The sequence below is a fragment of the Acartia tonsa genome, chromosome 12 (genome assembly GCF_053477335.1).
Source record: "Acartia tonsa isolate MP-2025a chromosome 12, ASM5347733v1, whole genome shotgun sequence".
NCBI lineage: Eukaryota > Metazoa > Arthropoda > Copepoda > Calanoida > Acartiidae > Acartia > Acartia tonsa.
In genome coordinates this window covers 34,316,945-34,389,033 of record NC_137271.1, presented here as the reverse complement: position 1 = coordinate 34,389,033, position 72,089 = coordinate 34,316,945, and the positions used below count along the sequence as shown (strand labels likewise).

The 72,089-nt window shown below is 33.2% G+C and overlaps 3 protein-coding genes across 3 annotated transcripts; 2 read left to right on the top strand and 1 right to left on the bottom strand.

The window, feature by feature from the left end:
* Window positions 1-11,949: 11,949 nt before the first annotated feature.
* Window positions 11,950-14,949, bottom strand: LOC145334765 (uncharacterized). The gene is made up of 2 exons (XM_080180364.1): window positions 13,316-14,949; window positions 11,950-12,994 (listed from the first exon to the last, which is right to left on the bottom strand). Exons 1-2 carry the CDS (start codon window positions 14,899-14,901, stop codon window positions 12,037-12,039), a joined length of 2,544 nt encoding a protein of 847 aa, XP_080036490.1. The 5' UTR covers window positions 14,902-14,949; the 3' UTR covers window positions 11,950-12,036.
* A 30,055-nt stretch (window positions 14,950-45,004) lies between these two features.
* LOC145333898 (uncharacterized) lies at window positions 45,005-62,435 on the top strand. Its single transcript, XM_080179160.1, has 20 exons — window positions 45,005-45,148; window positions 45,905-45,957; window positions 46,502-46,572; window positions 47,095-47,176; window positions 47,390-47,507; window positions 48,260-48,326; window positions 51,172-51,813; window positions 52,387-52,477; window positions 52,702-52,960; window positions 53,314-53,400; window positions 53,814-53,881; window positions 55,593-55,818; window positions 57,581-57,661; window positions 58,116-58,160; window positions 58,447-58,523; window positions 60,331-60,422; window positions 60,683-60,767; window positions 61,226-61,298; window positions 61,706-61,752; window positions 62,297-62,435. The coding sequence occupies exons 1-20, from the start codon at window positions 45,089-45,091 to the stop codon at window positions 62,400-62,402; spliced, it is 2,430 nt and encodes an 809-aa protein (XP_080035286.1). The 5' UTR covers window positions 45,005-45,088; the 3' UTR covers window positions 62,403-62,435.
* A 444-nt stretch (window positions 62,436-62,879) lies between these two features.
* On the top strand, window positions 62,880-70,601 carry LOC145333314 (uncharacterized). The gene is made up of 10 exons (XM_080178437.1): window positions 62,880-63,055; window positions 64,278-64,430; window positions 65,011-65,111; window positions 65,826-65,918; window positions 66,121-66,194; window positions 66,621-66,692; window positions 67,198-67,253; window positions 68,433-68,546; window positions 69,314-69,416; window positions 70,392-70,601. Exons 1-10 carry the CDS (start codon window positions 62,880-62,882, stop codon window positions 70,494-70,496), a joined length of 1,047 nt encoding a protein of 348 aa, XP_080034563.1. The 3' UTR covers window positions 70,497-70,601.
* The last annotated feature ends 1,488 nt before the right edge of the window (window positions 70,602-72,089 follow it).

Here is a 72,089-nt window from a genome sequence, read left to right as displayed (position 1 = left end):
TGCATATAACAAAATTAAAGGCTGCTAGCTGGACTATAGATAGATGAAAGTGCAGACGGACGAAGTAAGTTATAAAGTACCTAGAATGCTTAAACAAAAATTGTTGTAATTCATAAGTGCAAATAATAATATTAAATGCTGCTAGGTGGACTATGGATGAAAAAACTTACGAACAGACGGAGTATATTGAAAGGACAGACATAGAGTGTAGAGTAGCAGCTCTATAAAAAAAAGTTGTTATGATTTAATATAATAAAATTAAAGGCTGCGAGCTAGACTACGGATATATGAAAAGACAGACGAACGAAGTAAGTTATAAAGTAGCTAGCAGCACCATGAAAAAATGGTTATAACTTATGAGTGCATATAATAAATTTGAGCCAGGTGGACTACGGCGCGAGCCCCATAATACAAATGTACATATTCATTTCAAACATTTTAGGCTGGCCTCAAATCTTTAAATTCCATATTTTTTTTGTAAAAAGTAAACTGTAGTATGTTTATATAAAATCTTTTTAAAAGCGAAGCTTTTCTATAATTTGGGTCGGTCCGTCCGTCCGTCCGTAACGGATAGCTTTTTTCGTTAATTTGGGCATGTTAGAATTGTCCTATCGATTTCAAATTTTGCATGGTGATTTAGAAAGCGTAGCAACTCTATAATCATTACCAAAATGTCCGTACGTCCATTTTAAACATGGTGATTTTTTTTTACTTTTTTAACATCAAATTTTTATGTGATCTAATTATCCGATTGATCTGATTTTTGGTATATTGATTCCTGGGACAACAAAGTATAATGTAATAAACGAAGCAACTCTATAATCAAGTCCTAAAAATGTAAGTATGTCCATAAAAATTATCCTGTATCAAGCAGTTTTTTAACAAATTTACTCACAATTTTGCTTTGACTCTTATACATTTATATTAGGATTATTCAGTTCTGAAACTATACAAGTGTTAACGTCCGTTTGTCCTACCGTTTCAGTGCTTCGCTTTTATGGGTGTTGTCATCCTTGTTTTGATAACACTTTACTCTAAATTATTCTAGTACCCAATGTTTTATGGCTGAAAAACTTTGGGTCTTTTAATTATTAATTGATTGGTCTAAACTTTTAATAGAATAATTTCAATAATTTATGAGGAATTGTGCTTATAATAATAGTGGGTGAAACTCAATCGTTGAAGTTGTTGGGGAGATTAGCTTTTCTACTTCTTAACTAATTGATTTAAATTTTGGGCCGGTCTAATGGTAACAAAGAAAAGTCATTTCCAGCTTTTTATGTGGGCTTTGGGCATTAAGTTATGAGGACAATTATTATTGAAAATAATCTTTTATATGTTGACTTTTAACCTTTTTTGTCCGAAGCTTGAGATTTTAATAAATACTGAAAGGAGTTTTCTATTTTAGGAAGGCTAACACATATGTCCAATTTTGTTTTAGAGCTATTTCATTTTAAAATTAAAGTCTTGGAAAGGTTTTAGGCTTTTATCCTACGAAAACATTAGATATTAGGAACGCATTCACTAATTCCATAATAATGCATTTCATGAAATGACTATAACCCGAAAAACAACTAGAGGACAGTTTATCATACATATTTATTTTTATGAATACAAGTCCCTATATCTTTAGCACAGCAACAACCACTACTACTACCACTATAGGACCCATTTCTAATGGTAAGCATTCAATTCCGCCAAAAAAAGACAGTATAGAAAATCAATTTGAGTGAGCAATCTTTTGTAGTATATCATCAAAGCAGGTCCGGTAAATTGATATGCATCCCCAATAATGACAAATAATTAAAATTAGTGGTTGAAACGTTTGAACAATCAGCTAAATAAACCAACCAATCAAAATTCCGTAAATGTTCCCAAAGTTGTTAAGCCAACGAGTAAGAAAGTGTTATTGTAAAACTCTGGGGACTAGTGTAATAAATAATCTACTGTCCCCTCTCTCTCTCTGATTTTAAATGGTGAGGTATATTGCCATAGAGGGTAAGTAAATTATACTGGTACCCAAAGTAAATCATACTTGTACCCAAAGTAAATCATACTGGTACCCAAAGTAAATCATACTTGTACCCAAAGTAAATCATACTTGTACCCAAAGTAAATCATACTGGTACCCAAAGTAAATCATACTTGTACCCAAAGTAAATCATACTGGTACCCAAAGTAAATCATACTTGTACCCAAAGTAAATCGTACTGGTACCCAAAGTAAATCATACTGGTACCCAAAGTAAATCATACTGGTACCCAAAGTAAATCATACTTGTACCCAAAGTAAATCATACTGGTACCCAAAGTAAATCATACTTGTACCCAAAGTAAATCATACTGGTACCCAAAGTAAATCATACTTGTACCCAAAGTAAATCATACTGTTACCCAAAGTAAATCATACTGGTACCCAAAGTAAATCATACTTGTACCCAAAGTAAATCATACTAGTACCCAAAGTAAATCATACTTGTACCCAAAGTAAATCATACTGGTACCCAAAGTAAATCATACTGGTACTCAAAGTAAATCATACTTGTACCCAAAGTAAATCATACTGGTACCCAAAGTAAATCATACTGGTACCCAAAGTAAATCATACTTGTACCCAAAGTAAATCATACTAGTACCCAAAGTAAATCATACTGGTACCCAAAGTAAATCATACTGGTACCCAAAGTAAATCATACTGGTACTCAAAGTAAATCATACTTGTACCCAAAGTAAATCATACTGGTACCCAAAGTAAATCATACTTGTACCCAAAGTAAATCATACTGGTACCCAAAGTAAATCATACTTGTACCCAAAGTAAATCATACTGGTACCCAAAGTAAATCATACTTGTACCCAAAGTAAATCATACTGGTACCCAAAGTAAATCATACTGGTACCCAAAGTAAATCATACTTGTACCCAAAGTAAATCATACTGGTACCCAAAGTAAATCATACTTGTACCCAAAGTAAATCATACTGGTACCCAAAGTAAATCACACTGGTACCCAAAGTAAATCATACTGGTACCCAAAGTACATCATACTGGTACCCAAAGTAAATCATACTTTTACCCAAAGTAACTCATACTGGTATCCAAAGTAAATCATACTGGTACCCAAAGTAAATCATACTGGTACACAAAGTAATTCATACTGGTACCCAAAGTAAATCATACTGTTACCCAAATTAAATCATACTGGTACCCAAAGTAAATCATACTGTTACCCAAATTAAATCATACTGGTACCCAAAGTAAATCATACTGTTACCCAAATTAAATCATACTGGTACCCAAAGTAAATCATACTGTTACCCAAATTAAATCATACTGATACCCAAATTAAATCATACTGATACCCAAAGTAAATCATACTGGTACCCAAAGTTTACTAACATTCTAAATTATTAGGTCCATTTATTCATTATTGAATGGTTGGTTCAAACTAATAATGCAAAAACTTTTCAACCAATATAATTAATCTACAGAAAGAAAATTTTGGGGATGAACACCAGTTTATCGTCCAATGTCTTATCCCTTAAGATACCTGGACAGTTGTGCTGTTGTTATAAATTGCGATATAATAATGTGATACATTTGCGAAAGTGAAAGCACATCTATTTTTAATTGGGTTTGTATTGTTTATTAGATTACCTAATTTTTGGGCTAATAGACTTTATATATTCTTGAAGTCAATGATATGTATTAGGGTAGAAAAAAACGCGCATTTTTAACATAAAATGTTCCATGTTCGCTAGAAAATAAAAAAAGTATGCTAAACAAATTATATTAAACTAGCGGCTTCGCCCCTAGCCTCTAGGGGCTTAGCCCCAAGAGGTTTTTTCAAACCAATTTTTATGTAATTTAGATTTTTAAAAAAAGAATCTAAAAAAAAAATTTTCTTTGGGGGGGGAATTTTTTTATGGGGGGGGGGGTAGTCGCCCCCACTATTTTAATTTTAGTTTTAAAAAGAAAATTTTTTTCTTTTTTGGGGGGGGGATATTTTTCTTTTTTTGGGGGGGTTCGGGGTGTCCCACCCCCCAAGAAAATAATTATAAACCTTCCCGGGACCTATGAGAAGCTACCCTGTAAAGGAAAACCTGATCGGTTCAGCGGTTAGCGAGATCCTTCGCTACAAACAAACAGACAAACAGACACACAGACAAACAGACAAACAGACACACAGACAAACAGACAGACATCGTTCTACTTTGTATTATAGATAAAAAACAAAGGGGGTTGACTTGGCCAATAAGCAGGCACAGTTTACTATGAAATACATTTGCCTCCAACTTTTCCTAAAGTCAAAAATTTAAGTTTTTTTCAATTGATATACGACCCTCCTGCCCCGCTTATAATATTTTTAATTTTTGGGGGTTTTTTTTGGAGGGGGGGGGGGAAGAGCTATTTTTCTGTAGACGATTTTTCTTGGGAGGTGTTGGACATTTCTCCAAAATAGTTATACTTTCCCTGTACTCACAGTGATAAGCTACACTGTAAAGGAGAACCATATTGGTTAAGCAGTTCATTAGATCAATAGGGACAGACAGACACAGATTCTGTTACTTTTGCATCAGGATTTATCTACCACTATTTAAAACCTTGATAACCACTTTTTTTAAAAGTGTGCTAAGATCTAATTATTACTTAATGAAAATTTTATTACGTTATTCTGGGAGGGAGAGAGAGGACATTGGCGGTTAAATTAATCTACAACCATTTCTTCCCCTAAAACGTATAGCTTCCAAAGACAGAATCTGAAACAAAAAGTGTTGTAATGGTTAATTTACGTTCTCTTTTAACTTCTTGGCGGTTTCCCTTAAAGTACCTTATAGAGCACAGAACCCCCCCCCCCCACTTTATTTACTTACAGGTAAAATAAAGACCCTTCCGGATTAGAGCCCTAAATCTTTTAATTTTTACAAAAATAAGGGTGGGTGATTCTGCGCTTGTTAGCCACTTTAAGGAAAATCCCAAACTGTTTTAATTCCCTATTTGGGTAAAACTTAATGTAACCTAATTTAGTTTTAATGATATTACCCACCCAAAAATAAGTGTTTAAATTGATTTTTTATATGATATAGTGTGGTATATAGACAATAGTTTTAATTAAATATTTAATTCAATTTTTTCGATGGTCGAAACAACATTCTTTTTAACTTTTTATAGAATTCTAGTGGATACGCCCCCTAGAGGCCTCTAGGGGCACATGGGTTGAATTTGATAACCAATTTTTTTAAATTTAGCATAGTTATAATTATAAACCTTCCAAGGACCTATGAGAATCTACCCTGTGGGAGAACCATGTCGCTTCTGAGGTTAGCGAGATTCTTCGGTACAAACAGACAGACCGAGAGACATCCTGTTACTTTATTGTAAGAATGATGGTTTAGAGATAATCTTCTTTGACTGGTGGAAAAATTAAGGGCAAAGCTTATGGCAACAACTTTTAAAATTTAAAACCAAATATTTAATAGGGTTTTTATAGAATACAAAAGTACAAAAATAGCATTTTAAGTTTTTGAAATCGATAGGACAATTCTAACATGCCTAAATCAAAGATAAAAGTTATACATATGCAATGGACCAACCCTAAATGTACTTTTCCAATTCCTTTATCCTATTGTATGTATATTGTATATATTCTAATTTTAAAGCCAGCATGATTTATATCAACTCTATTTCTTTAATTTCAACTATAGAACTAAGTAGAATGTTAAAAACTCTCAATTTTTTTTCGACAATTTCTGTAGTTACAGTATGGGATATGGGGAGAGTGTGTTTTGGTTTCGTCCCTCATATCACATTTGAACCATTAACAAAAATTTTGTAAAAAAAGACTCATTTTGGTACATTTTGAATGTTAGGTCAGGATAAGTAAAGGTAAGAAGAGTGCCACAGGGATAGCATCCTGTAGGGCTTAGCTTACCTTACCTTGTAAGGGTGGGATTCTCCTTCGATTTTTAAGTGATCATCTAGAGAATCCTGAGCATCATCCGCATGCAATGGGATGCGATAATCTAACACCCAAGGATATTAGGTTAAGTAACATCCAACAGACCTTGATTGCACGACCTTCCGCCCGTTTATGGGCTGGAAGATAGAATTTTTCAAAAATGAAAATAAAGAGGGAATAATTACTTCCCCCCCCTCTCCCCTCCTCCAACCGTAATCATAGGCACGCCCTTGTTAGTATGTACATGAATAGAATTACTTTCAACTCTATTTTCAGCCATCTAAACCCATAATTTCTATTATTCAAACATTATTTTTTTTTATAATTTTACCAGGTGCTCATTATTCCTAATTTCAAGGTAGGGACAGAAAAACTGAAGAAAAAAATTATTGAACACAATTAATTACAAAGTAGAATAATCTCCTTATATAAAATTAGCCAAGAGGTGATCAAAAAAAATTTTGGGCGAAATTGTAAAAGGACCAAGGAAATCCTTACCAAAAAAAAATGGGGGGATTTTTTTGTTTTTGGGGGGTTGGGGTGTCCCACCTCCAAGAAAATCGCCTATAACCACCACAGGACCAGTAGGTATATATTCCCTGAAGAGTATAATCAGATCGGTTCAGTGGTTACCAAGATCTTAAGGGACGGACAGACAGACAGACAGATGGACAGACAGACAGATGGACGGACAGACATCATTCTACTTTGTATTATAGATAATCAGTTTTTTTATTTGTTTGTAGCTTAAGATTTCGATAACTACTAAACCAATTTTAAAGAAACTTCACATAGTCATGTGATGCTTTTAGGCTATTTATTTTTAAATTTAAGTCTTAGGATGGTTTTAGGCTGTTTTTCTGTCCTTCCCTATAAGAAAGTCATGAAATAAAAGGGTTGGTTGTGTTTTAGCTATAGTGTAAGCAAACAATAAAATTATAAATTTAATAATGATTTAATAAATGCTACTCTACCAAGTTAAAAAAAACTTTTAAAAATTTATCGTTAGTTTTAAAAATACAAGATTGATAAATCTTTAAGTTGTCTAATTAAGATAATTTTTTAAGCTAACCCGTTATATAAATTAACATACCTTTCATTTTACTCATTATTTTAGGATTTTTATTACCAGCTAAAAGTTGAAATTTGATAGGAAAACTATAAAAAGATAAAAATGTCCAATAGTAAAGCTTTTCCACATTAAGATTGTGTTAGTTCAAAAGTTATTCACATATAGCTATGATATTAAATTCAAACATGTAATAATCGTTCTTTTATATTTAAAACACAGCATGAAGATTCCTTTGGTGATAAGGTATAATATTAAACGATGTTTCTCTATAATCAAAAAACTACATTAAAATACCAACACCAAATTTAAACATTATAAAATTGTCACATATTGATTTGGTTTTTTGCAATGTTGATTCCTTGTACAAATAGCCATAATAATCGTATTACAATCGTAGTATCTTTATGAGTTTGTAAGTATGTCCATCCATATCAAAATCCTGAATTTTATGCAAATACGATTGTTTGTTTTTTCAATCCTAAAAACGCTATCACGCCTCATTTATTCCATTGAGCTTCATTTTTTATGGATGTTGTCATCCTTGTTTTTTTCTACTCCTTCATAATAAAATGATAATTATATAATAAAAGTCACCATAAAAAGTGGGGATATATGGCTTGGTAATAGTATTCAAAATGTTGCTAAAGGTCGATCAAATTAATAGTTATTTCTCGCATCGTATTATAAACGACTTTTCGCGGAAATAGAATGTACAATTATAGGATTAAAACTAGTTTTTTTAGCGTCGAGGTACCGAAGGCGCCGGCTAAAAAAACTGGTTTTAATCTTATGATTGTACATTTTTATATTCGTAGAAAGTTAGATATAATATGATGCTAGACATAGTTGTTTTTATATAATTTATTTCGAGTTAAACATGAAACTATGAATTTATGTATTTTTAAATGTTTATAATAGATAAATTACGAATTACGGAATATAAATCATGTACATTTGAAGTATGAGATATTATTTTTTTGTTTTAATAGAAACTCAAGAAAATCATTAAGAAAATCAGAATTTAGACCCATATTATTTAAAATTGATAAAGCAGATTTTACAACAAACAATGATTGAGAGAAACAGTTTTGAATGGTCCATCTTGATAAACATTCATCTTTACTAATTTTTAATGAGCGATCTTTGGCAATTATGGATGAGAACCGGTTCTTATCCACCGGATTCAAATCAATACGAGAAAAAAATTTCTTATTTTTTAAAATAAAATACTAGTAGCTAAAACCCTTGTCAGAGAACCAATATATATGTAGTTACACAAAAACTTGATATGAATCAGTTGCCGAGATATTATGGTACAATCCTTGTAATAGAAACTTTACTACTTTCATAAAGTAATATGGTATTTTGGTTTGTTCGTTCAGGAAAGTGTAGCGCACTTATAGTTCCTGGAATGGTATTAGGCTATGTTTTCAAATTGACGAACCCCAAACTGTCCCACTTTGAGAAAGACGATTCCAGTGACGTCATATACGTTTCGGGAAAGAAAAAGGGAAGGGGGGAAGAAAATCTCTTCAAAAGAGATGGGAAAAAAGAGAAGAGATTTTCTTCCCCCCTTCCCTAAATGTATATGACGTCACTGGAATCGTCTTTCTCAAAGTGGGACAGTTTGGGGTTCGTCTTTCAAATTTCAATCTTAGGATGGTTTTATGCTATGCTTGTGATCCTCCCTATACCTTCGTGTAAATAGCCCCTAATAGTTATTTCTCGCATCGTATTATAAACAGCTTTCCGCGGATATAGAATGTACAATTATAAGATTAAAACCAGTTTTTTTAGCCCCGAGGTGCCGAAGGCACCGGCTAAACAACTTGTTTTAATCTTATGATTGTACATTTTTATATTCGTAGAAAGTTGGATATAATACGATGCAAGACATAGTTTTTTCATATGGATGAGAACCGGTTCTTATCCACCGGATTCGAATGAATACAAGAAATTTTATTCTTAATGCTTATTGATATTTTACCTGTCTTACAGACAAACATTGCGCTCTATCTGATAAGTCGTATTACATCTAATTATAGAGTAGCTGCGCTACTAACTTTAAAAAAAAATATTTTTAGCACTTCTACCTATTCCTGAGCTACTGTTAAAAGGAAAGAGTTAATAATAATTTCTCCACGATTTTTCCCACACTCATAATTTTTCATTGGGTGCGAATTCCCTGCCGCACATGTATCCAGGGATCTAAAGGGATAAATTGGTGTACATCCCCATACAAGATACACAAAATTACCTCTTCTGTAGATTAAAATTAGTGGTTGAAATGATTAAACACTCAACTAAATGAACTAATTAATCAAAACGCACTAAAGTCCCCAAAGTTGCAAAGCCAACGAATAAGGAGACGTTATTATAAAACTTTAGGGACTAGTGTAATAAACAGCCCAATGACCCCTATGCTATTGTATTTTTTTGCGAAACTAAGCACATGACAATATGCAGAAGTGAAGGAACAACTCTTCATTAATATTATGCTTTCAACGTCCTAAATTGGGCGTTATTAAGAGCGAAGCTACTCGTTAGATTAGTTTACATGTATTTTGGTCAATAAAGATTTAAGTAAATCAATAGATGAGTATAACTCTTTCCACAAGGCAAGGGCCCTGTCCCGATTTTGTAATGAAATCAGCTAAAAGCGTCGGAAAAATTAACATAGACAAGTCCCTACAAAAGAACAGAAAACAATTAGCAAACAGACTAAAAGATTCTTCACCACTTGGGGCATGTAGACTGGATTATATTTATTATCATTGCAATTTAAAATAATCGTTCTTGTAGTTTGAATGAAAAATTATTATATATGATTAATTAAATAAGTGTCAATGAACAATAATCTTTTAGGTTTATTATTATACTTTGTCAATAATAAAGTAGTGCAGCAATTGCTAGTTTAGTTGTAACATATACCATATATATACATTATACACAAGTTCACAAAGTACAAGGGCAAATAATCACTAAAATACTGTACTTAAGCGTTGACTAAATATTTGGTTTGAAAAGAAACTTTTCTTTTATAATTTGTAAATAAACCTTTAAAAGATTTTGTACACTTTAGAAAAACGACATTGAATGGCAAAAAACCTGCCCTGGTTTTAAGCTTCATTGAAAGTGTAAATCAATCAGTACAGCCTGTTACGAGATCATTCTGGACTACAGATATAATATACTAGGCCTCTAGGGGCGTAGGGTTAAGGGGGGAGGGGGAGTTTAAAATCTTATTAGTTTTAGTTTTTGGAAAGAAAGGGGTCATAAATTTTTTTTTCGGGTGGCGATTCGTCTTGGGGTGTGTTGTTAACCCCCCTCTTCCCCCCCCCCCCCCTCCAAAAAAAGCATTTAAAATCTTCCGTATAATTCTGAAAAGCTTCACTGTAAAGGAGAACCATGTCGGTCTGGTTCAGATCCATCTTAACAAACACATAGACATATTTTTACCTTTACATAATGATAAAACTAATGAATGCAATATTTAGCTTAAACCCCAAACTAAAACCAATATAAAATTGTTGTTACCGAGATCTTACTACACACACACACATGCTAACACACATCTAGTTTGTTTAGTAGCTTTTCTTGCCAATTATTCACGGGTTTCCACAGCTGCGCTACTTTAGATCCCAATATGAAAAACTAAATCCACCTTGCCGCGTAACTAATGGTCATAATTGTCCTGAATTTTGTACCAGGGAGGGGGGGGGGGGATATTGGAGTGAAATCATTATAGTACCCAAGTTTAAAAACACGTTTTTTCATGTTTTCCTAAAAACTTTGGTTTCTCTTTTATTAACCAGTAACAGTGTCTAAACTTATTCGCCAATAATTTTAATCTACTAAAGTAATTTTGTTTATAATTATGAGTGATGGATATAAATTTATCGTCCATTGTCTAATCCCTTAAAATCCCTGTATTTACACAAATCCCGAAGTATTCCTCAAATATTTGTTAAATTATCAAATCTTGTTTAATCAAAGATGTGTTTGTGGTCCATTTTCTACATGTAACCTTTTTCTGAAGGTACTAAATGTCAATCAAAATGCATTGAATATTAAACGTGGTCATTGCTGACATATTATCGACATACCAAAATAATGTTTCTTTTTTGACAATTTAAAATAGAATGAAAGTTGCCGTGGCTGTCATATTATCAGTAATCTAATAATAGTATTACTATGAAAGTTCAAAATCTAAAGTGTTACAAGCAATTAACTACATTCCACTCTGCTTTGAAAAACGTCTTGTGACGTGGATCCTGCCGGGACTCGAACGCTTTATCCCCGTAAATCACTAAGTACTTGAATTTAAAAAAAAACTTGATGGGATAATTAACAATTTTTTATCATCCCAAATAAACAAAAATACGTCTTGGGAAGACCATAACTTCATAAGTTATGGGGAGGAAAGATTTATACCAAGTTTATTATCTCTTTCTGTTTTAGATGAAGTCATTATTTGCACAATGTTTAATTTAACCCCTTTTTTCTACCCCTCCCCTTTTCCTATCCCTGGTGCTATATCCTGTGAACGCCCATATCCGTCTTAAATCATTATCTAACAACTACTCGAGAGAGTTAGCAACTATCTAGTTCAGGCAGGGATGGGCAAATGAAAGAAAAAATAACCACACCCCCTCCATAAAAAAAGATTTTATGATAGGTTCAAATAAATGATTTTAAATCGACATAATTTTTTTTCTTCACTATTCTACATTAAAATCTGTCCCCTTACTCCCTGAAAATACAGGTAAAACGGGTTTTGGGGCAAGATTTAAGTAGAGCAGTTAAATAAGATTGATAAATACACATGTACTTTTAAATGAATAATGAAACATGTACATACAGACAAGAATACTAGAGTAGCTTCGCTTTATCAAATAAATAGATAAACATATTTAAAGTTATCATAATCTAAAATTTATTTTATTTACAAACATCATATATATGATAAACCATATATTTGTCATAGCAAAATTTTTGGTTTAAAACTATTTTAATAATCTTGAAACTATAACATCAACTTCATCGCCGAATTTGCTGATCAACCGCCAAAAAGTCTGCACTGAAACATGCTCCATGGACACGCCATTGACCGCCAGAATACGGTCACCAATCTGGAGTTGGTCCGCCTTTCCGCTGCCGCCGTTTCCGGCCACCATAAGGCCGTTACCGGTACTGGTATAATTCCAACCGCCGCTTAATTCTGTCAGGCGAAGTTTAAATTGGTGAATCCGCCGTTCGCCTTCAAAATTGTTTGTCCTATTATTTTCGCCGACCATCCGTGTGCCCATTCTAACGCGGGCACCGCCGCTGCAAGGTGTAGCTGCAGAACTGGCGGGTTTTTCCGGCAGCGGCCGTCTGGTTGTAGCCACGGTTCTGATTGTGCCGCTCTTGGTTCTTGGCCGTGAGGATTCAGTAACGGCGGGAGCAGCAACGGGAACCGGTGCCGCATTCTCCTTATCTTGTTGTTGACGTTTTGTAGACTCGGAACGGTTCAGGGTACCGCCAAGGGACAGCTTACGCCTTTTACCGCCGAGCCTAGACTCGGTGGACAGCGAGCGTGTGCGTTTTGGCGTGCGGATAGACTTGCCCACCTCCTTGGCTACGCCGACAATTTGGTCACAAACAACGCCCAGGCTACGCCTTGTTTTGCCAGCCGCCGATTTTGCGGTAGAGGTTGGCGTCTCGGTCTTGGTATACCTAGACTGCAATTCCAACAGCAAATCATGAATATTTCTAGCACTGTTTGCCACTGGAAAGAACACCTTGACCTTGCGTGGCTCCTCCCCCTGTGGGCGGAGCAGTATCTGCAGGTAGGACTGGGTGTAGGTCACTTGGCGCAGGTCAGAGTATGGGTGGAGCGCGCCGGCTAGGCTCACCTTGTCGCCAACCATCTTGATAGTGATCTTTCTGCTAGAGTCTCCTCGGTGCTCGCGACCCCAATATCTAGAATTAATAAAGGATTATAAATATGTTATCAAAACTTTAATCTAAACATAATACAAGGGATTAGTATTTATAACAATACTCTAATCACTTATAATCATAACATACATGACATATTACTTAAGATAAAAACTATTTCATTATTTTTTTCTATAAATATTTAACTATTGTTTACCTATATAGATTTGAAATCAGTGCAGGTAGAATAAAAGCTAGAATGTAATCTTATTTTAAATCTACGTTTTAGTTTTAAAAACAACAGGTTAAATAACTTAGTATAAACTTTGTTTTTAAAAAATGTTTTGAAGAAAGTTAACTTACCTATAAGAGAAAAAATCCGGGGAATTGATGAAAAGTCCGCAAAACAGGGCCTGGGCGTCCATCCGGTCAGCGGTCAACTTTAAACCTTTCTTCTTCTGGAACTGTATCCTAACATCTGGACTGGTATTGGATGGCATGAAGTGGGCAGGATCTAGTCTTACGTTCTCCATGTGGCTGGTTTCAGCCTGAGCGGCCAGCAGGCTCAGTTGGAGGATGGTGGCGTCTTCTAGCTTGTGACCAGGCCCGGCTAGAAACTCTTGACGCAGCTGGAGGTATAATAAATGTTGGAGGTTGGAGTTTGTTAAATCATGATATTCGGGCAGATCTACAAATCTTATGAACAACGTAAGAACTCCATTTTGAATGTAGGTAGTTAGCAGACTATCTGGATTTAGGTAGAAATATTCAGAATCAACATTGCTGAACAGACCAAACAAATTTGTGACCGCCTCGCACGTGTTCCCGTTGTCCTTGACCATGCGGTCAACACACAGCTCCAACAAATCCCTGACCCGGGTATTTTTGGACCGGTCAAGACGGACCTCCAGCTTGTGACCGGTCAACAGGACCAGACGGACAACCTGGCCGGCACAGCTGGCGGGCTGAGTTTGATTTGGCAGGATGCATTCAACGGCTGGCTGGTGGCTGCGCTGGATGAATCCAGGAATGTAAACCTGCGGCTTGTTGCAGGTCTTGGATAATTCAATGTTAGTCCTGCGGGTTTTTAATTTAAGCCCGGGTAGGTCAAGCAATGAAAAAACATCGTTGTTGTTTAATAAATTTGAAATAGCCTCCTTGCTTTCCATAGACTCAGCATTATTGGAAAGACACTTGGTGGGGGGAGCTGGCAACAAAACAGGACAGGAAACTGTCACTGGCAGCCGGCAGACATCCGGCCGCTGCGGCCTGCTGCTGCGCTGGATATTGTGGCCGTTTTCGGAAACTGTTGACTTGTTTTGACTCTGGATGGCCTCCATTTTGGCGCACAAACTGGCGACAAGCTTGGCCTGAGCGGCGGCTGGCTTGCTCTTGCGCTCCAGGTATAGGATAATGTCTGATAAACGTGGAACACAATCCAAATTTTGGTTCAATACAGAACGGAAAAACATGACCATTTCTGTGGAGATATTATCACCATCAATGCATGGAATAATTGATTTGACAAGAGAGTAGAGTCCAAGCTTTTGCCAATCATTGATAGAAAATTCCAGCAGTGGCTTAAGACTGCCTGGCACTAGATGTGACACATCCTGTTTGCGTCTGCTGGAATCCAAGCTGATGTCTCCGTGGGGGTGCAGGACAATGCTGCTTTTAGTCACTACAACATATTCAGCCATGTCAAGGGCTTGCACTCCAGTCTCAATGTAAATGGCAACGTTGCGCTGCAACTCAACACAGACAAGGTGCATAATTGACCAGCACTCGCTTTCGGTCAGCTTGAAGTGTCGCATAATATCACTTAAACGGAACTTTTTGCCACTAGAACTAATGTCATTTTTGCTCACTTGGCTTTTCAAACACTTGGGCGGGTAGGTGTGTGTGTTATGGGGGGGCACCATTTCGGTGCCGTTGGTTAAATAATTCATTTTGTGTATAAATATGTGTATATCCTTGTAGGATAAGTTATTTAAGTAAACTGAGATAAAATCTATCGGACATTGGTTTAAATAGGCGCGCATAGGGGGGAAGGAATTTAGGGGTATGGGGGAGTAGAAAAAAATGGGGTGTAAATGCACTTGAGGGTCGTATAGGGGAGGGTATAAATTGGAATACTACGGTACGGTACAACTACTTTTCACATTTTTTATTATTTTTTAATTTATATTTCTCCTCCTTTTGATTTATTTTAAAGTTTTATTGCTTTGAGAAAATCATAATTTTACAAGATAAAGTCTAAAGATATTTGTGAGAGATAGACATTACAAATTTATTCAAATATTTCAAATTATGTTTTAAATTTGTAAAAAAAAACTAATGTATTTAATAAACTAAATCTAAAAAAATCAAAGTTCAGTTTAAATGACAAAAAATGTTTTTTTTTGTACCTAGCAGTTCCTTTTTTTAAACTTTAGAACAATTGAATAATTGAAATGTTGTTTTCTTTGTTGATAATAATTACAACATCGTTTTGAACAATAAATAAAACGCAAAACATAGTTATTCATTGCATTGTATTACAGATAGTTTTCCACAGATTATAAAATAAAAACGATAAGAATAATTCCAGTTTTTGCTGCCAACCAAAGTGTTATTAATTTTAAGATTTTAATTTTATTATTCGTGGAAAATTGTCTATAATATGGTACAATATTATATTTTGTCAATTAGTTGAAGATGATTAAAGTCCCTCCACAGATTATGACGTCATACGATAGAATAGCCAATGAGAGGCCAGTATACACTGTAATTAAACAATGGTAATATTTTGTCAATTAGTTGAAGATTATTAAAGTCCCTCCAAAGATTATGACGTCATACGATAGAATAGCCAATGAGAGGCCAGTATACACTGTATTTGACCAATGGTAAAATTTATGCTGGCCGCTCATTGGCTATTATATCGTATGACGTCATAATCTTTGGAGGGACTTTAATCATCTTCCAATTAGTTCTTTTTCTTTAGGTGCCAGCCCTGTTAACCCAAAAACTATTGTGTAAGGGATTTTATGGGATAAGACAATGGTCGATAAATAGATGTACACCCCCAATGATGATACATCCCCCTCTGTAGATAAATAATGGTTGGTTAAAACGTGTGGAAACTGCAAGTTTAAGCCAACCAATCAAGATTTTTTCATAGTCCCCAAAGTTTTTAAGCCAACGAATGAGAAAATATCTTCGACAAACTTTGAATACCAATGTCCTCACCTCAATTGTTTTATGTCGACTATATGGATATAAATAAAAGTAGCCATGTCTGACATGATATTAACATGTCATTTTTTAATTGCTTTTTATCAATGCATCAATAATCAGTTAATGATTTTTTAAAATAACAAGCAGTTACGTGTCAAGAATCTAGATGATATGTATTTCTAGGGACAGAAAGGGGCTAGAAGAATAGCTTAAAACCACCCCAAGACTTAAATCTGAATATAGAAGAGCATAAAACCATCACAGGATCTATGTAAAACTTACTTAAAATAGAAAACCCAATCAGTTTAGTAGTTTTTTAGAACTAGAGCTTCAGATAAAAAACCTTTACTACTTAATATAAACTCTTATATAAAAGCAACACAATGTCTCTCTGTCAGTCTGTAGTGTTTATGTGTATAGCGAAGGATCTCGCTAACCACTGAACCGATATAGTTCTCCTATACAGTGAAAATTCTTACAGACTCAGGAAAGGTTTGCAACTTTTTTAAGGGAGGGTAGCTCAACCCTCCCAATTAAAAAAAATCCTTTACTTATTCATTGAAAATTAAAATTCAAAATATTTCCAACTCGTATATTAAATTTCAGGGGGATAGGTTGCGTGAATTTAACACAAAAAAATAAATTGTTCATCTGTCGTGTTTATTAATTTTTTATTGAACGGGTGTAAATATAAAATATTTAACACGCCCCGCCCATTTCTACCCCCCCCCCTACATCAAACTTAATAAAAAAATTCTTTCAATAAATTTTTAATTTATTGACTACTGTTTAATAAAGTTTGAAATTAGGTTTAAGATTTTTAAAAATAATTCATTTAACCACGTCATGATAAAAGACGTTAAAATTAGATTTTAACGCGTAATATCATATTAAAAGAATAGCCTTGGTCAAAAAACAGGCGCAAATCACATTACCGTGCACAGTTAGGACTTCAAGACAAAGGTTATAAAATGAAAAAGTTAAAAACACATAACTCAAACTAATTTGAAATCACAAGAATGTAAAAAATAGGGATTTTAACTAAACTTATGTACTTTGTCTGTCTGTTAAGATCCTACAAACCACTGAGCTGATTTTCACTATTAAACAGTCAGTACTACTATTATGTATTTTTTGCGAATGCGGATCAATTTAAGCGGTATTGAACGCCCACTGTATTATTTGGTAATCAAATATTTTGTACTCTAAAAGTATCTAATTTCCATGAAAAAAAAATTTTCTACTGTTTTGCAATCAAAGTAATCGATATATAATTACTTGGATGTTGCACCAGATTTTAATGTACTGAAGTGATACTCGCTGCTGGCTAAAATGTTTCTTATCCACCCCCTTTAACCCATCCCTTCCCCACCTCTTGGAAGAACAAACACACACCAATAAATGAGGTCCAAACTAGTAAATTAAATTGACGACAAATTTTCCCCTGTCAATATATTCACGAATTCTACATCCATTATCAAACTACAGCGATGGTTTAATAAACAAGGATAACAATATCCGTAAAAGTCAGGAAGGGAGGGGACATAGACGTCCAAGGGGAAGTGGGGGTAAAGGGGTTATTAACCCCCCCCCCCCCCCAAATAAAAAAATGCCTCTATGAAATAAAGATTACATTCCCAAAATGAGCTTGGGGGTGCCGTAGGCACCCCAAAATTCCTATTTTCAAAATTTTACACCCCCCCCTCCCCCAAATAAAAAAGCTTGGACGCCCCTGGGAGGGGACATATAACTATAAATCATACTGGTCCCCAAAGTTTTATAAACACGTTATCACATGCCGTAGATTAAAATCTTAGGAACTTTTACTAAATCTAATGATTTGGTCGCATAATCTAGCATAAGTATTAAAACTTTTCCACCAATAATTTCAATCTGCTGAGGATTATTTTGTTTATCGTAAGTAGGGTGCTGCACATCATTTAATAAAGATAGATTAAACAGTCAAAGATTAAAGGCCTGCTAAGCTTTTAAAATTATACCCAATTTTACCAGGAATCCAAGAGCAAGGATTAAAAACAAAGGTAAATTACAAAAAAAATAAATGAATGATCGGGTCTACTTTTTACGGACGGAGGGATGAACGTACTCACGGAACGACTCAAATTGTAGAAAAGATTTTTCTTTTTAAAATGTTATTTTACGTATTTTTTGGCAATTTGCATTTAACTTAATTGGCTATTCTATCAAATACATGTAAAAAAAAACCGCTGCTGTGCCCATAGCTTCGAGAGAAATTAAACATCAGATTCAAATATAGCTTAAGATTCAAATCTACCCTTAAATGAAGAACTTAATTCAGTAGTTTACGAGATCTTAACGGAAATACAAAAAGAAGCAGTAACTTGTAATATAGGATGTACAAAATAAGCAAATACATAGATTTAAAAACTTAAAGAAAGTGAAAAAAAAACAAGTAAAAGAAGGACATAAAAATGTATTTCTAAAAACAACCTTCAAAGTTTCAAGAATAGATTGCGAGGATTTTCAATTGAAGGTTTGAAAAATATACGGGGATATATTGACAGAGGAAAATTTGTTGCCAATTTAGCTTGTTAATATGGACCTCATTTTTTGGTCAGATCGTTCCTATTCAGGAGGACGGGAGGGGATTGGGTAAAGGTGGTGGTTGGGGGTTATCGTTATTTTAGCCAGTTGCGAGTATCACTTTCTCCTAGTACATGAAAATCATGTGCAACATCCAAGTTATTAAACATTGATTTTTGAAAATAAAGAGTGAATTCTACTCCAAATATATGGTCTGGGTTGTTGTTTGTCCAATGAAAAAAGTTTATCTAATATCATTGCAGTGCCTATAATCAAAAACCTTCTATCCTATTATCTGAATAGTAATTTTTTTTGTTTGCCCATTAAGCTCTTGCAAACCACTAAACCGTTTGGGTCAGCAATTTAGGGAAGCCACACAAATCTCTTTTTTAGAAAGGGTGGAGCCACTATTTTCAGTATAAAGAAATTATCAAACTATATTTTCAATTAATAAGCAAGGTTGCGTGATTTTTGTTGGTTTATTTATTACTAGCGGCTACGCCCCTAGAGGCCTCTAGGGGCATTTGAGGAGGAGAGAGTCGAATTTAATAATTCAATTTCTTATTTTAGATTTTAAAAGAAAAAGTAAAAAAAAAATTTACGTTTGACGTTTGTTTTTCGTTGAACTCTCTTTCTAAAATTGAGAAATTTAATTTCTCTTAGGGAGGGTGGTGGTACCCTCCCCCAAAATAGTTATAAACCTTCCCGGGACATATGAGAATCTACCCTGTTAAGGAGAACCCGATCGGTTTAGCGGTTAGCGAGATCCTTCGCTACAAACAAACAGACAGACATCGTTTTACTTTGTATTATAGATTAAAAATTATTAAGGAAGGCGCGAAGCGCCAATTAAATGCACTATAACAATCCCTAACTATGATTCTTTACCGTAAAGTAGACAATCTTTGGAAAGGTCTCGTATAGGTAAAAGTTTGTTTAAAAATAAAAGGTTAAGTTAAAAATATGGTATAGTAATTTTCCCAATAAATGTATAAGTATAGATAGATATATAACGCATACATGTACCTGGATCCAGTTTTGGGGACATTTTTCGTCTGCTAGCAAATTGATTTCTGGTCTTTTGTAGCGACTTGGCTGTGTTAATATTTCCGACACTATTGGCTGATATTCAAAGACCCAATTGAAAGTCTGCACAGGGTTCACAGAGTGGGAACATATCGGTATTTAACCCCTTCCCCCTCTATTGTTTTAATTTAATATATTACTCTACAGTTACACATTTTATAGCTGTACAGTGTACAGGTTCTGTCGTTAGTGATATCTTAAAGGACAAACGAACAAACCTTAATATTGAATGAAATAGGATAATTATTAAATTGACGACAAAAAGTGTTTGTATCAACCAATATCAATCAAAGTTCCCAAAGTTTTAAGCCATCGAATGAGAGAAATTTCCAGTACAGTTTATAGTCAAATACCCCCCCATTATCCTATGAAACATTGTGTCCCTAGTTCAACAATTTATTTATCTGAAAAATTGTCGCTATTAATGGGGGGGGGGGGGGGTGTAAATATGACCCACACTCGTGTAAAAATGCGGTGCACTATCCCTTCCGCATATGGTCATATCCGAAAGTCATCACAAAAAGACTAATTTAAATAAGTCACTTTATGATGATAAACAAAATCACCCCTTCTACAGATTAAAATCACCTGTGGAAAAGTTTGGACTCTTGGGGTTTAAACCAACAAATCAAAATTTAGCACCTAAAGTTTTTAAGCCAACGAACGTTTATAAAACTTTGGGTACCAATATTCCCTCAAAGTGCCTATCTAAATAAATATTGAAAAAAATAAGGAATTGGAGTAGGTTCTCATTTTTTATTTTTTTATTTATGTTATATTGGGTGTTACTGCTGGGTACCCGGCACGATTAGGAAACCAGCAGGAGTTAAGAAAAGGGGAAAAATACCCTCCTCTATAATTAATTTAAAAATAAGGTGGGTTTTAGTACTCAATAATCCCTTTGAGGGAAAACACCTATGATAAAATTGGTGGAAATAATGAAACACCTAAAAATGCATAGAGCGTGTTTAGAAAAAATTCTTTGTATGTGGCCAAAATTTGTGGCTATAAAATCATTGTCGGAGTTCCTACCATGTAGTACAAATTTGTGGCTATAAAATCATTGTCGGAGTTCCTACCATGTAGTACAAATTTGTGGCTATAAAATCATTGTCGGAGTTCCTACCATGTAGTACAAATTTGTGGCTATAAAATCATTGTCGGAGTTCCTACCATGTAGTACAAATTTGTGGCTATAAAATCATTGTCGGAGTTCCTACCATGTAGTACAAATTTGTGGCTATAAAATCATTGTCGGAGTTCCTACCATGTAGTACAAATTTGTGGCTATAAAATCATTGTCGGAGTTCCTACCATGTAGTACAAATTTGTGGCTATAAAATCATTGTCGGAGTTCCTACCATGTAGTACAAATTTGTGGCTATAAAATAATTGTCGGAGGTTCTACCATTTAGCACAAATGAAGACGTTCACCATATTATAAAGTAACAAAGAAGACAAGATCCATAAAAGTAAAGCTCTGAAATGGTAGGAAAAACGAACATTAAAACTTGTAGATTGTCAGAATTGAATACGCAGAATATTAATATATAAGTCTAAACAATATTGTAAGTAAATTTGTTGCAAAACTTCAGGATACTGTTACTAGGCTTCCCAAATCGTACCTAATTGTTATAGGAATCACCATGCAAAGTTTGAAATCTATAGAACATTTCTAAACTGTTTTAATCAATGAAAGGATCTCGTAAACAGATGTTCTCCTTGGAGAGATTGGAGAAGGAGAAATTGTCTCCCTACCCCAACGAACTGGGCTAAAACCTGCTTTAAATAGATCAATATGAAGTATTTATCTCTATGAACTAAAGGTGTAAGATGTCTGATGTTTCTCTATGTTACTTAAGATTCCTAGACGTTGGACTAATAAATTAGAGTCTTTTAATTCAATACTATTAATTAATTCAACTTTTTATCGGTCTATGGGTATCTGTAACCATCTAAAAGCTAGCTGACGCATATACAAAAAAAAATATTAGTTTAAATGTAGAAACTGTCAATATATTATTGTTTACTAATTTGGCGTATATATTTGTACGCAGAAACATAGATAAATACTTTCAAAAATAAAATTGGGTTAATCATATCATTTTCAAGGAAACGTCAATAATAATAAAATTTGATGTTTTTAAATGCTACCATATTAAAAATTTAAAAATCTGTACCATTTACTAATAAAAATGTCTATATGAATTGACTTTAGCCATGTTCTTAATTTTTTAATGTTCTTAGCGGATCAGGTACGTTTTAGGAGAAAAATTTATTATGTTTGAAATATATACATCCTTATACTAAAGTAACAGGATGTCTGTTTGTCTGTGTGTTTGTGTGTCTGTGTGTCTGTAACGAAGGATCTCGCTAACCACTAAACCGATCGGGTTCTCCTTAACAGGGTAGCTTCTCATAGGTCCCGTGAAGGTTTATAACTATTTTCTTGGGGGGTGGGACACACCCAACCCCCCCAAAAAATGAAAAATCCCCCCTAGAAAAGAAAAACGCCTTCCCCCCACATAGACCTTTAGGGGCATAGCCGCTGGTGATTGAAATAACATGCGGTTTAGATGATTTGATAATGTGAAACCTGTGCAGAAGTTAATGCACACCCCCTTTATAATTTGTAAGTAGTAAAAGTCACTCCTGTAAATACGTGAATAGGAACAAACTATTTAGGACAAGAATTACAAAAGGGATCTTAAGGGATAAGACATTGGACGGTAAAATGATGTTCAACACAACACTAATTATGATAAACAAAATTATCCCCCTTGTAAGTTTTGACACTTATAGCCAAGGGCCAATCAATCACAATTCATTCAAAGTTTGTAAGGCAACGAATAATTTAACTTGGTTATAAAACTTTGAACACCAATGTAATGTCCAATGTCCCATCCCTCTCTGGAATAAAGGGATAGGACAATAAATATAAAAAGACTAGATTCACATTCACTCAATTAGACCAATAGGAACAATCCCAACACATTAGTTGTAGAAGGGCTTTTATTTTTGATTTCACCAATATAATAAGTCAGTTAAAAAAAGTTGAGTTTCTTTGCTTGCAATAATTATGTATAGCATAATACAACACAAGACTTTTTGGGAAAAAAAGATTCATAAAGTGGAGAACTGAATCGGTTCAGATGTTAGCAATTATAAACAGAAAAACCTTACTACTTTATATAACAGGATACATGTTCTAAAATAGAAACATTAACGCGTTAAACCACAGCATCGCAGCTATCTTAAATAATAAATAACAAACAAATAAACAAGGATAATAACACCCATAAAAGCGAAGCTTTAAATTCAGAAGGAATGACAATCGAATAAAAACTCTTGTAGAGTGTCAGAACTGAAAAAATACAACATTAATTTCTAAATCTAAACGAAACTGTCCGTAAATTTGTTGCAAAATAGCGTAAATATATTAATTTTATAATTTTTTATTAATATTCGTGTAAAATTTTTGTAATTCGATACGATTCATGATTTTTAAGTATGGCTGAGAACAAGTTCTAACCTAGGGGAAATTAATTGGTTTCGAAGCCATACTGGAATAGTTATTTCTCGCATCGTATTATAAACGGCTTTCCGCGGATATAGAATGTACATTGTACAATTATGAGATTAAAACTATTTTTTTTAGCCCCGAGGTGACGAAGTCACCGGCTAAAAAAAACTAGTTTTAATCTTATGATTGTACATTTCTATATTCGTAGAAAGCTGGATATAATACGATGCTAGACATAGTTTTTTCGTATGGATGAGAACCGGTTCCTATCCACCGGATTCGAATGAATACGAGAAAAAAACATTATTTTATTCTAAAACTTAAAAAAACACTAACGAGTATACAAAATTTTCTATATGCTTAAAAAAGCTCTTTAAAGGGCATTGTTTTTGGTAACTATCAGAACGAATTGTTTTTTTTAAACAGCTAACCTTCTCTAAAGACTACCTGTATCTGTATGTCTGTCTGTCTTTAAAAGTAATGCGGTAAGAAATTCATTGTTTACTATAGTATTTTCAACTTTGTAATATGAATATGCCTAAATATACATAAGGTTCTGTCGGCTGCGCCCCTATCATCAAAAAGGCTCTGTATTCAGAGGGGTAAGAACTTAATCAGTTCAGCAGTAATCCTTATAATAAAGTAACAGGATGTTTGTGTGTCTGTGTGTCTGTGTGTTTGTGTGTTTGTACCGAAGGATCTCGCTAACCGCTGAACCGATTGGGTTCTCCTTAACAGGGTAGATTCTCATATGTCCCGGGAAGGTTTATAACTATTTTGGGGGAGGGTACCACCACCCTCCCTAGAGAAATTAAATTTTTAAAAAATATCTCAATTTTAGAAAGAGAGTTCAACGAAAAACAAACATCAAACGTAATTTTTTTTTACTTTTTCTTTTAAAATCTAAAATAAGAAATTGAATTATTAAATTCGACTCTCTCCTCCTCAAGTGCCCCCTAGAGGCCTCTAGGGGCGTAGCCGCTAGTCCTTATAATAAAGTAACATGATGTCTGTGTATTTGTATGTTTGTACCGAAAGATCTCGCTAACTACTGAATCGATCCGGTTCTCCTTAACAGGGTAGCTTCTCATAGGTCACGGGAAGGTTTATAACTATTTTGGAGGAGGGTTATACCACCCTCCCCAGAGAAATCGACAAAAATATATATAAAATGAAAAACACTGCCTTGCGGACATTTTTCCAATTAGCTAAAAACATAAATAACACCATCTATCGGCGAAAAAAATATTTTTGGTAAGTGCCTGATTTTAAAATAGATAGTAAAGAAACAATTTTACGTGTCCCTAGAGGCCTTTAGGGGCGTAGCCGCTAGTTGTAGTATAAAGCATCATACAAAAAAAACCGTTCTTCTTAATTTAGTAGGACTTGCGGCTGCGTAAAGATGAGGGCATTTTTTCATATCGGTTCAGCGGTTAGCGAGATCATTAGCTACATACACACACACACACATAGATATACAAACACCCTATTACTCTTAGGTAAATATTATTACTGCGCTACTTCTGGACATTATTGTGCAAGTTTTTTGATGAAATAATCGTTTCTTTAAGAGGGCAAATACGTGAACTTTTCACACTATACATATATTCAGAACCAGGGGTATAAGGGTAGGGCAATGGATGAGAGAAAAATACATTTTTACATAAACCACTAGAAAGATTAGCATTACCATTAGCATTGGATGTTTTCATTAAAAAAGCCTGAGAAACAAAATGAAAAAACCTAATATTCATTGTAATCTCTAAAACTTTCTAGTGCTTGTAAAAAAGTTAATGTTTGCCAATATGCGTATCTCGGCAACTAAATAGTAAGGTTTTAAGCTATTTTTAGGGTGTTCCTCAGTAATCATTCAAGCGAGAAGAAAGACTACTATCAAAGGATAAAAATATTGTTAAAGGCAAAGCTTATCATATTATACCTCATGGTCTTAGGAATCCAAATGCTAAATATTGATAAAATAGGATAATTACATTATTTAGAAGAATACGTTTTAAAAAGTAAAAAATTATCATATATAAAATGGACATATTGGCTTTGGTAATTATTATAGAGTTACTACTCTTTCGGAATTGTACCTAACTAATACAGTAATCGTCATATCAAGTTTGAAATCGGAAGGATAATTCAAATATTCCTAAATTAACGATGCAAGCTATCCGTTACAGACGTACGTTTTACCATTTGTTTTAGTAAACAGAAAAAAAAATCTTCAGATAACATATCCCCTTTATCCCTGACCGTTTAAAGGTTGATTTATTATGTAGATCATTGGTAGTTATTGTCTACCAAATGAACCTTTTTAGACACCTTAATGTACTAATTTTAAAAAGCTAGGGGTGCATTCTCAACCGCATAGTGATTCATATTCACTAAAAACAAATCCTATAATAGTATGTAAAGTAGTAAGGTTTTTTTGTCTGAAGTTTAAGATTTCGATAACTACAAAACTGATCGAGTTCTCCCTTTGTGGACTTTCCACATCCCGGGTTGGTTTTATGCTATTTTATTTTTAGATTTCAACTTTGGAATGGTTTTAGGCCATTTTCCTGCCCCTTATTATCCCTTTAAAGACAGCGTCTCTAGATGCTAGGAGTGTCGCTGCTAGTATCATATAAAAGTAATGGCATGTCTTTCTATACGTCTATAAGTACGAAAGGATCTCGCAAACTGCTAAACCAATTCTCCTTTAACAACTGAAAGGTTCTCCTTTACAATGTAGCTTCTCAAAAATCCTGGAAGGTTCATTACTATTTTGTGGGAGGATACATCCACAACCTCTCCCCCTTCCACACCCAAAAAAAACGAAGGGGTAAAATTGTGCTGCTATAATAATATGCGGTTTGAAGAATTTCAAGAATGTGCTACATATGTGGAAGTGAAGGCATACCAATAATGTTAAAACAAGACATGCCTATTAAAACAAAATAGTTTATTTAAAGTTAAGAAATAACGAGAGCGACTTATGTCCACAAGATTAAAATTATTGATGGAAAAATGTTTGAACACTGCTGAATAAATATCAATATGAGTCCCAACAGTTTTATAAATCAACAGATGTGAGAAATTATTTTTAAAATCTTTTGGAACAAGAGTTAAGTGCATATTATTTTGTGAGGGGACAAAGTGACTCAAAAAATCAGCCATGTGACGTCATAAAAATGAGGGATTATCCATCTCTGTTTTAGGGGTTTCTTTCCCACTCCCTTCTCCTCATCCCTCATTTTTATGACGTTACATTATTTTTAAGACTTTAAGTATGAATCTTTGACTATTAGAAATTATCTTAAAACACATTTTTTGTTTCTTTGAAATTGAAGAAAGATGTTCTTTACGCTTTAAATTATATACTGTTTTTTTATAGGATTAATGGGCGCTTTGCCGCAAAGTTCCTAGCAAACACTGAACCTCCCTTCCCTTCATAGTTAAAGGAGGGTGAGGGGTTATGTCTAAGGGGCTATACTTTACCCAATATTACCTAACCTAACCTGACCTACAGACCTAAATATATCAAGGGGTTTCTGTGCTTGGCTTGTCACTTTGAGGGTAAATGCCAATTCCTGTTTATCGAACATTACTCCAAACAGGTTTTTGCAGATTGGCGGAAAAATGGAAGCAAAACAGTATTTCTTTAGTTTAAATATACTTCAATTTATCTGAATTATAAATCTTAAAGGCCTTGGAAGTGTATCGGGCAGTTTTTAGGCTATGAAGGTCTCAATGAAATTTTAGCAAAGCTCATAAACATTTGTTAATTTACCAAATTACAATGACTAAACAGACTAACAGACAAAGTGATTTAAAGAATACATACTTACATTAGCAATGGACCTGAAAACAATAACATTAAAATTTATAAAAACAAGGATGACAACATCCATAAAAGCGAAGCTCTGAAACGGAAGGATAAACGGACATTAACACTTGTATAGTGTCAGAACTGAAAAATCAGAATATAAATGAATAAGAGTCAAAGCAAAATTGTGACTAAATATGTTGAAAAACTTCTTGATACAGGATAATGTTTATGGACATACTTACATTTTTAGGACTTGATTATAGAGTTTCTTTGCTTATAATATTGTACTTTGTTGTCCCAGGAATCAGTATACCAAAATTCAGAACAATCGGATAATTAGATCACATAAAATTTAGTTGTTAAAAATGTAAAAAATCAACATGTTTAAAATGAACTTACGGACATTTTGGTAATAATTATAGAGTTGCTACACTTTCTAAATCGTACCAAACTACTACAGGAATCACCATACAGAGTTTGAAATCGGTAGGACAATTCTAACATGCCTAAAATAATTTTAAAAGCTATCCGTCTCAGAATTTTTTTTCTAATTATAGAAAAGCTTTGCTTTTAAAAACTAACAAACATATAGAAGGATAAATTGATAAACACTCCCAATCATGATAAACAATATTATCCCTTTTGTATATTAAAAAATATTTTTGTAAAAGTAAGTCTACTTTGAGTTTGTACAAACCAATAAAGATTTAATAAAAGTCCCTATTAATAGGATGAGAGGGTTTTCATAAAACCAGTATAATTCAAAGTCTAATGTCCCATCCCCCTCTGCCTACAAAAAATGTTGTTATTGCTGCGCTACTAAATGACATAATTATTCTTGTTTTAAGATGCACTTGTAATATTAAAGTATTACGACTTAAAACAATGAAATATTTCCTATTGTAATAATAAATAAGGTTAGGACTAATTTTCAATGAATACGGCATAAATGGAATGATAAATTTTCATAATTAAAATTTTTTTTTGTTTATTTTATTGTATTACTAGTGGTAACGCGTTTAGAGTCCTCTAGGGGCATTTGAGGGGAGGAGAGGGGGATTCGTTCCTCCACTTTAAATTTTAGTTTTTAAAGAAGAGTATAAATTTTTATAGGGGTCATTTCTCTTGGGAGGTTAGAGTTACCCTACCCCTAAAAAATAGTTTTAAACCTTTCCAGGACCTGAAATGTTTCACTGTAAAGGAGAACCATATCGGTCAAGCAATTAGCAAGATCTTTTTTTACAAACAGATTAACATCCTGTTACTTTTACATAAGGATTTGTATATCAATTATGTTTCTCTAAAAAACAGGGATCTAAAGGGATCAGACAATGGCCGATAAATTGATGTACATCCCCAATAATGATAAACAAAATTATTCCTTCTGTAGATTACAATTAGTGGTTGAAACATTTGGACACTAAACCAATAAGACAACTAAGAAGAAATCGTTATAATAAAACTTTGGTGATTAGTTTTTTGGTCTAACTGCTTATTACTTTACAACAAACAGAACGAACTTAATTAATCTTGGAATAAATATAATTATAGGATTACATAAACTATTTCATAATCTTTTCATTGAAATATAATGAATAAAATTTTCTTTCTTATATTATCCTACCCCTGATTATCCATCCATTGAATGAAAACCGAAGAGATTTATTTATACAACAAAAAGGATTTAAAGTAGCAAAGCTACTTATTAAATTAGGTTTGTCTGTATGTCTGTTCGACGCTTGTTAAGAATATGACGTTCAATTACTTTTCTTACTCTATTAATTCCTCTCATTTCTTTTACTTTCCCTCTTTCTTTCTCTCTTTCTTTCTCTCTTCTTCTTACCCTCTCTCTCTCTCTCTCTCTCTTTCTTTCTTCTCTGTCTGTCTGTCTATCTTTCTGTCTCTCTCTCTTTCTTTCTCTCCCTCTCTCTCTCTCTCTTTCTCCTCTCTCTTTTTCCCTAGCTTTCTCTCTATATCTCTCTCTCTTTCTCTCTCTCTCTCTCTCTCTCTCTCTCTCTCTCTCTCTCTCTCTCTCTCTCTATATATATATATATATATATATATATTTATTTATCTCTCCCGTTCTCTCTCTCTCTTTCTTTTCTCTCTCTCTCTCTCTCTCTCTCTCTCTCTCTCTCTGTTTATCTCCTTACTCTCTTATTTACATTTTCTAATAATGCCCGTTCCTTGATTATTAATATTATTATATATTCTTGCTGCGCTACTTTTGGACATAATTCCCCCTGTATAATCCTTCTACAATGGATTTCTAAGTTATTGTTCCGACAAATTAAAATTAATCACAAGAATAGAATTTACAAAGTGATCTTATTTATCATACTATGCTACAATACCTAAATAGAATAAAATAAATATTAATAAATTGCAATATAGAAAACGTATATAGGCCTCTAGTGGCACTTTAAATGTTTTTATTTTTATTTCGTGTTTATGTTGCGTTTAAGCCTCTTGAGAACTAAAAATTGTTTGTGTCTATGTTTCATTCAAGTCTCTAGAATATTTTTTTTAAAATTTGATTTTTTTGGGATTTCTCTTAGGAGGGTGGTGGTACCCTCCCCCAAAATAGTTATAAACCTTCCCAGGACCTATCAAAATCTACCCTCTAAAGGAGAACCCGATCGTTCAGCGGTTAGCGAGATCCTTCATACAGACAAACAGAGAGACAAACAAAAAACATCCTGTTACTTTATTATTTGGATAAAACAGGGAGAAATGATTTGGCACCAAAGAAAAATTACAGTGCCTTAAAATTTTGTCTATAAGGACATTTTTAGAGAATTTTCAGAGACGCAATAAATCTGCATTTTTTGGTGTAGATTGCTGCGGCTGGGCTTAATATTAAAGCAGCTGCCGAGCTCCAATTTCTGTTTTTTTTTTGCGACCTTAAGTATGTCATTAAATGTGTCAATATTTATCAGTTATGACCACATTTATTTCATGTCATATATTTAGTCAATAATTTAAAAAAAACAATCTTAAAAAGTGCTTATCAGTGTCAGAAGCGACAACTTATATCAAACCATGTAAGTTTTAAATCAACATAACATAAAAAAATTTTTACTGTATAATAGTATCTAAAGGAAAAAGAACAACCCAATCAAAATTTAAGAAGAATAGCAAATGCTTCTACACAAAAGATTATTATATATAAATCTATAAATAGCTCTGTGTACATTTTTAAAAGCGAAGCTTTTCTATAATAAGGGTAGGTCCGTCCGTCCGGGATAATTAGTTTTTTTCGTTAATTTAGGCATGTTAGAATTGTCCTATCAAGTTCAAACTTTGCATGTTCATTACTGTAGTAGTTTGGTACGGTTTAGAAAGCCTAGCAACTCTATAATCATTACCAGAATGTCCGTACGTCCATTTTAAACATGTTGATTTTTCTACTTTTTTAACAACAAATTTTTATGTGATCTAATTATCCGTTTGATCTGATTTTTGGTATATATAGATTCCTGGGACAACAAAGTACAATATTATAAGCGGAGCAACTCTATAATCAAGTCCATATATGTAAGTATGTCCATAAACATTATTCTGTATCAAGCAGTTTTTCATCAAATTTACTTACAATTTTGCTTCGACTCTTATTTTTTTATATTCTGATTATTCAGTTCTGACACAATACAAGTGTTAATGTCCTTTAGTCCTACCGTTTCAGTGCTTTGCTTTTATGGATGTTGTCATCCTTGTTGGTAGCTATATAACTAATCATCGTGTTTGTCGATGTTCTTTATAATTCTACCCTCACCTCAGATTATCTAATTTTAATGGTATTGTTACAAAATATAAAAATAAAAATGGAAATCGCAAATTAAAAAAATGTATTTTTATGTATGGATAATGTGAGGTATAGAGATAATTCTTTTTCGAAAATAGAACCATCATAACAAATTCAGAAGCATATCTTATATAGAATCCTATTTTACAAAAAAAAATATTTATGAAAAAAGTGAGTTAAAGAATAGACGATCATTGGTAATTGGATTCATCATAAACATTTAGACATATATCTCTGGTAGCACTGAGACAAATTACGTTCTTCTACAAATGTCACTCCATATAAATCTTAGAATTTTGATAATCACTGGATCGATTTGGCTCTGCTTTTAAGGAAATAAACCTACAAGTGTTTTAAAATCTACCAAATAAAAAAAAATATGTTCTAAATATTTTGGTGTTTTCATAGCCCATCTCTTTTTTCAGGATTCTATTACACAAAGATATTATAAGTTTTTTTTTGAATATAAATGTTCTTTTAATACTGAAGATTTTTCGCTATTAATTGTATTTCATAAATTTGTCTTTAAGTACGGGACAAAATCTTAGATTATATTCAGTAAATGTTTAAATGAAAATTAGTTTAAATAAATAAAATGTGGCCTAAAACCTGCATTAGACCAAAACTAAGCTTTTCTGTAAATTATAAACCGTAAACGAGATCTTATGTGACACTTGGACATACAGACATACATCTAGCTACTTTAGAATACAGAGTTTTTGTAGTTTTTAAAAACATAGATTTTTATATTTTTTAATCTCCCCGCAAACTTAATCCTTATTAATTCTATTCAAAAAATTAAAAATATTTATAAACATTTTTTTATATTTTTCCAATAACACTTTGATTTATTTTCAATTGTTGTTCTTTTTTTTAGTAGCGAAGCTACTTAATAGTTTCAATGCTCGTCTGTCTATCAGAAATATGTTAACTAAAACGCCATTTCATTGGTTGCTATTTGAGACTTGTTATGAAGGGTCCTATAACTAATGATCACCTCTATAAATTCTTTTATCCACCCGTCTGCTCATTTTCTTGGCTACTTTCAAAGATAGATGCCTAAAATTTCATTCCCAATAAGCATCGGCTTTATATCTCATAATTTATGTCTGATCGTTTATTACGTCACAATTTATGATAGGATCTTCCTACGATTTCATATTTGAATACTTCTTCAAAACGACCGAAACCTGCGACTTTGATTTGATCATACTAAAGAAATAAGATTTAACCAAACTATATTTGAGAAGAAGTCCCTAGATGCTAAAGGCTTCGCATTTTGTTATAGTCCTCTTCTACTTTAATGCAGTCATTCATAAGTCGAATCAGGTTTATTTTAGGGAGGATGGGGAGTGACAATGGACGTTAATTTACACAAGTGCCCGATTTGTTAAACACTTTCTCTCATTAATTGGTTCAAACTTGTGTGTCCTAACATTACTACCAACCATTTTAATTTGCCGGATTGGTATTTTTATCATAATTGGGGTATATATCTATATATTGTCCCTTGTCTTATCCCTTTAGATCCCTACTCTAGTTTTCTATTGCTTTAATGCAGTCAATCGTAAGACAAAACAGGATTATACAAAAAATCCGTCATAGAACATATGTAATATTTACTATAAACAAACAGAAAGGATGATAACATCCATAAAAGCGAAGCTGAACAGTCCAGAAACTGACAATTTAGTTTTGTTATATCTACATTCTACATTTTAAGACATAATTTGAGAGATGATACTCTTCATATAATATGGCTAATCATCCTAGGAATCTAAGTTAAATGCTCATATTTTTCTTCAATTGTGTTTTTTTCGTAGGATGGATAAATCATTTAATACACAAAATATCTAAAAAAAATATGCGTTTTCTTGATAGTATCTTATTATTGCAGGAGTCATCAAAAACATAAACTTGAAAAGAAACACAAAACGTGCTTGAATTAAAGATCAGAGCTGTACCTTACAGACATACGGACATAAAAAAGCTTCGCTTTCAAAACCCAGCTAAGATATTTGTTTCTTTAAAAGCCTACTTTATAGAAACCACCTGGTCCTAAAGAATATGTTGATTTTTTCCAGCAAAAATACCTGTTTTTTAATATTCATGAATTCTTTAGAAGGGCATTGGGCTGTTTATTACACTCTAGTTTTACATTAACGTTTTCTTATTTGTTAGCTTAACAACCTCGGGTAATTTTAATGATTTTGATTGGTTGGATTATTTAGTTGAGTGTCCAAATGTTTCATTCACTAATTGTAATCTAAGGGGTGATTTTGTGTATCACCATTTGAGATGTACATTAGTTTTTCGACCATTTTCTTATATATTTAGATCCATGAATTTTGTTATTTTATGTGGATTATATGGCATTTGCAGAATAATACATTTGCTGGCGTGACTTTTTCGCGGTAATGATTGAACAATCATCATAATCAGGACCCAAACTTTTGTTTTCTAATAGATTTCAAAGTCTAGCCTATATTCAATAGGATATATAAGTTGGATGGAATTTTAATGTTAGAGGGAGATTTGAAATCTGCATCAAATTTTAAGGATTTTTTTTATAAAATTCGTTTTTTGTATAATTCTTTATCTAAAAGCGGAAATACAATTTAAGTTCATAAATTTTGATTAATAGGATAGGTGGATTGGAAACTACCTGCGCTCTAATTGGTTAAATGATGTGCGACTCTTAAGCTTCTCCAATCAGAGCGCAGATAATTTTCAATCCACCAATCACAGATGTCAAAATTAATTGTATTTCCGCTTTTAGGTAAAGAATTATACAAAAAAACGAATTTTATAAAAAAAAAATCCTTAAAATTTGATGCAGATTTCAAATCTCCCTCTAACATTAAAATTCTTTCCAACTTTTATATCTTAATATATCTTTGTTTTTAAAAGGTAATTTTTTAAAGAACAGTGGTTGTGCCCTTTGCATATCGGAGATAAGCCTTTGATGGGCAGAAAAATACCCCTGGGCCATCCAAACAAGGACAACCAAGGAGGAAATAAATTAGATTTTACCCCCCCCCCCCCAACAAAAAATAGAAAATTTACCAAACAAAAATAAAAGTTACCCCAGCCCCTCTATCCAGATTATTTTTTACCTTCAAAAATACAAGCTTGGACGTCCTTACATCCAAAGGAAAAATCAGAAATATAGTAGCTTAAATCCATCCAGGTAGTTAGCTCATCAGTAGTTAGCTGGATCTCAACCAGCCATTGACCGGCCAGGCAAGCTTTTTATTAAAACTGTGAATCTATCTGTGCAGCCATTCTTGAGATCTTACTTAACTCCCGGACAAACAAACAAACTTCTTAACTTCTTTGCTACGCTTTTACGCTAAAATGATTTTATTTTGAATTTAATTGTATTGTATAGTTTTACGTTAAAACATAAAGAAGCATATTGCATTCAAGAATTTAAGTTATTTTACTTAAAATATTCGAACGAAACAACCAAAAAATCTTTGAAAATTAAATTCAAAAAATCCACAAGTAATTTTTAATATTGCCAATGCTGTTTTAGCATTATTGAGTCAAAATGTATTTTCTTCTGTAAGGCTTTTGGTTTGCCCGTTAAAAACTATCTAAACTTTTAAACGATTTAGTTCTTCATTTTAGAAAAGCTTCACATAGGTCCCAGGATATATTTCGGCTTTTTAAGGTATAATTTAAATCTTTGAATGGTTTTAGATCATTTTCTACTTTCAAATCCAGGACACTTAGATGCTAGGGGCGCAACCTGTAGCCAATAGAAAGCTATATAGAGATAACTATATTCCTCCCTTTTTCAATTGCCTTTTTCGTCTGCTACCAAATTGTTGTTCTGCTACTTGGCTGTGTTAATATGCCCAACACCATTGGTCGATTTTCAATGACCCAATTGAGATTCGGTACAAGGACATTGTGATGGGGAGATACAGTTAGTTAACCCTTTCTTCCTCTAGTGTTTTACTCTAATGCCAAGAATAAAATTACACAAACATTCACGTGAACGTAAAAACACCCTCCCCCACTTAAAAACGCATAGCTTATGTACATATGGCCAATGGAGAAAAATATTTCAAAAAGGTTTCAAATTTCAAAATAACTTTTTTACGCCTTGTTTACGCTTTCAGATTATAGAAATGTTATAAATTTTTAGGGTGTATTAAAAAGCAAAGAAAATATTGTGTTAGGAGGGTTGGCAAAGCAGAAAATATCTACAACCAAAGGACCCAAATTTTAAAAAATAGCCCAAAACCACATGGTACATAGTGCATTTTAACCGACAAAACCAAAACCTTGCTACTTTTTACAATAGGATATAAAGTATATTTTTAAAAAAGACAATTATTATTCAAAGATGTAATGATTAAAGTAGATTAAGATTAAGAAATTCTAAACAAATCCCCGAATATTACTTACTTTCCATGTCTGACAGACGGGCGTAATAACACACTCAAACTATGGAGTAGACGCGCTACTAAAAATCATATTTTAAAGTATACCTAAATTTTTATGCAGGACGCTCAAATGTCAAATTATCATATTATCAGGGATCTTAAGTGATAAGACAATAAACGATCAATTGATAACATACAAAATTACTCCTTCTGTAGATTAGAATTATTGGTTAAAAAGTGTGGATTTTACTATTTTGAAACAAATAATTCAGATTTCACAGATATAAAACTTTGGATACCAGTGAAATTTACAGTCAAGTATCTCTTCCCTCCCTGTAATAATGACTTCTTAACAAATTAATACTTGAAATTGTTAAGGAATGATTAATGTCAATCAAGTTGTTTAATTTTGCTAATTGAAGTCTGTCTTTTTATTAAGTAGTGTCTGTCTGTCTGTCTATCTGTAATTCTATATTCATGTTATTATATCTAACATTTATTTTATGAGCGAAGCCTTTCTATAATTATGGTATGCCCGTCCTCACTTTCGTCCGTTCGCAACGGATAACTATTATAGTTATTTATGGTAAGTTAGAATTGTCCTTTGCAGTTCAAACTTTTTATGATGATAAACATTCCCTGGAAGCTTCACTGATACGGGAAATAATATGGGTTCAGCGGTTAGCGAGATCTTAAACCACAAAAAAAACAGACAGAAATTCATCCTGTTACTTATATAAGGGTAGTTTTTATCTTTCTAATTGTTATTTATATTGTACAAGTAACGTATAAAATATATCTATTATATTCATCATAGAGGGCTGTTTTTTTTTAGTGAGGAATTCTTATACAAATGATCGTAATCAATATATAATTTTCTTGGTTCGTTCATCGTTAGTTAGTCTGACAGTCATGATACAAAAATATATTTAAACAATAAACATGTGTAAAATGTTTTGTGATTTTCAATATATATACTTTTTTATTTATGAAATCTGCTCTTTAAATCACTTTGTCCGTTTGTCCATTCAAGATTTTTTATGTGCTTTGCTACTTATCGATGTTGTCATCCTTGTTAATCTGTAGATGAATTTCTTTTTAAAGATCCCCTACTGGTTATCTGCTGGTTGTTTTGGATATTAGGGCAAACATTTATAACAAGGATTAAATCATGCATAAGTTGCGCAGCTATAATTTAACGATAATTTTAAATCAACCCTCAACAAAAAAATGAACTTCTAAACAAGTAAAATTTACCCTTAACCTCAAAAATCTTTTTTTAATACTGAAAAGCAGAACAGTATTTTTCCTTAAATTAGTCTTTATGAGAAAATAGCCTAAAACCATTACCAGACAATTATTAGGCTTATATTGAAAGTAATTAATAATTTTTTTTACAATGAAACAGCCTAAAACCATCCTGGAAGCTATGCGAAGCTTACCAAAAAATGGAGTTTTCATTTGGTTCAGTGGTTGGCAAGATCATAACGGACAAACTTAACTGACAGATAGACAGACTGACGGACAATATTGATAACACAGTTATAGAGAAGCTGGTCTACATATGTATTAGTCTGTGTGCTTTATATCTTGGGCTTGGTGAAAATATTTCGATCTTATGAACAATACTAGAACTTAATATTATGTACAGTTTCTTAAATTAACTGTACATATTTTAATAATTTTGAATGATATAAAATGCCATATGCATAAACTAGCGGCCTTGCCCTTAGAGGTCTCTAGGGAAACTCACTTTACCTATAATAAGCTCCACGTTAAAGGAGAACCATATAGGTCTCGTGGTTAGCGAGATCTTTCGCTACAGACAAAAATGACTCTTACATAACGTTTTGACGTAAAGATAACGATTATATAAAAGCTTCGCTTGTAAACAAAATGTACAAAAATTTAATATAAATTGTAGTTCCTCATTTATTTGTTATGGATTAATTTCACACAACAGTGAACTTTTTATAATAAAAACAGTTAGGGAGTTGAATCCATTTTTATAGAAGCAGAAATATAATCTATGATTATGGTTTGGACCCTCTAAAAATGTAATCTACCCTTCCACTTTCCCCTCTCTTGGTGAAGATATCTTCAACGCCGATACGATTTTTGAAATATAAGATTCCACTTTTGTCTCTCTTGTTGAAGATATCTTCACCAAGAGAGGGGAAAGTGGAATCTTAAATTTCAAAAATCGTATCGGCGTTGAAGATATCTTCACCAAGAGAGGGGAAAGTGGAATCTTACATTTCAAAAATCGTATCGGCGTTGAAGATGTCTTCACCAAGAGAAAGGAAAGTAGAATCTTACATTTCAAAAATCGTATTGGCGTTGAAGATATCTTCACCAAGAGAGGGGAAAGTGGAAAGGTATATTACAGTTTTAGAGGGTCCAAACCATAATCATAGATTATGTTTCTGCTTCTATAAAAATGGATTCAACTCCCTAACTGAAAAAGATACAAAAATTTTATACCATTGTAATAGATTCAAGAATGTAAACACGTTGAAAAGGGGAGAAAAAAAGATACAAGAAGCTTAATCTAATATTACTTATTCACATTGTCTGTCCGTCCTGCTTTTAGAATTGTCATAACGATTTTAAACTTTGCATAATGATTCCTATAACAGTTAGGTACAATTTAGAAAGTATGTCCTTTTACTGTAAATATCCTGCATTTACTAAATTTTTTATGAACAATTTTGGGGTATAGTTCCTTTCGTAACATCGCACCTTTTGAAGTGATTCTTCGTATTTTTCACAGTAGCTTTTCTCCTATTTCTAGCCCCTGCGGGGGTCTCTCACCCTGCAAGGCCAATTACCTAACCCTGTGGGACAATCACCTAACCCAATATAACCTAACCTAAAATAACCTATAAAAAGCCATTTTAAAAATACGACGAATCGCCTCTTATGTGGCGATGTTACGAAAGGAAATATTCCCCAATTTTGTTTACTCTTACAATTAATGTTTTGCTTAGGTACTAAGTTCTGACACTCAACAAGAGTTATTGTTTGTTGGTCATTCCTTCTTATTTAAGAGCTTAACTTTAATGGACGTTTTCATCCTTGGGTATTATCCTCTTAGAAATTTTTTTTCAATATTGAAAATTTGAGTACCCCCCCCCCCCCCCCGACAGCGAACTATGAACTCTGGCCGCAGCGCTCGGCTCCCTAGCCTGCCTAGCCGCAGCGCTCGGCCCCCTTGCCTGCCTAGCCGCAGCGCTCGGCCCCCTTGCTTGCCTAGCCACAGCGCTCGGCTCCCTAGCCTAAAACCTAACCTAACCTAAAATAGTTGTTCGTCGGTAGTCGGGGGGGGGGGGGGGGGGGGGGGGGTACAAAATTGATAAAAATTGAAAAAAAAATTTCTAAGAGGATAACGCCCATCCTTGTTTTAAAAGTATTCAGCAGACTGATAGTCAGTGAAGTTACAAAAGACTTACATATTATAAAGGTTTCGTGATTTTATATTATTTAAATTATTTCCCTTTCTTTCGCTATTTTATGGCTTTGATAATATTCTCTACAACTTACTTTGTCCCATTGTCTATCCATAATCCATAAAGTCCTGATATGATCAGTATCTTTATTCATGGAGTAAGGGAGGGGACAATGGGCAATTAATTCAATATAAGAGTTATCAAAGAAAGGGCATGAAATCCAGTTTAATCCAATAAATTTGGAGGAAATTATAAAGGGATTGTTAATTGAATAATAGATTTCCATAGCATCATGTAAAGTGAAATCACAACTTGTTTTTGATGAAATATATTGAGGTTTTTTGGTGTGATTTTTATATTAAAAGATTATTGGACCTGGCCAGCTGCTAGCAAGAATATGACTGCCCCTTTTTATTCTGTTTATTTCCCTTGCCCCTTACCCCCACCTCCCTTCTCCCTTCTCCCCGTCTGCTACATTCCAAACTAACACAACGAGTGTTTATTTCCCTTCCCCCCACTTCCCTTATCACTTCTCCCCATCTGCAATATTCAAAACATACATAACGAGTAGCGGCATTTCATGCGCAAGTCCCCAAACTCAGTCAGAAACTGCTAAATTCTTGCACATTCCCTTTAAGCCAGTCCCCAAAGTCTGAGACTCCTAAAGATTGAATATTCGATCCATTGTCCCCTCCCTTACTCCCTGATGTTTATTCCATGGAAAGAAGAAACCAATTGGACCAGTGGTGGTTAGCAAGTTAGTATTTTATTGCTGGAGCGATTCTCTTGGGCAGGTAAATGTAACCTAAAATAAATAATTCTAAACTTTCCCTGGACCTATAAGAATCTTCACTTTAAAGGGGAAACATGTCGGTCCAGCGAATAGCGAGATCCTGTTTCTTTTTATAAATGAATTATAGTTTAAAGTTTTGTTTCGCCCCTTGACCTTAGGACAAAGAAATTTAATGGGGGGGGCATTTATTTGGGGGATTGTGTCCCACCCAAAAAAGAAAATAGCTTAAAACCTCCGCAGAACCAGTATCTATACAAATATTTCCTGAAAAATAGAGCTGCAATCGGTTTAGGTGTTACTGAGATCTTAAGTTCGGACAGACAGACAGACGCACGGATAGACATTGTTCTCAGGGAAGGAGGGGACATTGGGCTGTTTATTACAGTAGTTTTCTTATTTGTTGGCTTAAGAACTTTGGGCACTGTTATTAAATTTTGATTGGTTGGTTCATTATAAATTAAGTGTCCAAAAGTTCCATCAATCTTTGTGCGACCAAACTTTACTTGTTTATCTAAAAAAAGGCGTTGCTACAAAAGACCAACTCTACAAAAGACCAACAAGTAGTTTCTACAAAAGATCATCACCTACAAAAGACCAACACTACAAAAGACTAACACCTACAAAACACACCTACAAAAATCGTAATGATAGAAGGTCTAAAGCTGCAAATGGTCTACCATTATATCTGTATTAATGTATTGTATGTGCTTCTATTACTAAGTACATAAATTAATTATGTTTTACTTTATTAAAAAAATTGATGTTTATAACAATATATGTATATTTGTTGGTCTTTTGTAGTGCTGGTCTTTTGTAGGTGTTGGTCTTTTGTAGTGTTGGTCTTTTGTAGAGTTGGTCTTTTGTAGGTGTTGGTCTTTTGTAGAGTTGGTCTTTTGTAGCAACCCCAAAAAAACATATATGAAACGCATATGTACATATTTGTGATGACATGACCGTCAATGGATTAAAAGAGGATTACATGAACCAGGAATGTTACATATAAAAGCTTTAATCAGGGCGTGCGGGTTGAGGGGGGGGGGGGCTGGTATAGGGGCTGTTCACGCACTTAATTACAAATATAAGGATTTCAAGCAACATCCGTGGCATTTTAGTGACAAAAAAAGTGAAAGAACAAGTGGCTTTTTCAATATTTTTAACTCTTTTTGTTTGATATTTATGCTTCATTGGTACATAAATAGCTGTCGCATAGTACTATAGACAGCTTCCCGCGGATATTAAAATGAAAAAAAATTAAGATTATAACTAGTTTTGTTATCACTTAGGTGTCGAGCACTGACAAAACTGGCATTAATTTTAAGGTCTTTATGAATATTCGTGGAAATTTGTTTGAATACGATAATATACATGATTTCTCAGTATGGCTGATAACCGGTTCCAATCCAGTGAATTTTAATCGGTTTTAAAGTCATACTGGAAATTAATACTTTTGTGCTTCGCTGGTTGTGATATATGTTTATTTTCTATTTCTTAGCTTCTAAAAGACGACATTTAAAATAACATCTTGGAGACTTGACTTTCCTTTGCAATGCAGAAAAAGTGGGAGGTGAAAATAAGCTTCTGTAAACAATTTCTCATAAACGACGACTTTTAATTCGTTGCTGAATATTACTTGTTACAATCGCTCAAAATTAATATATATATTCTAATTTTTTAGTGAATAAATTAATAGAAATATTCTTTATTTAGTTTTGAAATATTCATGATATTTATTTTAAAAATAAGAGTTAATAATATAGTTTAAATTTGTTGTGGAAAAATTGTATTTTTTGGCGGCAATATTCAACGACGACAAATGACTAGAGATCGTCTTTCATTTCCCCTTCCCCCCGTAGATCAGATATCCCCCCTCCCTCCCCCTTAAGCTCTGAGAGACTGGAGTTGTTAGTTTAGTTATTTAACAAACGCCGTCAATTCTGTCTGCAAAGCATTTTGTTACTTTTAAGTTGTTTTTTTGATAAAAATCAAGTGAAAATGTGTTTTTTAGTGATACATTATATGATTTTATGTTTATAAATAAGTGACAATGTATGTTAATCGCTTTTTTATACAAAAAATATTATTTTCGTCTTATTTTTAAAAAAAGTTATGTTTTTAAGCAAGTATAAATAAAAATTTAACTTATGTCAAAAAAAATCTGTTATAATCGCAACGTACGTTGCAATATTTTATGTGTAAAAAACGAAAAGTGTTCGAAAATAGAGGAAAAAATTGTAAATTTAAGTTAAGGTCTCCGGAGATTTCATTTGTGTTTGTTGTGTGTGTGTGTGTGTGTGTGTGTGCGTGCTTGTGTGTGATAAGCAGCTGTTTTGGGAGAGTAAGAAGGGAAGGGTTAAAAAGATAAAGGATATTTGGGAGGAGGGGGGGGGGGGTAGTTGCTTTGAAATAGAGGGAGAAATCAGGGAGGAAAGGAACATTGGACTGTAAATAACTCTGGTACTCAATGTTTTATTATTTTTATTCACTAGCTTAGAAACTTTTGGGTACTTTTAATGAATTTTGATTGGAAGGTTGGGGTTTCTGACTGCGAGTGTCCAAACTTTTGAACCATAATTTTAATCTATATAAGGGTTTATTTTGTTTATCACTTTGGTATCAATGTGGTTGTAGATAAATTTAACATCTAATGTCCTATCCCTTAGACCCTTGAAATAGGATCTGAAAAATCACACTTTCCTCATAACGTTTCAGATGGACTGAAGCAGCTTATACTAATAACGAAATTAATACGGGAAAAATTCACGAAACCTATACTTGTTTTTCAGCTGTCGTTGGGGGGCATACAACGTAAAATTTACGACCTCGTCAATTTTACGAAACTTGGCCTTTTATATTCCTGTAATACACTTTTTTTGTTAAATACATCAAACATTTTTACAAATTTGTCAGCTTTTACATACAGACAAAATTTTCATAAAAGTATAAAAAATCAATAAAATATTTAGAGATGTGAACGAACGCTAGGATGGAACAAAATTATTGATTTTTATTCCCCTCCCATGATTGGAAGAGGAGGGCGGGGTGGGGGGGGGGGGTGAAAAAGGAAAGCCTTCTTGATTGTAACGTTATACCCCAGCGGCCAGCCCTCCTCTAATCCTATGCTATACATTAAGATATATAAGTTTTCCGGAATTTTAAAGTTAGGTGGAGATTTGAAATCTGCATCAAATTTTAAGGATTTTTTATAAAATTCGTTTATTCTATAATTCTTTATCTAAAAGCGGAAATGCAATCTAAGTTAATTAATTTTGGCATCTGTGATTGGTGGATTTAAAAAATCTGCGCTCTGATTGGATGGCGTACATCATTCAACCAATTAGAGCGCAGGTAGTTTAAAATCCACCTATCCTATTGGTCAAAATTAATTAACTTAAAATGCATTTCCGCTTTTAGATAAAGAATTATACAAAAAACGAATTTTATAAAAAATCCTTAAAATTTGATGCAGATTTCAAATCTCCCCCTAACATTAAAATTCCGAAAAACTTATATATCTTACTATACATTTCTTTTTTGTAGCAAAGTTAATCTTAACTTATTCATTTTCGTCCGTCCGCAAGCAATTTATCAGAAAAACAAGTTATTCTATTCTTTTCTGCAGTGTTGCGGATCCAGATACGCAAGGATCCGCATTTTTTTAAGTCCAAGGATCCGGATCCTGGGGTATACATTTATAGAAAAATCTACCTAAATTTATATAAAATAGTCACTTACAAAGACATTATCGTGACGAGAGCCAATCTTTAAGGTTTAGGTTCAGACTTGAAAATTAAAAGTGTTTTTGACTTCGAGATTATAGAATCAATATTTTTGAAAAATTTGGTGATTTTATTTTTATTGTCAAGGATCCGGATCCGCACTGACCAAATTTGGAGGATCCGGATCCGCATACAATCAATGCGGATTCGCAACACTGCTTTTCTGTGTGTACAAAACAAAATATTGTTTTTTCCTAGAACTCTTAAATGCTGTTGGACTGCTTATTTGGCTGCTTTTCTTTTTTTAGTACTTTTTGTACCATTTATGACATGCATTAGCCGAATATATTTATGTTACTTTTTCAAAACTGAGAGAAGTGTTTTCTTAAATAGATACTACGTATCTAAAATGGTAAAAGGGGTGTTAGCTTTGACTCAAAGGGCACTCTAATAACATTTACTCTAAAAGTGCCATACAACCTTTTAGTGTACAGGAGGAAGGGAGGGTACAGTGCGTATGAAGGTGCTTTGACTTTTGTGCCAGAACCTAAATTGGGACATAGTGCATTTCATTACCCTAGGTAAGGTAACTTCTTTTCACTTTTCAATAAAATCTAAAATGCAGCCGTTTTTTGAGAAAATTAGATTTGAAAATTTCAAGTTCAAGTTCATAATCATGACAAGAAAAGCAAAGATTATTTATTTAAAATTTTGAACAAGTTTACTTTTATAAAGTCTGTCATAAAACCACTCCTGAAGTGAGTTAATTATTGTCTTTTTATCAGTTGCTTTGCTAAGGTCACGGATATTCAGCCTTAAATAAATAATATATAGAGAGGTTCATGACAGACTTTATAAAAGCAAAGTTGTTCAAAAATTTAAATAAATAATCTTTGCTTTTCTTGTCATGATTATGCAGTAACTCCTAGTGGATGAAAATTGAACTTGAAATTTTCAAATCTAATTTTCTCCAAAACGGCTGCATTTAAGATTTTATTGAAAAGTGAAATGAAGTTACCTAACCTAGGGTAATGAATTGCACTATGTCCCAATTTAGGTTCTGACACAAACGTCAAAGCACCTTCATACGCACTGTAAGTGATGGGGTGAGTCAGTGAGAGAATTAAGCGAATATTTATAGAGATGATACACGTATCAAATTGGTGTTATCTAATATGCTTTAACAGCTTTGCAAAGGGCAATCTATTAGTTAGTACGGGAAGTGGATACTTAATCTAATAGTTAGTAAGGGAAGGTGATACTTAATCTAATAGTTAGTAAGGGAAGGGGATACTTAATCTAATAGTTAGTAAGGGAAGTGGATACTTAATCTAATAGTTAGTAAGGGAAGTGGATACTTAATCTAATAGTTAGTAAGAGAAGAGGATACTTAATCTAATAGTTAGTAAGGGAAGGGGATACTTAATCTAATAGTTAGTAAGGGAAGAGGATACTTAATCTAATAGTTAGTAAGGGAAGGGGATATTTAATCTAATAGTTAGTAAAGGAAGTGGATACTTAATCTAATAGTTAGTAAGGGAAGGTGATACTTAATCTAATAGTTAGTAAGGGAAGGGGATACTTAATCTAATAGTTAGTAAGGGAAGGGGATACTTAATCTAATAGTTAGTAAGGGAAGGGGATACTTAATCTAATAGTTAGTAAGGGAAGAGGATACTTAATCTAATAGTTAGTAAGGAAAGGGGATACTTAAAGAGATGCTACGTATATAAATATATGTATTTCTTACTTAACAGAATATAAAAATGGATATAGAATCAGAATATCAGTGTAATTTCAAACCTTTTGTACAAACAAGATGCAAGGTACTTTATTAATTTAATTAACGGCTACGCCCCTAGAGGCCTCTAGAGACTTTATAGTTAACTAGCGGCTACGCCCCTAGAGAGAGTCGAATTTGATAATTCAATTTCTTATTTTAGATTTTAAAAGAAAAAGTTAAAAAAAATTTACGTTTGGCGTTTGTTTTTCGTTGAACTCTCTTTCTAAAATTGGTAAATTTTTTAAAAATTAAATTTCTCTAGGGAGGGTGGTGGTACCCTCCCCCAAAATAGTTATAAACCTTCCCGGGACATATGAGAATCTACCCTGTTAAGGAGAACCCAATCGGTTTAGCGGTTAGCGAGATCCTTCGGTACACACAGACAGACACACAGACAGACAGACACACAGACATCCTGTTACTTTAGTATAAGGATTGTGCTCCATAATGATGTGAACGTCGACAAGAAGTTTCAGCCTTCTATCGGAATAGGAGTCTAGAAATCACGTTTCTCCTATTCTATGTCTTACATACGGACGGACATTTCGAAATAATGAGTAGGTTCGCTACTAAAAAGATAAAATCCCGATGAAAAACCTCTTTTTTTCAATTGGAAAAAGTATTTCCTTCCCAAAAATAAACTAGCTTAACCTAAAATTTTAAATTAACAGTTTTATTAAAGCTTTTTATAGTGCCTGTAAAAAAGGGGATGAATTTTAAAACTTTCAGCCAAAGTATCCCGAATGACGTCATATTAGAATAGTCCATCCAGTTTTATTATTAAATGATGAAATTTTAGGGACTTCACCAAGCACTTATGGATATGAATCACGCGCCTGTTGATCCAAACAGGTAATACAAAATGGTAGATAATAGTTTCTAGTAGTATTCTGATACATGGAAGGAGCTATATGTGTGTTAAAAACATGGTCGATATAGGTATTTGGTATCATTTCTAATTCTAAGTAATTTAAGGAATACAGGAATTTATTTGCCAATCTAAAACAGTTATTGGTAAATTTTGCAATACTTCTACCTACTGTAAAAATTATTTACAGCATGCTTATAAAAATTTATGTCGAATAAGAAATAATATTTGGTTACAAAAATTTATTTGTTTTATCTATCAAAAAATATATAATTTGTATTAAAAGTAAAAACTGTGACAATGTTTTCTTATTCGTTGGCTTAAAAACTTTGGGGACATAAATTGAATTTTTATTAGTTGGTTCATTGAGTTTAGTGTTTAAACATTTCAACCACCAATTGAAATCTACAGTGTATTGAGAATGTACATCAATTTATAGGCCATTGTTTTTAACCCTAAGATTCCTGTACTTGTGGTCAATTTTAAACACCCTGTTTCTGAATAAACCAAAGTTTCTTCTTAATTTAGATTCACCCTGCTAACAAGTGATGTCATTTTATCCAGAATTTCCATGAACTACCTCTTACCAACATTTGACGGTAAGTTAATATTAGTTATAGAGTTGCTGCGCTGCTAGCAATGGTAACTATACTATAAGCTGAAGTAGGTCTAAAAACGGAAATCTTCTGCTATGTAGTTATGGGAGCATTGGGATGTTTATTACACTAGTCCCCAAAGTCTGAAACTAACGTTTTCTCATTCCTTGACTTAACAACCTTTTATTGAATTGTGATTGTATGGTTCATTTAGTTGAGTGTCTTAACATTTCAACATCTAATTTTGTGTATATTCAATGGAGACGTACATCAATTTATCGGCCATTGTCTTATCCCCAGTGTAGAGTGTAGATCCCTTAGTAATGCGCATTTTTTTTTATATATTTTAAGGAATGTATTGGCAAATAAGAAGGCGCATATACATGTAAAATTATTAAATTTGGACAAATGTAAGGCTGTTTAAAAGTTAGATTTTTGGTTATATTGACAAAATAAACTACAGATCTAGATGTTGGAATTTAGATTGTAACAGAGCATTTGACACTGTCCCTAATCTATTTTTAGATTGGATGATTTGCGCAGGCCACGTGGAGGAGTTACTTTCAAATTATAAACCTAAACATAGTTGTTCACATTATGGTCATAGGTAGGTCTACGACTTTTTCGCTATTCAAAAATGATTATTAATTTTCCGACAAGATATATTTTTTTCTGCATCATATTATTTTAAAAGTTGAGAATTTTTTAACTCTTTTTTGTCAAACTATTTTGATTTAGTATTTCTTGGCTTGTTTTATGTAAAATATTGTTAGTTTGTTATTGCTGCGCTACTTGTCGACAAAACTGTCTTTGTGTTTAGATTCAACGTGCGAGGATGTACAACAATGACAACAGTTACCTATGTCATGTCTAAGACCCAGTTGAAAACAAATTCCATTGTTTTACCAATTGGTGGTAACATTTGTCTTTATTGTAAGGTGGGTCTGTTTTGGATTCTTACAAAAATTCGCCAAAAAATAAAGCGTATTGCAAATTTAGGATTCTAGCAATATTTTTAAAAGTCTTTTATTAATAAAAAAAATTCTATCCCCTAGAACGGCCATTTTCTAACCCTTACTTAACCTAACCTAAAGTAAGCATTAAAAGATACTGAGAAAATAAAATACAATAAAAAACAAACATTTTACTTGTAGTTAAGAAACAATAAAAGACTTTTGGTTTCTGTCTGCAACCATAAAAATTTTAAGGGCTTCATTCAAAAGTCATAAAAATCAACAATCCGAATCCACAATTTTAATTGCGGATTCGGATTCTGGGTCTAAAGTGGGTCTAAAAATTGGGCGGATTCGGATTGCCAGCCCTTTTATCATCAATTCGAAAAAGGATAACTTAAAATATTTTCATAATGATCATAATAAGAAAAATCTACGGACATATTTAATTATATTGTAACTGATAATATTTATTCTCGCATCGTATTATAAACAGTTTTCCGCGGATATAAAATGTACAATTATAAGATTAAAACCAGTTTTTTTAGCCCCGAGATGCCGAAAGCACCTGCTATAAAACTGTTTTTTATCTTATGACTGTACATTTTTAAATTTGTAGAAAACTGGATACAATACGATGGTAGACATAATTTTTTCGTATGGATAAGAACCGGTTCTAATCCGCCAGATATTAATCGGTTTCGAATGAATACGAGAAAATGTATTTCTTTATTTAGAGGGTGTATGAAATAAGAAAAATTCCTGGTTTAAACAGGATTACATCTTCAAATTACAAATTCAGAGGTTTGTTGGTATTTTATGTATAAAAGTAGTAGGGTTGTCTGTCTGTCTGTAAGACCCCGATTGGTTACTTTGCTTTATACATAGTTGGATTATGTAAGGACTTAAATAAAGTTTCTTTTATAGAAAGCATAAACTAACGATCCAGATGTTTTAAAGATCCTGTGCTTCCAAACCAAAAAATATTGGTTATAGACCCTTTCGTGACAACGCCTCTTAAGGGTTGTTTCGTCGTATTTTCTCCTATTTCTAGCCTCTATAGGGGGGGGGGGGGCTCTAAACCTGCAGAGCAAATTGCCTATGCCTGGGGGACAATCACCTAACTTAACCTAACCTATCCTAAAATAACCCATCAAAAGCTACTGTAAAAATACGACGAAACACCCGTTATGAGGCGTTGTCACGAAAGGGACTATACCCAAAATATTAGGGTAGTGCGGGGTTATTCCGGTCAATTTTTTGCTTCAACTTAAAAAAAAACATACTTCCCAAAAACTTTTACCGGTTTTTAAGTGTGCAAATGAAAGATATGGCAATAACAAAGAAGCCTGTCTTGGTCCCGTTAAGATCTCGCAACTAAAAGTCGGTCAAAAATCGGTTTTAAGGGCGGCGGTTGACCTATACCGGAATAACCCCACCGGTGGGGCTATTTCGGTCAGTTGACTTTGGGGGGGTGGAACACACCCTTAAAATATTTTTTTTTAACATTTTAAACTATGAGTAGAAAGCTGAGGTCATTAGCTTTCTAACGGTACTAGTCGCATGCAGATCAGAAAATTTTTTGACCACATTTTGCCCATTTTAAAAAAGTCGGTAAAATCGCAAAAAAAAACATCGATTTTTTTCATGCAAACTTTTTTTTAAAAATCATACTTTTTATTATATGATTAGGTTTTTTTAAGCTTTATACATAAATTAGAGGCAATTTCTGATTCCCAGGTCTTGGAATTTCTTGAAAAAAGTGATTTTTTCCAAAAAAAAATTTTAATTTTAAAAATCCTGCCAGTTTTGACAGCAGTTTTTGATACATTTTTTCTTGTCTCAAATTGGCTAGGATTGACCTACAAGCAGTGTGCCGGAGCCGTATAATTTTGATGCGGCTCCGGCTCCGGCTCCGGCTCCGCGGAGCCGTATTTGGAAATACGGCTCCCGGCTCCGGCTCCGGCTCCAGCTCCGGCTCCGGCTCCTACCTTAAAATTAATATATCAATTTTTTTTCATTATTGAATTTGATGAAATAAAATAAATAATATAAAATATTTTGCTTTTATTTGATTAAAGCTATATAAAAGTAGAAGGATGTGTGTCTATTTGTTAAGTAACAATAGTTTTTCAGTTTATTATATGGAAATAGACCGTTGCCAAATTATAATATTACTTTAAAAAATCATTTTTAGCTAGTCCGGAGCCGGAGCCGTTTTTAACGAAAAATACGGCTCCGGATCCGGCTCCGGCTCCACCAAAAATGTTGCTGCTCCCGGCTCCCGGCTCCGGCTCCGGCTCCAGAACACTGCCTACAAGGGTGGTTAAGGTGTCTAAAGATGCAGAATTACATGCCTGACAATTAACTCCAAATGATATGGGGTCTAACTCTAATATTTCAACACATTTTATGCAACAGGAATTTTGAAATTACAAAATCTTGAATATGTACTCTAAATCTTGGAGATAGAACCCATATCCTGGGGAGTTTTTGTTAGGACATGCAAAGAGCTTTCTATAGACACCTTAAACACCTTTCTAGCTTAATCCTAGCCGATTTGACATAAAAAATCCAAATCGCGCAAAAATCGCGAACACCCTCTTATACGAAAAAGATGCAAGGGTTTCATATGGAATTTTAAATCTTCTAGCGGTCTTTCTAATAGACATACCCCTTCTTACATGAGCCAATGCAGCTGATACATCTTCAGGCAAATATTTAAGGCGTTCCTTTGGGTGATATACTCTTCCCATTACTATAAAAATGTGTCTGAAAAATTTTTAATGTCTTTACAAATTGAAAAGCTTAGGCAACAAAACATGACATAATACAAGCAGTAAAATGACTAGTAATGTACATCACACAACAGGCAAGGCAATGATTAAAGCTTAGGTCATGCATTTGGGTTGTTCATGCTTCCAAATCACCTAAAAAAAAAATTAGGGTATTATACATCTATAATACAAAGTAGAACGATGTCTGTCTGTCCGTCTGTCCGTCTGTCCGTCTGTCTGTCCGTCTGAAGCTTAAGATCTCAGTAACCACTGAACCGATTGGGCTCTACTCTACAGGGAATATACCTACTGGTCCTGTGATGGTTTTAAGTTATTTTCTTGGGGGGTGGGACACCCCCAACCCCCCCCAAAAATGAAAAATACTTCCCCCACAAAAAAAAAAAAATTTTTTTACTTTTTCTTTTTAAATCTAAAATACGAAAAATTAGGTTGATCAAACCTCTTGGGGCAAAGCCCCTAGAGGCTAGGGGCGAAGCCGCTAGTTTATAAATACAGTAATAAAAAAAGTAAAAAAAATATCTTCCATTTTACAAAAACCCGGGGGTCAATAGGACTTACCATTTTTTCACAATTTTAGATTGAACATGGCCTATTTTGAAATTTTTTTTGCAAATTTTTTGCAACTTTTTGAGGGCAAAAAAATCATAGAAGGAGTGAGAAATGAAAGTATAGGCAATAAACTACAACTTTACTTTTCTGAAGATCTCTCGCAAACGTTTAGAACACCGTTAAAAAACGGTTTTAAAAAAGTTGGTCGAGTGACCGGATTTAGACCCCCCTACCGCATTAACCCCGCACTACCCTAATCTATAAATTTTTAGAAATAAAGATTACAACATGTTTTCTTTTAGAGGATGGTATTTCTGCAGAAGATAGTTTAGAGGACAGTTTAGTGGATGATATAACAGATTGTCAAGACAGTATAGCAGCTGACAATGATGATATAGCAGCTGATACTGATAATATAGCAAATGATTATGATAATATAGCAACTGATTATGATAATATAGCAGCTGACAATGATAATATAGCAGCTGATACTGATTATATAGCCGCTGATAATGATGATATAGCAGCTGTTGAAACTAAAGCTATGACTGAAATTGATGTCGATGAAACTGTAGCTAAGATAGAAATTGATGTCAAGCCTGATATTAAACCTCTAATTCTTGGTATTGCTGCTGATAAATGTGAAGCTATGACTGAAATTGATAATATAGCAGCTGATACTGATGATATAGCAGCTGATACTGATGATATAGCAGCTGATAATGATGATATAGCAGCTGATACTGATGATGCAGCAGCTGACAATGATGATATAGCAGTTGACAATGATAATATAGCAGCTGATACTGATGATATAGCAGCTGATAATGATGGTATAGCTTCTGTTGAAACTAAAGCTAGTACTGAAATTGATGTCGATGAAACTGTAGCCAAGATAGAAATTGATGTCAAGCCTGAAATTAAACCTCTAATTCTTGATACAGGTAGCAAAAAGAAGCTATTTATAGTGCCTGTAAAAGAATAACGTTATACTGGCCTACCATTGGTCAATAAAAATGTATACTGACCCGCCATTGGTAGTTTTGTCTGTGTCTTTTTTTATAGGCACTATAAAGATCTTCTAGTAAAATTAATGGTGTGATATTTCACCTAAAGAAAATTGCCTTGCCTTAAATTCAAGCATGAGAAGGTGTCTTAACTTTTATTTTTATAGCTAGTCGGTGTTTTTATTAAGTAGTAGATGTAAAATTTTCATTAGAATTTAGATATGCAATCGTTCTTTCTTGTGGACCTCTTATTTTTTAAATAATTTAAGTTTTTAAAAAAAGAAATTAATTCGGTTTTAACCTTCTTAAATCCTTGTATTGAGAGTAAAAATGGGAAGGGGGTAAAGAGGGGGTAAAATAATTGTTGCCTCTATACCTAATAAAATAAATTCTATGGAAAATTTTACCTTTACTACTTACTAAAAACAAAGCCTAGCTTTAAAAATAAAAGTTAAGTCACCTTCTTTTATTATTGATGTCATACTTACTACATAATTTATATTATTATAGAAAACAACTTGGATGAAGATTCCTTAAGCAATGATAACATAACTGAAAACAATGGTGGACACAATGAACCAACAGAAGACCCCCTAGAAAGGTAAACAATAATAATATATAAGTAGATATTTAATTAGACTTAAGGAATCTATACAAAAAAATCAACTTTCTGGCAGTTGAAAATTCTAATCAGCAACAATGAGTTGAGTACCTTTTAAACATTCTTTTCTATCGTTAGTCATGCTGGTAACATAAAGAACATTAAAAGTAATTTTATCCTTATTTATGTGATGTGCTTTTTTGTCACTGTTGTTTTCTATTTAGTACAACCGCCAAAACAGCTGTTCCCAAAATATTGCTGGTCAAGAACCTGACAACCCAACCACAATCAATCAATCAACAAGAGCCCTCCATTGTCAACGTGTCCTCGTCATTTCCCGCCAGTTCTGAAAATGGCGCGAAAACTTTGCCGGTCATATCTGCAACTGGCGCAAAAATTGTGCGTCCACCGCCGGGCACCGTGAGGTTTATTAAACCCGTTTCACTGGCCAATATTCAAACGGTACAAGCTTCTAGTCTAAAGGTAAGATCAATCAAATTAACTTATTTACAAATACCCATAGAGGCCTTTAGTGGTATTTGAAAAAAGAGGAGGGAGGATAAGTCGATCCATACTTTCATTTTTAGATTTTAAAAGAAAAATCTGAAAAAATGTTTATTTGGGGGGTATCATTTTTTGCTAGGGCCAATTTTTTGGGGGGAGGGTGGAGCCCAAAAAATAGTTGTAAACTTTCCCAGGAACTATGAGAAGTCTACCTGAAAAGGAGAACGATATCGGTTTAGTGGTTGCATCACACACAGGGAGAGCCAGACAAACATCCTTTTACTTTTGTATAAGAAAAAATTATGAAATGTTAGGAATATGTTTTTTTGCAGGTCAGGCCAATTGTTCTGCCAAAGGGGTTGAAACCGGTTCCACTTAGTCAAATCAGGGCTATGCAGGGAATCAAACCTAAGACACAGGTATGATGACACAGCTAGGGTTACAGTTGAAGATAGGGAGGGGGTGGACATTAGATTGTAAATTATACTTAAATTTTTATTAACAGGTTTTTTTTATTTATTGTCTTAAAACTTTGGGTAGTATACTTAAATTTTATTGGTTATCACAAAGTATACATAGATATGTATATATATGCGCCATTAGCATCTAGAGACTATGTAGGTGGCAATTATATAGTTTTAAACCATCTCTAAAACTGAAACTCAAATCAAATGTATTATTAGTAAGCGAGATCTTAACCTACAAAAAGGAACCTTACTTTTTAATTAGTTTACTTTAGTTACTGTGCCATTAGTATTCTAGGGGCTTAGATTTCAAAAGGGGCAGAATAGTAGCCTAAAACCATCCCAAGGCTTTAATTTGAAATATTTAGGTTGCAACAAATGCTTCTGCTAAAGATACCTCTATTGCTGAAGATGAACCTGAAACTAATAAACCAAGGTAATATAAGCTTTTATATATTAAAAGAAGCCATGTGATTGTCCATTAGAAAAAGATCTGATAGAATAATCCTATCGATTCTAAACATTTTAAACTGTTTTTAACCTATTTTTAAAACGTATATAAAAAATATACTATGACACCAGTAAAATCAGACTGCAGAGCCTAAATTTGAATTAAGTCCCCAATAAACTTTTTTGGGGGGATTTAAATATTAATTTTTACTGTTGCCGTAGTCATTTTGATCAAAGCAAAAGGTCTTTTTTTTTATTTGGGTAAAATTCGTAGCTTTTAGAGTGTTTTGCTTCATAAATATTGTACTCTGGTATAGAGTAAAATTAGGCCTTATGATTTTACTATAAAAATTCACTAAAAAGTTAAATCTTTACAATATACCAATGAATTAACATTAACATGTTTGTGTTCGTTCACCTATTTTAAACACATAAAAATTGGCTGTAAATGGTTAAATTTGGATAGCCTGATATCTAGTTGCCGAATGTGTACGCAGTTTCCTGGGTGTTTCCTCATCCTCGCTCAATATTTACTACTAGCTACAAATCTTCAAACTTCCCTTAAAAAAATCAAAATTTGAATGTGTAAACGATTTATACAATATACATTATAAATTTGAATTTTTTAAATTTTGATTTTTTTTTTTTGAAGTTTGAAGCTTTTTTAGCTAGTAGTAAATATTGAGCTAGGATGAGGAAACACCCAGGAAACTGCGTACACATTCGGCAACTAGATATCAGGCTATCTAAATTTGATGTCAACATGACAAGATGTCAACAAATGTTTATGCAATACAACAAAATTATTTTTGACACATATACAAATATGATATAAAGTAAGATTATTCAAACTTATTTTTTTTAAATATTTTTAAAAATTATGTATCTTTTACGTGTATAGTTTTCATTCTTTTCATTTTAATTAAATAAGAATTATTTAACTACATTGTAAATAAGTCCCTTTGTGAAAACACTCTTTCGGAAATCATAAAAAATTGAAATGAAACAAGAAATCTTATTGGTTTAACTTTAGCAAATGTGTTTTATTGTATTATGTTAATTTTTTTACTGAAATTGATTGTTTTAGAAAAAAAATTATTTCCATCGAACAGAGTAGAGTTTTTTTATTATTTATATTGATATAAACTGAATCATATAAAATTGTTCTGTAAGAAACAATTTAACCCCAAACTAAAAGTTGCTTTTGCTTCCGTCAAAATGATCACAGCAACATATAAAATTAATTTTTAAATCCCCCCAAAAAAGTTTATTGGGGACTTAATTCAAATTTGGGCTCTGCAGTCTGTTTCTACTGGTGTCATAGTATATTTTTGATATATGATAAAAAATAGGTTAAAAACAGTTTAATTGAAGATTCTTAAAAAGTTAGGAACGATTTGGAAAGCGTAGCTAATCTATTATCTACCGGAAAGTACGTCCGTCCATTTAAAGAATGCTGCATTTTTTACAATTTTTTGGCATGTTTTATTTTGTTATTCATCTGAATTTTGGAACCATGATTCCTAGGACAACAAGGTCCAATATTAATTGAAGCGAATCACCTCCTTAATCAAGTCCTAAATATGTAAATATGTCCATAAGAAAAAGTTCTAAACTCAACAAATGTTTATGTTCTTTTGTCTTACTGTCGAATCCTTGTTTTCATTACAGTTATTATGATGACTTGTTTATTTTAGTGATGATTTAGAGAAAGATGACATTTTTCAACAAATGAAAAATTCATATGAAAATTATAAGAAATCCAAAGATTATGTTTTTCATCAAAATATTGAAACTTATAATAAATCAAAAAACAACATTTTTCAACGAATGAAAAATTCATTTGAAAATGAACTTACTCAACAAATGAAAAATTCAATAGAAAATGGGGAGAATTCCAAACAATGTAGTCCTGAAAAGAAGGTTAGTAGACACGTTCTCACATTCGGTGGGTTAAAAAACTTTGGGTACTTTTAATTAAATCTTGATTGATAAAGGTACAAACTAGAACTGCCCAAACTTTCACACCAAAGATTATATTCGTCAGAAGCCCGGTAATGTTTAGGAAGAGAAAGGACATAGGCTGTTTATCACACTAGTCCCCAAAGTTTTATAATAACGCAGGGGTGTATATTCTGCACAAGATTCATTTTTTCCCCTCCTAGTTTTTTCCAGCAAGGAAGGAAATAAAATGGAAAAATATTTTTATTCATATTATCCCCCCTCCCACATATTCTTTTAGTTTTTTTTCACAAAAAAGGTGAGAAAAATGGAGAAAAAAATGCTTTCAGTTCTCTTAATTTTTAAATTTTTTCCCCCCAACCACATATTTTTTATCCCCCCCCCCCCCTCAGCCGGGTCAAATTTGAAAATATACACCCCTGTAATAACGTGTTTTCGTTGGCTTTACAATTTTGGTGACTTTTTGTAAACAAATTGATGTACATTAGGGGTGTACAATGTACATCAATTTATCTGCCATTGCCTTGTCCCTTTAGATCCCTGGGTACTGTTGTTTCAAATTAACTGAGGGTGCGAATTGCAATTACATCAATTTTTCATCATTATTTTACGAGAAATATCTACAGGGTGTCCGTTAGAAACTTTTTTAAAACGCTTATTACTCTCCTAATACTTCAGCTATCTTAGTCAAATAAAAAGTATTTGACAGTCTACTACTGACCGTTTTGTTGTATAGTGATGAAAAAATCCGGAAAGTTGACAGAAAAAAAATCTACAGGGTAATGCATAAAAGGCTGATTTCAGTGAATATAAGACTAATCCACAAGAAAAATATGTTAGTTAACTTTTAAAGAAGCTGGTAGTCAAACGGTTGAACACAAAGTCTTACTCCAGACATTATAAGATCTGGCAATGTAGTCTAATTTTTAAAAAATCTTGTATATTTCGGGTTCTTGTGTGCATTTGAAGCGAGCTCACATAAAAAATTAACAAAGAAGATCAATATTATGCTTATTTAACATATTGTTCACTTATATTACACTTTAGATTCTTGAATATTAAGAATTTTTTGTTTGCCATGTCAAGTCGGTTCTATTGCTGTGCTTAAAAAGTCTAAGCGACCAGCCGTTTGGACCCTAACTCATCCTAAAGTTCACAAAGCAAATATTTTCTTGTTGGTTAGTCTAAATCAAGAAAATGAACCTCTTATACCTATATTACTACCTCGAAGATTTTTTCCTGTTTATTTTGTGGTTTTTTCATCCTTATAAAACGGTCAGTAGTAGGCTGCCAAATACTTTGACGAAGCCCAATCTGTCCCACTTTTGAGCAAGACGATTCCCTTGTCTCCCATCTCTTTTGAAGAGATTTTCTCCCCCCCCCCTTCCCTTTTTCCCTTTATATGACGTCATATAGGAATCGTCTTGCTCAAAAGTGGGACAGATTGGGCTTCGTCAATACTTTTTATTTTACTAAGATAGCTCAAATATTAATGAGTAATAAGCGTTAAAAAAAACAGTTTCCGACGGACACCCTATATTATTTGAAATTTAAAGTGCCTATGAAAATGACTTCTTACTGGCTTACCATTGTTTAATTGAAATGTATACTGGCCTGCCATTGGTAATTTAGTTTTTGTAGTGGCCTATCGATCATTGTTCATATTTATTGTATGACGTCATATTTATAGGGACTAAAAAGAGCTCATATTATTTTTTACTAGACTGAAGAAGAATATAAGAATTACTGCAAGCTTTGTCATATTGGATTTCTGAAAGAATCGTCCTATCTTCATCACATGCAGGTGGGTTCTACTGCTGCTAAGTCAGGCGTTTTTTTAATGTAAACCTTTTCTACATTAAAGGTGACTTTTCGGTCAGTCCGTTCTGATAGCTGTGCTTGCAAATTTTGAAATCGTCATATTGTACATATAAGACTTAATAATATCAAATTTTCTAATGAAGAATACTATAACGATTAGGTATTGTATTAGAAACATGGCAATTCTTTCAGATAAGAAGTATAGTACATCCATATTCTATTTTATATTTTAGCATCTTGGGGAGGAGTTAAAAAACGCCTTTCCCCCCCCCCCCCCCGGCCCAAAGACTAATAAAAACAGAACCACCAATTTCCGAGATCATTGGCTTCAGACAAAAAAAAATCTTACTACTTTATATTATAGGATATGATTATAATATAAATTCTTCACAAAAAAGCCATTATTTAATGAATTAGTTATAAAAATTACTATTTAGACAACCCAAGAGAAACATAAAGAGCTTGAACAGACAACGTCAGAGGTAAATACATAGTTATACAGTAGTAACGCTTATAATTTTCCTAATATATTTAAAAATACCCAGTCGACCCCCCCCCCCTCTTATTTTGAAATGAATTTAAATTTTCTACCAGATATTTTTTTAATTATCAAGACTTGAAAATCATAGTTTTTGGATATATGCAACATAAATTGCTGTCCTGTTTTCATTAGTAATTATCATAAAAATATTTTTTATACAAGTAATTGAAAAAATTTATTTGTGTATAATCTAAATAGAAAAAGATATATCTTCAATTTTACCCTAGGAGAAATATTGTGAGGAATGCGACGAAAGTTTTGCTGGAGATAAGGCATACAGACAACATATACATACAGAGCATAGGTAAGAGTAGCTTTGCTACATATAGAATAATAATAAAGATATAAGGCATACAGACATCATATACATACAGACCATAGGTAAGAGTAGCTTTGCTACATATAGAATAATAATAAAGATATCAGGCATACAGACAACATATACATACAGAGCATAGGTAAGAGTAGCTTTGCTACATATAGAATAATAATAAAGATATAAGGCATACAGACAACATATACATACAGAGCATAGGTAAGAGTAGCTTTGCTACATATAGAATAATAATAAAGATATAAGGCATACAGACATCATATACATACAGAGCATAGGTAAGAGTAGCTTTGCTACATATAGAATAATAATAAAGATATCAGGCATACAGACATCATATACATACAGAGCATAGGTAAGAGTAGCTTTGCTACATATAGAATAATAATAAAGATATCAGGCATACAGACAACATATACATACAGAGCATAGGTAAGAGTAGCTTTGCTACATATAGAATAATAATAAAGATATCAGGCATACAGACAACATATACATACAGAGCATAGGTAAGAGTAGCTTTGCTACATATAGAATAATAATAAAGATATAAGGCATACAGACAACATATACATACAGACCATAGGTAAGAGTAGCTTTGCTACATATAGAATAATAATAAAGATATCAGGCATACAGACAACATATACATACAGAGCATAGGTAAGAGTAGCTTTGCTACATATAGAATAATAATAAAGATATAAGGCATACAGACAACATATACATACAGAGCATAGGTAAGAGTAGCTTTGCTACATATAGAATAATAATAAAGATATAAGGCATACAGACAACATATACATACAGAGCATAGGTAAGAGTAGCTTTGCTACATATAGAATAATAATAAAGATATCAGGCATACAGACAACATATACATACAGACCATAGGTAAGAGTAGCTTTGCTACATATAGAATAATAATAAAGATATAAGGCATACAGACAACATATACATACAGACCATAGGTAAGAGTAGCTTTGCTACATATATAATAAAAATAAAGATATAAGGCATACAGACAACATATACATACAGAGCATAGGTAAGAGTAGCTTTGCTACATATATAATAATAATAAAGATATAAGGCATACAGACAACATATACATACAGAGCATAGGTAAGAGTAGCTTTGCTACATATAGAATAATAATAAAGATGGCATACAGACAACATATACATACAGAGCATAGGTAAGAGTAGCTTTGCTACATATAGAATAATAATAAAGATGGCATACAGACAACATATACATACAGAGCATAGGTAAGAGTAGCTTTGCTACATATAGAATAATAATAAAGATATAAGGCATACAGACAACATACACATACAGAGCATAGGTAAGAGAATTTACTCTTATTCTATTCTACTATGTCCGTCCGTCCAGCCGTAACGCTTTGAAAAAAGGTCATCTATTATTTTAAAAATAATCTAGTTAATAACTAATTTGGTCCCTTGTTTGAACAAATCAATCAATAAACGAAAGTACCCAAAGTTTACGAGTCAACGAATAACTTGGTTATAAGACTTTGGGTACAAATTTAATTTACAGTCCCCAATGTCTCCTCTCTTCTTGCTAATAACGTATGATGTATGAAGCATCCTATAGTGCCTATAAAAGACGTCATACAATACAAATGACCAAAGATAGTCCAGTATACGTTTTACAATTGTTCATTACAATGGCTTATCATTGGTCAATTGTATTCTATGACGCCATTTCTTTTATAGGCACTATAAGCTGCTTCATGATGTTTTTTATATTTTAGTTCTGGCACAGAAACATTTACATGTACCCTCTGCAATGTAGAGCTTAAGAATGAGGCGGCACTGAAGTCACACAATTCTAAACTTCATCTAGGTAATACATATAGTACATTTAGATACAATCTCATTAAATTGTACCAATAAGAACACATTGAAGGAACGTTTTTTCCTATGAAAAGGTAGTTATTTTTCCATTGCATTGGTATATAATAAGTCAGCTATAAATAGGGATGGGATATGTAGTTAGGGGAATGTAAAAATTAAAAGAACTGGAAGCATTTTTTTTCTGTTTCATAAAGAAGTGCATTTTTGCAGAATATTTAGTGGTTCATTGACAATACCTTTTTATTAAAGACAGGCGAACTAAGATCTACTACTGCCGAGGGTGTGAACGCATGAAAATGTTTCATTGTAAGAAAAAGCATCAAGATCATATCAAGTAAGAAAAAAAACAATCAGAATATAGCAGTGTTGCGTAGAAGTTTGATTTTGTCATATTTTTTTTCCAACTCTATTTTTTACTTTTGAAGGTTTTAAAAGTTAATTTATTTTAGCTAACCCGGAGCCGGAGCCGTTTTTTAACGAAAATAACGGCTCCAGCTCCGGCTCCAGCAAAATATGGCGGCTCCACGGCTCCCGGCTCCGGCTCCACAACGCTGTAATTTAGCACATTCGTAATAAAATTTAAATCAATATTAACAAATTAACAAATCAATATTACCAAAAAAAATTAGAGGGGTAAAAAACAACACTTTGTTGAAAAAAGATAAAGATTTTTTTGTTTTTGTTAATAACCCTTAACCGCCCCCTCCACCTCCAAAAAATAACTGGCGTATCGTTAGAAAAGGACACATTTGGGTTGTAAAAATTGTTTTATTAATTATATTGTACTTTTAGGGAGCATTATGACCCCCTGGATGAGAAATGTAATCTCCAGTGTCCAACCTGTGGAAAACTATTTTCTCAAGAGGTTAGTGGCGCAGCTACTCTTTAATTCGTTCATGATAACATGTCTGTAACACATAGCTCTGATTAAAAAAAAATTTTTAAATCGTCCTATCAATTTGAAACTTAGCACGAGCATTGTTTTACTTTTGGATTGGTGAATCCCCTTTCATATGGCATCTATCTAATTACATAAATATCAGTACGTCTATATCGTATATTGTTCAGACTACTTTTTTTTTATGTTGAACATAATGGCAGTCTACATAAATATTCGGTTGTCCTATGGTTCGATTTGTTGGGCTCCATTATAAATAGCCTAAACCCTTCCCTGGTCCAGTTATTTGCAAGATTTTAGCAGACATACATACAAACAGACACCCATCCTGTTACTTTTATCATATTTTCTTAGTATACTTATTTTTTTTCTAGACTGGTCAGTACATGAAGCATTTGAAAACCCATGATGATGATATCTTGTAAGTATATTAATGTAAGCCCCAAGCCATGTGAGATTCTTGCAAAGTTTACCTTATATAAAGACAGATAGACGCTAAACCCAATAAGTGTATGAGTATAGATATATAATCCAATAATTACCTGGATCCAGTGTTGGACCGTTTTCGTCTGCAAGCAAATTGTTTTCTGCTCTTTTGTAGCGACTTGACTGTGTAAATATTTCGACGCTATTGGCTGATATTCAAAGACTCAATTAACCCCTTCCCCCTCTATTGTTTTACTTTAATCTGCACCCTAAGATGCTATTAGGGGCAATTGAGGTGAGTCAGGCGAAGGGGAGGGGGGAGTTAGCCACCACTTTCAATAATAGTTCTTTTTTTGGGGGGGGTCAGACATATTTTATTAGGGATGATTTATCTTAGGAGTGTAAATTTTTTCGGTACCTAAAAGAAACTTAACGGTGAATCGGTTGAGCGAATTTTTTCCAATGGAACAGAAATCCAGTGGATATTGATCGGTTTCGAAGCCACACTGGTAAATTTATCATATTGTTTATTTGTTTAGAGACCCATGTGAATGTAAAGAGTGTTTAAAAGAAAGAAATGAAAATAATAAAAGACCCGCAGGTGATAATGATGACACTGAAGATTTACCTAAAAAGGAATTTTAAAGCTTAAAATGATAATAAATTATCTGTCTGTCTGTCGACAAATTATGTATGATAAAATCTTAAGGGATAAGACAATGGTCGATATTGATAAACTAATTTACACCCACAATCATGATAGGCAAAATTATTTATTCTGTAGATTAAAATTATTGAAGGAAAAGTTTGGGCACTGGTTATGTATGTGTGTATGTCCTTTGTATCCTTCTTTGTATCGATCTGTCTGTTTTGTTTGTCTTTCTGTCTGTCTGTCTGTCTGTATTTCTGTTTCTTTGTCTGTCTGTTTGTTTGACTGTCTGTCAATCTGTCTGTCTGTCTGTCTGTCTGCTTGTCTGTCTGTCTGTCTGTCTGTCTGTCTGCTTGTCTGTCTGCCTGCTTGTCTGTCTGCCTGCTTGTCTGTTTGTCTGTCTGTCTGTCTGTCTGTCTGTCTGTCTGTCTGTCTGTTTGTTTGACTGCCTGTCTGTCTGTCTATCTGTATGTATGTCTATCTGTCTGTCTATCTGTGATCAAAATAAGCTTGAAAATGTTTCCCAGAAGCTGAAGGGTAGGGATATTGAATTTGAAGAAAGATTTGGTGTTTGTGATCTGAATGTGAAATGCGGGTACTGTTCTATAAGTTTTGACACCCTCCAGGGGTTAGAGGAGCACTTAGCCAGGTAGAATACGTCATAACGTACTCTTTGATTGCTTGAACTTTGTCTACAGTCTTAACTATTTCAAATAATTTCTAATAAATATTAATTAGCAGGTTTAAGTTTATTTTTTACATCTCTAGTATGTCGCGAATTTATCCTTTTAGTTAGGGAGGATGTTTTAAGTAAAGGAAAACCTATTTTGTCTCTAAATTAAAGTTTCTAACTGTAAGATGTTATGTTCGAATTGAAAGAAGATGATTAAAGGATGCTGTACGTATTGGTGCAAAAAATGGGGACAAATTTCAAATTGTTTTGGCGTGTGACGTCATACCCCCATCTCTTTTCTAGGCGGTTTCTTTCCTTCTTCCCTTTTCTTTCCCCTCACTTGTGACGTAAATAAACAGCCCCGTCAAATCAATTTAAAAATTGTCCCCATTTTTTGCACCAATACGTACAGCATCTGATTAAAGTCCCTCCACAGATTATGACGTCAATCGATAGAATAGCCAATGAGAGGCCAGTATACACTGTAATTGACCAAAGTTAAAATTTATGATATCCTCTCATTGGTTATTTTGTCTATGACGTCATAATCTTTGGAGGGACTTTAATCACCTTCAATTGAAATAAACAAAAAATTAGCATCTAGCACAAATTTTTGGTCCTTCGGTCTGTCATTATATATCTATTTTTGTATGATACTGAATAACTGCTCTAAAACTTACTTTGTCCGTTTCTTTATTTATTGTTTTTACTATAGTCCCACAAGATCGCTATTACAAATCATTCATTTGTAATTGAAATATATTCATCGATATATTATTATTGCACCAGATTTTCATCTGATACAGAAACAGATAAAGTAATACTCGCAGTTGGCTAAAATAACGATACACCCATCCATCCCTTTACCTCCTCCCATCAAAGTGGATAAATGAACTAACCAATAAATGAGGTCAATATTAACAAGCAGCTAAATTGACGACAGATTTGCCACTGTTAATATATCCACGCATATCCATCAAAATGTTAGGATCATGGAAAGAAAACGATGTAGTGGGTTTTGTCGTATATTATTTTAGGTTAGGTTAGGTAAATGTTAATGATTGCCCCCACAGGAATATGGAATTAGCCCCGCTGGGTTAGATTTCCCGCAAGGGCTAGAAATAGGAGAAAAGCTGCTGTGAAAATACAACGAAACCCGCCACTTCGTTTTCTTTCCATGATCCAAATATTATTATAGTGAGCATTCAGCTTCCCAGGAGAAGGGTAGAGAAAACATAACCTGGCCCTGCACTATTTGTGGAGAGGTCTATAAGACCTACAATACCCTCAAACAGCATAGATCTCTAAATATTTGCCTCAAGAAGTCAAATGATCTTATGGTTTCTTCCAGGTAATTTTTATTTATATTTAAACAAGGATGATAATATACATATAAAGAAGCGAAGCACATAAGAACAGCCAGTTTGATAGTAGAGAGCTGCGAAAAAATTCACTCTAAGGATTGATGTCCTCTAGAGAAAAACAGACAGACCGGTGGGCCTATATGCCTATTAGTCAATTAAATCTTCCAAAAAATCGGCTTATCTTAAATAGCAGCTGAGAAAATCACATTCCCAACATAGCTGACAGATGCAGAGTTACATTTAGAAGTTTAGAGTAGATTAAACGGAAAGAGTGACTTGTAGATTAGATACTTAGAGGGTAGAATTTACAATTAACAGCTGGAAGTAACTACTGAAATAATTGAAAAAAAATACATGCTAATTTTCGAATTTGAATAATTTTGAGGTGCAACCCTATGTAATGAGGATGACCTTTTTATCTGCCTTAAATTTTAGATTTATTTCATTTGTTAGTATCACATTTCACAGACGTTCCAATAATATTTCAGCCATCTCACTCAGCAATTTTATAACAGAGAGACATATAAATATTTAAAATTTTCTAAAATAATAATTAAATGTTTCTAGGGCTAAATCAAAAACCAAAGCTAAAAAGTCAAATGAACATGAAGAAAGTACATCTAAGATTGTTAAGCCCAAAACAATGGACATTCTTTCTAAAATGAAAGGTAAAGTTTCACATTTTTTTATGCATAACTTTAGAGTAAAACACTAGAGGGAGAAAGGGTTAGATAACTGTATCTCCCCATCGCAACCATCTTGTGCAACCTTCCTATTGGGTCATTGAAAATCAACCAATGGTGTCGCTTATATTAACACAGCCAAGTAACAGAAAATAATTTAGAAGCAGACGAAAAAGGTCTTTCAAAAATGAAGGGAGGTAGTTGTCTGTATTTATATCTGTACTATAGATCTGTTTGTATAACATGTTTCATTAAGGTCTTATATTGATGAACCTAAACTAAATTTGAATCTTGAAAGTTGATGATCATGATAAAGAACCCAACAGACAATCAACCCTTTCTTAGCTAACATACCTCTCAATTCAATTATATAGTCTCTTTTTTTTTAAAATGGATATATTATTACATTGATCTTACATCATATTTTTATGTTTTCTAATAAAGTAAAAATTGTAGTGAGCTTTAATGACAATACTCCCCTTCTTGTTCCCTCCTTTGAACTGACCAACAAATGAGTTACATATTAGGAAGCTAAATTTGTTACTGTCATAATATCCATCTTTTTTGAAGGCTCTGATGATCTTCTTTTGTCACATTTCTGACCAATGGCATTTATAATAGGGTTGTAAATGTGCCGAACATAATAGCAAAAAACGTTAATTTTAATGTCTTTTTTATAATGCAGTGATTTTTGTTTAGAGAAGTTCAGTGTTGGCATTCCTGGGGAGGAGGAGGATGATGAAGATGAAGAAATGGATGAATTCCATGTCATGGGATTTAAAAATATCAAAAGTAAGTTACGCGGCATTTTTGAAAGGTTTGCGCTTTGAATTTAATCGCAATATTAAGCACAAATAAAGCTCCATTGTTTCTTTCAGCTTTGCTACTAAAAGCATATATCAATAACAAAAAGGGACAGACGGACAAACGAACTTTATTAAAGAGCATATTTTTAGCAAACTTTTTATTTTCTGTAACAAAATTTTATTTCTAGCACGATCTTTGCAGCCAAGAACCCTGTCAGAAAGCTCTAGAGCTTCCAGAAAAAGACTAGAATACCTTACAAAGGTAAAGTTTAAATATTATTTATAGATTTTTTTAAGATCTCTAAAATGTCAAAGTACATAACTATTTAGCCAAAACATAAGTTTTACAAAAGTTTACTTATACTTGCCCCCCAAAAAATATATGAAATGATCATTACTAGGACAATTTGTGATGTTTCTAAATCATTTTAGGCTAGTAGTAAAAGTTGTCGCTTATATGGGCATTAATACTATCAAAATATTTCAGTGTCTCTGAAGTAAAAGTTGACTCACATATAGGTATTAAAACTACGCATCTTACAACTCACAAAACAACAATAGAAAGGGGGCCTAGGGTCGTAGCCACTAGTACAATATATGTCATTTTTTAGCAGGTGTATTTAAAAGATTTTTGTCAGGTGCAATATCCTAAGATTTTAAAATTTTCAAGGTAAATTAAAATTTTTAGTTAGCCCAAGATGTAATGAAGAAAAGAGAGGAAAAAAGAAAACAACGTCTAGAACAACAAAAAGCATCGAAGGTTTTTTTTTAATTTTATCTATTTGAATTGATCTATTTATTTATCCATCCATCTATCCATGCATCTATTATATTATTTATCCATCCATCTGCCCATTTATCCATCCATCTATCTATGCATACATTTATTCATCTATCCAACCATCCATCCATCCATTCATCCATCCATTCATCCATCCATTCATCCATCCATCCATCCATATATCCATTCATACATCTATCCATTCATTCACCCATTCATCTATCCATTCATTCATTCATTCATTCATCCATTCATCCATCCATCCATCCATCCATCCATTAATTCATACATTCATCCATATATCCATTAATCTATACATCCATCAATCCATTAATCCATCAACCCATCCATCCATTTATCTACTATCTATTATTTAATCGATTAATTTATCCATCCATCTACATACATATATATCTGTAAATCTGTATATCTGTCTATCTATATGTATCTCTATTTATCCATCACTTAATCTATTTATATATAGGAAGCAGCTGAAGCTGAAAAACTACTAGACGAAGATGACGAAAATGTTGGTCTTAGGTAAAAAATAACTAAATATGAAAATTCAAAAACTTTGGGTACTTGTGTAATAAACAGCCCATTCTCCACTCTCTCTTTTTATGAATAAATTTTATGACTAGACTAGGCCCGGGTACAGAAATTTACAAGAGAGTATATGGGGCTACAAGAAAAGGGGAAAGAACTACTAGGGAGGGAGGGGACATTGGGGTGTTTATTACACTAGTTCCCAAAGTTTTATAATAGCGTTTTATTATTCGTTGGCTTAATAACTTTTTGTATTGATTTTGATTGTTTGTTTCATTAAAGTGAGTGTCTAAATGTTGCAAGCACTAATTGTAATCTACAGAAGGTGTAATTTTGTGTATCATTATTGAGGATGTAAATCAATTTATCGGCCATTGTCTTATCCTTTTATATCCCTGGAACGGACGCAATATTTATTTTACAATGATTTTATGCTATTGTAGCGCAAGCTACTCAATAATCAGGGTCGGTCCGTCTGTACATATGGCTGAGTAGGGATGGGAATCCGTCGAATTTTTGGGCCGGATTCGGATTCCGGATTCTGAAGTAATCCGTCAAAAAAAGTGACGGATTCTTGCGGATTCCGGATTCTTATTTTTGGCGGATTCCGGATTCGGATTCCGGATTCTAGCAGTATTTTAAAAGGCCGTCCGTCACAGAGGGATAGCTTTTTTCGTTAATTTATCACTATGTTACTTGGTTGAAGCCTTGATTTGTTTAAAGTGTTGACTTCCAGCATAACTAAAACATTTACATCACATTAGTAATTATTAAAATTTGTTATGTAGAATTTTTTTTTGATCTTTGCCTTCAAACAGAGGGAGTTGTAAGAAAAAAGACGGTAATTTTAGCCTACCAATTTAGAATCCGGAATCCGCTATAAAAAACGGATTCCGGATCCGGATTCGGATTCCAAAATTGGCCGAAAATTGGGCGGATTCCGGATTCCGGATTCGGATTCCGGATCCGGATTCCCATCACTATGGCTGAGTAAGGTTTCTTAGATGCTATAAAAGATAGAGGTTTGATTTTACTTATGTAGATTCTTCTAATTTCAGTGTATGTTTGATAATTTAATAGTGTGGTAGCAAGGGAGCAAGTTTGCCATAAAACCATGGCCTAGGGGTGCCGAATACCACAATAGCACTCAATCTCTAATAACTTTTTATTTAGTGGACGAGATGATTTGTTGATACCGTTACCCAACAATTGGGTGTGTGAAAAAATTAGAGATGGCAGTTCAGCTACTGGATATATCACTAACTATTGGTCACCTTATGGAGATAAGTAAGTAATTTATCTATCTATCTATCTATCTATCTATCTATCTATCTATCTATCTATCTATCTAACTATCTATCTGTTTATCTATCTATCTATCTATCTATCTGTTTATCTATCTATCTATCTATCTACCTATCTATCTATCTATCTATCTATCTATCTATCTATCTATCTATCTATCTATCTATCTATCTATCTATCTATCTATCTATCTATCTATCTATCTATCTATCTATCTATCTATCTATCTATCTATCTATCTATCTATCTATCTATCTATCTATCTATCTATCTATCTATCTATCTATCTATCTATCTAACTATCTATCTATCTATCTATCTATTTATCTATCTATTTATCTATCTATTTATCTATCTATCTATCTATCTATCTATCTATCTATCTATCTATCTATCTATCTATCTATCTATCTATCTATCTATCTATCTATCTATCTATCTATCTATCTATCTATCTATCTATCTATCTATCTATCTATCTATATCTATCTATCTATCTATCTATCTATCTATCTATCTATCTATCTATCTATCTATCTATCTATCTAAAATTCAATTCAAATTTTTAACAAAAATTTACTGCTTTCTCGCAATATACATCTCATTCTCGTCATTTGGATGGCCCTAGGTACCTCTAAGACATTGATCTCTAAAAGTTTGTATAAGTCTTTTTCAATTTAAACTCAATTTTATCTTTCATTGATCTATCATTTGATCTATGTAAAACAATTATTTGTTTGAATGTTAAGGTTTACAAATCTTGAGGAAGTAGAGGCATTTGGGGAAGAGGAAGGGCTAGAACTGGATATGGATCTTTTCAGGAAAACTTCGACAGAATTAGATCAAGTCAAGGTAGATATATAAATAGACTTTTAGATAGGCAGAAAGTTAGACAGATAGCCAAAAAGAAATTGACAGATTGATAACCAGAAGGACAGTAAGACAGATAGACAGAAAGACAGTCAGATAGACAGGCTGTCAGACAGACAAACATATGGTCAGACACATTGACACACAGATAGACTGATAGACAGACTGAAAGACAGTCAGACAGATGGTCAGAAAGAAGTCAGACACATAGACAGACCGAAAGACAGACAAAATGCCAGACAGATAGACTGACAGACAGACAAAAATCCAGACAGATAGACTGACAGACAAACAAATGCCAGACAGATAGACTGAAAGATAGACTGACAGACAAACAGAAATCCAGACAGAAAGACTGACAGACAGACAGAAAGCCAGACAGATAAACTGACAGACAGACAGAAAGCCAGACAGATAGACTGGCAGACAGACAGAAAGCCAGACAGACAGAAATCCAGACAGATAGACTGACAGACAGACAAATGCCAGACAGATAGACTGACAGACAGACAGAAATCCAAACAGATAGACTGACAGACAGACAGAAAGCCAGACAGATAGACTGACAGACAGACAGAAAGTCAGACAGATAGACTGACAGACAGACAGAAAGACAGACAAAATGCCAGACAGATAGACTGACAGACAGATAGACTGACAGACAGACAGACAGAAAGCCAGACAGACAGAAAGCCAGACAGATAGACTGATAAACAGAAAGCCAGACAGACTTAAAGAGGGACAAAAAGATATACAGACAGACAGTATCTTGCCGTTAAAGTTTTGAAACCTAGCAAAACGTAAAATTTTAAATGATATATTAATCTGTATCTAATCTAATAATCATATAATGAGAGGTTTATTAACTATGATTTACTGTATTTTTCTCATCTTTTCTTATTTTATAAAAATATTGGTTGCTTGTTATTGCTGGTAATAAATATCCTTGTATTTCAGAGTAAGCGTGTACGGGTACGCGACGATGAAACCGGTTTACCATTAGTTATTGTCTTCACTGGGGAGGATACACTGACTATCAATGAAACTGCAACAGCTGATTAAACATGAAAAATCCGCGAGACAATAGAGAGTGGGGGAATTGGCGTTCTGTAGAAAACCAAACGCAAGTCACATTTTTTTGCATCAAAGCCTTTCTATAAGTCTTATGTATATGTCTGTAATACTCAGAAAGGGAGAGGATAATGGACTTTAAATTATACTGGTACCCAAACTTCAAAGTACTTGTCTAGTTTGGTTGGTACAATCTAACCGTGACCAAACTTTTTGACCAATAATTTAAATCTAGAGAAAGATTAATTTGGTTTGCCATAATTGGAGCTATATATCAGATTATCGCCAATTGTCTTATCACTTTAGATCCCTGTCAACACAATTAACATACTTTTTTATTTTTCCCATTACATTCTCCCTCCTTTTTTCTTTGAATTTATATAAGAAAAAAAAAGGGTCGTAGATTGATTATTTTCATTTTGACTTACTACATTAAATTAATCGCTATTATTAAACACATTCGTACTTTCGTTTTTTTCAGCACTAAAAAAAGCATTTTGAAACATTATTTTCTTGAAGTCATTATATTTTATGCATATGGTGCATTATTTGCCAAATGTACCACTTTTCTGCACTACCTCTCCGATTTTGTTAATACTCTATATTTTGGTCCGTTGGGTCATTCAAGGATGCTGGATGGCCAAAAAAAAGTTTCAGAGTCCCTGGATGTCTAGATATCTAGCTATCTATGAAGGTAGGTAACAAAAATGTAAAAAACACCCATTTTTTCACAATTTTAAAAATTAATTTTTTCATCAATCTTACATCCAATCTATACATTTTATACACCAAAATGATCGTTTATTCATGTAAAAAGCGCACATAATGCTATTTTGGCCAAAACTCTAATTTTACAGGGTGTCCAACAAAAAGTGTATTTTGGATATCTAGCGTAATACCCAAAATACCTATCCGAAAAAAATCATTTTTTTTGGCTTAAATCCTGTGTTTTATCTGTGTGCATATGTGGTATATAACGGTTTGGACCACCCGGGACTATAAAGTTGTCAAATTTCACTTTGGAACACCCTGTAAATGTGATTTTTGCGTCTGTAGAGCTAAAACTTGGTCCAAATTGGCTATTTTTTTCAAATTACTCTAATATGTGTCTTAGTATGTTTGGCCATAGTGTTTTCTGACCAGATCAATAATTTCATATTTTTTGGACACCCTGTATTTTCAAAAAAAGAGAAAAATTTTTTTTGTTTTTTTTTTAATTTTTTTTCTATTTTTAAGTTACTTAAAACTGTCATATAGATACAGATTTTGACTAATAACAATAATATTTGCCTATTTTACAATTTTTTACACTTTTGGGACACCTTGTGCATGTTTTTGAAAAATGATGGTTTTTGCCCATTTTTGGGGGGAAGGAGTCGTTTTATGGCCATAGACTATTTCTTCATTTTTGTAGAACTTATCAAGACACATCATTTGTTATTTATGCAAAAACCGCAAAAACCGAACCGTTTTGCCGTTATTCACCGCCAAAGGCGGAATTTTTTTACGTTTTTGCCGTTCCGGAGGTTGTAATGGGCATTTGTGGTAAGAAAACGTTGATTTATCAAGATCCCTCTTAAATAC

Coding starts and splice junctions, on each gene's coding strand:
- LOC145334765 (XM_080180364.1), bottom strand. CDS start 14,901: ATGAATTATTTAACCAACGGCACCGAAATGGTGCCCCCCCATAACACA. Junction 12,995..13,315: donor CCGGATTTTTTCTCTTATAG/GTAAGTTAACTT, acceptor TATTAATTCTAG/ATATTGGGGTCGCGAGCACC.
- LOC145333898 (XM_080179160.1), top strand. CDS start 45,089: ATGGATATAGAATCAGAATATCAGTGTAATTTCAAACCTTTTGTACAA. Junction 46,573..47,094: donor CCTCTTACCAACATTTGACG/GTAAGTTAATAT, acceptor ATCTATTTTTAG/ATTGGATGATTTGCGCAGGC. Junction 58,524..60,330: donor CATATACATACAGAGCATAG/GTAAGAGTAGCT, acceptor TTTATATTTTAG/TTCTGGCACAGAAACATTTA.
- LOC145333314 (XM_080178437.1), top strand. CDS start 62,880: ATGTCTATCTGTCTGTCTATCTGTGATCAAAATAAGCTTGAAAATGTT. Junction 65,112..65,825: donor CATTCTTTCTAAAATGAAAG/GTAAAGTTTCAC, acceptor ATTTTTGTTTAG/AGAAGTTCAGTGTTGGCATT. Junction 66,693..67,197: donor AACAACAAAAAGCATCGAAG/GTTTTTTTTTAA, acceptor ATTTATATATAG/GAAGCAGCTGAAGCTGAAAA.